The 71,888-nt window shown below is 44.7% G+C and overlaps 3 protein-coding genes across 4 annotated transcripts; 1 reads left to right on the top strand and 2 right to left on the bottom strand.

The window, feature by feature from the left end:
- Positions 1–32,814: 32,814 nt before the first annotated feature.
- On the top strand, positions 32,815–38,562 carry LOC123115818 (uncharacterized). The gene is made up of 10 exons (XM_044536904.1): positions 32,815–34,469; positions 34,582–34,689; positions 34,789–34,879; positions 35,454–35,572; positions 35,696–35,905; positions 36,485–36,754; positions 36,870–36,999; positions 37,098–37,231; positions 38,157–38,237; positions 38,344–38,562. The coding sequence occupies exons 1-10, from the start codon at positions 32,919–32,921 to the stop codon at positions 38,428–38,430; spliced, it is 2,781 nt and encodes a 926-aa protein (XP_044392839.1). The 5' UTR covers positions 32,815–32,918; the 3' UTR covers positions 38,431–38,562.
- Positions 38,563–41,158: 2,596 nt separating this feature from the next.
- Positions 41,159–46,028, bottom strand: LOC123110755 (solute carrier family 40 member 2, chloroplastic). 2 transcript variants are annotated; one of them, XM_044531357.1, is made up of 14 exons: positions 45,682–46,028; positions 44,949–45,159; positions 44,803–44,866; positions 44,354–44,478; positions 44,193–44,282; positions 43,889–44,068; positions 43,612–43,686; positions 43,357–43,419; positions 43,130–43,238; positions 42,730–42,876; positions 42,548–42,654; positions 42,332–42,445; positions 41,932–42,236; positions 41,159–41,612 (listed from the first exon to the last, which is right to left on the bottom strand). In XM_044531357.1, the coding sequence occupies exons 1-14, from the start codon at positions 45,804–45,806 to the stop codon at positions 41,609–41,611; spliced, it is 1,719 nt and encodes a 572-aa protein (XP_044387292.1). In that variant the 5' UTR covers positions 45,807–46,028; the 3' UTR covers positions 41,159–41,608. The 2 variants fall into 2 exon arrangements, with proteins under 2 accessions (XP_044387292.1, XP_044387291.1); XM_044531356.1 differs by having other exon boundaries at positions 43,318–43,419; positions 45,682–46,027.
- Positions 46,029–51,750: 5,722 nt separating this feature from the next.
- On the bottom strand, positions 51,751–57,155 carry LOC123115817 (disease resistance protein PIK6-NP-like). The gene is made up of 6 exons (XM_044536903.1): positions 57,048–57,155; positions 55,219–55,850; positions 54,705–54,765; positions 54,497–54,644; positions 52,408–53,789; positions 51,751–52,377 (listed from the first exon to the last, which is right to left on the bottom strand). The coding sequence occupies exons 2-6, from the start codon at positions 55,762–55,764 to the stop codon at positions 51,752–51,754; spliced, it is 2,763 nt and encodes a 920-aa protein (XP_044392838.1). The 5' UTR covers positions 55,765–55,850; positions 57,048–57,155; the 3' UTR covers position 51,751.
- Positions 57,156–71,888: the final 14,733 nt, after the last annotated feature.

Here is a 71,888-nt window from a genome sequence, read left to right as displayed (position 1 = left end):
CCCTCAGTTTTTGAGAACCAAGGTATCAATCTAGTAGGAGACCACGCACAAGTCCCTCGTACCTACACAAAACGATAGCAACTCGCAACCAACGCTTAGGGGTTGTCAATCCCTTCACGGTCACTTACGAGAGTGAGATCTGATAGAGATGATAAATAATATTTTTGGTATTTTTGATAGATAGATGCAAAATAAAAAGTAAAAGGCAAAGTAAAACAAAGCAAGTAAATAAAGTGATAGAGATTGATATGATGAGTATATACCCGGGGGCCATAGGTTTCACTAGTGGCTTCTCTCAAGAGCATAAGTATTCTACGGTGGGTGAACAAATTACTGTTGAGCAATTGACAGAATTGAGCATAGTTATGAGTATATCTAGGCAATGATCATGTATATAGGCATCACGTCCAAAACAAGTAGATCAAAACCATTCTGCATCTACTACTATTACTCCACTCATCGACCGCTATCCAGCATGCATCTAGAGTATTAAGTTAAAAACAGAGTAACGCCTTAAGCAAGATGACATGATGTAGAGGGATAAATTCATGCAATATGATAAAAACCCCATCTTGTTATCCTCGATGGCAACAATACAATACGTGCCTTGCAACTCTTTCTGTCACTGAGTAAGGACACCGCAAGATTGAACCCAAAGCTAAGCACTTCTCCCATTGCAAGAACTACCAATCTAGTTGGCCAAACCAAAAAGGATAATTCGAAGAGACTTGCAAAGATAACTCAATCATACATAAAAGAATTCAGAGAAGAATCAAATATTTTCCATAGATAATACTGGATCATATACCCACAATTCATCGGTCTCAACATACACACCACAAAAAGAAGATTACATCGAATAGATCTCCACGAGAGAGGGGGAGAACATTGTATTGAGATCCAAAAAGAGAGAAGAAGCCATCTAGCTACTAGCTATGGACCCGAAGGTCTGAATTAAACTACTCACACTTCATCGGAGGGGCTATGGTGATGATGTAGAAGCCCTCCGTGGTGGATGCCCCCTCCAGCGGAGCTCCGGAACAGGCCCTGATACGTCTCCAACGTATCTATAATTTTTGATTGCTCCATGCTACTTTATCTACTGTTTTAGGCAATATTGGGCTTTATTATCCACTTTTATATTATTTTTGGGACTAACCTATTAACCGGAGGCCCAGCCCAGATTTGTTGTTTTATGCCTATTTCAGTGTTTCGAGGAAAAGGAATATCAGACGGAGTCAAAACGGAACGAAATCAACTGGGGAAGTTAATTTTGGAAGGAAACCAACCAGATGGGCTTGGAGTGCACGTCAGGGGAGTCCCAGGCTGCCCACAAGGGTGGGGGTTGCCCCCCTGGGTGTGCCCCCTACCTCGTGAGCACCCCGGAGGTCCACCGACATACCCCCTGCACCCATATATACCTACGTACCCTAAAACTTCCAGAACAGAAGATAGATCGGGAGTTCCGCCGCCGCAAGCCTCTGTAGCCACCAAAAACCAATCGGGACCCTGTTCCGGCGCCCTGCCGGAGGGGGGTCCCATCACCGGTGTCCATCTTCATCATCCCGGAGCTATCCATGACGAGGAGGGAGTAGTTCACCCTTGGGGCTGAGGGTATTTACCAGTAGCTATGTGTTTGATCTCTCTCACTCGGGTTCTCTCTCTTGTTCCTCTATGGCACGATCTTGATGTATCCCGAGCTTTGCTATTGTAGTTGGATCTTATGATGTTTCTCCTCCTCTACTCTCTTGCGATGAATTGAGTTTCCCCTTTGAAGTTATCTTATCAAATTGAGTCTTTTATGAGAACACTTGATGTATGTCTTGCCGTGATTATCTGTGGTGACAATGGGATATCATGTGCCACTTGATGTATGTTTTGGTGATCAACTTGTGGGTTTCGTGACCTTGGGAACCTATGCATAGGGCTTGGCACACATTCTTGACTCTTCGGTAGAAACTTTGGGGCAATCTTTGAAGCACTTTTATGTTGGTTGGATGAATCTGAGATTGTGTGATGCATATCGTATAATCATGCCCACGGATACTTGAGGTGACAATGGAGTATCTAGGTGGCATTAGGATTTTGGTTGATTTGTGTCTTAAGGTGTTATTCTAGTACGAACTCTTTTATAGATTGATCCGAAAGAATAACTTTGAGGTGGTTTCATACCCTACCATAATCTCTATGTTTGTTCTCCGCTATTAGTGGATTTGGAGTGACTCTTTGTTGCATGTTGAGGGCTTGTTATATGATCTATCTATGTTATTATTGTTGAGAGAACTTGCACTAGTGAAAGTATGAACCCTAGGCCTTGTTTCCTATCATTGCAATACCGTTTACGCTCACTTTTATCATTAGTTACCTTGCTGTTTTTATTATTTCAGATTACAAAAACCTATATCTACTATCTATTTTGCACTTGTATTACCATATCTTCGCCGAACTAGTGCACCTATACAATTTACCATTGTATTGGGTGTGTTGGGGACACAAGAGACTCTTTGTTATTTGGTTGCAGGGTTGTTTGAGAGAGACCATCTTCATCCTACGCCTCCTACGGATTGATAAACCTTAGGTCATCCACTTGAGGGAAATTTGCTACTGTCCTACAAACCTGTGCACTTGCAGGCCCAACAATGTCTACAAGAAGAAGGTTGTGTAGTAGACATCAAGCTCTTTTCTGGCGCCGTTGCCGGGGAGGTGAGTGCTTGAAGGTATATCTTTAGATCTTGCAATCGAATCTTTTTGTTTCTTGTTTTAGCACTAGTTAGTCTATAAAAGAAAATTACAAAAAAATGGAATTGAGTTTGTCTCATACGCTTCACCTTTTTAATATCTTTCGTGAGTATGATGGGAAGGAAAATTGTGCTCAAGTGCTAGAAGAAGAATTACATAGAATGCTTGGCATAAAATATGTGAATGATGAGCATGATTGCAATGTTGTTAGTATGAATTCCTTGAATATCCATGATGCTACTGATATGCAAAGCCACAAGCATGGGGAAGCTATGTTTGATTAAGATGATATTTTTTGTCCCCCAAGCTTTGATGAGCAAATTTACTATGATGAAAGCATGCCTCCTACCTATGATGATTATTGTAATGACACGTATGCTTTAAAGAATAATGATAACCATGAAACTTGTCATCTTGATCCTAATTTTAAATCAAATGATAGTTATTTTGTTGAGTTTGCTCCCACTACTATTCATGAGAAGAATTTTGCTTATGTGGAGAGTAGTAAATTTTCTATGCTAGTAGATCATGAAAAGAATGCTTTAGGTGCTGGTTATATTGTTGAATTCATTCATGATGCTACTGAAAATTATTATGAGGGAGGAATATATGCTTGTAGGAATTGCAATAATATCAAGTTCCTCTCTATGTGCTTAAATTGTTGAAGTTATGCTTGTTTTGTCTTCCTATGCTTGTTGATTATTGTTCCCATAAGTTGTTTGCTCACAAAATCCCTATGCATAGGAAGTGGGTTAGACTTAAAGTTGCTAGTCATATGCTTCATGATGCTCCCGTTATGTTTCAATTCTTATCTTTTATGTGAGCATCATTGTCATCATCATGCCTAGCTAAAAGGCATTAAAGAAAAGCGCTTGTTGGGAGACAACCCAATATTTATCCTTACTGTTTTTGTGTGTCCACATGATTATGCTACTGTAGTAATCATGTTTTATAGCTTTTGTTTCAATAAAGTGTCAAGTAAGACCTTTAGGATGGCTTACGGTGATAGTTGTGTTGATCCTGCTGAAAATCAGAAACTTTTGCACCCAGTAAATTAGTTTTATTAATTCACATAAACGTGCTTCTGATCTGATTCTTTTTGCTCTGGATTAGTACACGAATTTCTTAGGACTTCCTAATTTGGTAGGATTTTTGGAGTTCCAGAAGTATAAGTTTGATACATATTACTACAGACTGTTCTGTTTTTGACAGATTCTGTTTTCTATGTGTTGTTTGCTTATTTTGATGAATCTATGAGTAGTATCGAAGGGTATGAACCATAGATAAGTTGGAGTACAGTAGATATTACACCAATATTAATTTAGAATGAGTTAATTACACTACCTAAGTGGTTGTTTTATTTTCTTATACTAACGGAGCTTACGAGTTTTCTGTTGAGTTTTATGTTGTGGAGTTTTCAAGTTTTGGGTAAGGATTCGATGGACTATGGAATAAGGAGTGGCAAGAGCCTAAGCTTGGGGATGACCAAGGCACCTCAAGGTAATATTCAAGGACAACCAAGAGCCTAAGCTTGGGGATGCCCCGGAAGGCATCCCCTCTTTCGTCTTCGTTCATCGGTAACTTTACTTGGAGCTATATTTTTATTCACCACATGATATGTGTTTTGCTTGGAGCGTCATTTCCTTTTGTTAGTTTTGCTTGCTGTTAGTTAGAGTAATGTTTTGCATCTTTAGTTTCAATAAAAAAGAAGTCAAGGATAGCCTTTGCCATGCTTATTTTGCTAGTATACATGTTGCTGTTTGAAAACAGAAAGTTTACCGTTGTTGCAAAAATTCCCTAGAAAAGTCAGAGAGTGGTATAATGTTGAATCTTTTTGCATATTGAGATCTGATAAATTTATTACAGTGGGAATTTCAGTTAATAATTTTTGGAGTTAGGGAAGTATTGATACTCCTGCATTCTTTACAGATTGTACTGTTTTGAGATTGCTGTTATGATTGCATTGTTTGCATATGTTTGCTTGTTTAATGATTCTATTTGGTGATAGGAGTATTAAATATGCAGAGGCATTTAGTATGCAATGTTGAATAATAATGTTAGTGATTTGTTACAATAGAAAATGATAAGGTTTTGCATTGGTTTATACTAACCTATCTCACGAGTTCTTGTTGAGTTTGTTGTGAATGAAGCTTTTGATAAAAAGAGAAACCATGATATGAGAGGAATTAAGGAGACACAAAAGTTCAAGCTTGTGGATGCCCAAGGCACCCCAAGATAATATTTCAAGAAGTCTCAAGCATCTAAGCTTGGGGATGCCCCGGTAGGCATCCCACCTTTCTTCTTCAACAACTATCGGTTAGTATCGGTTGAGCCTAAGTTTTTGCTTCTTCACATGAGTTGTGCTATCCTTGCAATATAGTTTTCTTTAGCTTTGCTTGCTGTTTGAATAAAGTATCAAGATCTGAAATTATTAAATGGGAGAATCTTCACATAGTTGCATAATTATTCGACTACTCATTGATCTTCACTTATATCTTTCGGAGTAGTTTGTTTTTGCTCTAGTACTTCACTTATATCTTTTAGAGCACAATGGTGGTTTTATTTTGAAGAAATAGATGAACTCGCATGCTTCACTTAGATTATTTTGAGAGTCGTTAATAGCATGGTAATTTGCTTAATGTTAATATACTAGGTATTCAAGATATGTGAAACTTTCTTTTGAGTGAATTGAATACTAAGATAAGTTTGATGCTTGATAATTGTTTTGAGATATGGAGGTGATAATATCAAAGTCGTGCTAGTTGAGTAATTGTGAATTTGAGAAATGCTTGTGTTGAAGTTTGCAAGTCCCGTAGCATGCACGTATGGTTAAAGTTGTGTAACAAATTTGAAACATGAAGTGTACCTGGCTTGTGCATCCTTATGAGTGGCGGTCGGGGATGAGCGATGGTCTTTTCCTACCAATCTATCCCCCTAGGAGCATGCGCGTAGTACTTGATTTTTGATGACTTCTAAATTTTTGCAATAAGTATATGAGTTCTTTTGACTAATGTTGAGTCCATGGATTATACGCACTCTCACCTTTCTGCCTTTGCTAGCCTCTTCGGTACCGTGCATTGCCCTTTCTCACCTTGAGAGTTGGTGCAAACTTCGCCGGTGCATCCAAACCCCGTGATACGATACGCTCTATCACACATAAACCTCCTTATATCTTCCTCAAAACAGCCACCATACCTACCTATTATGGCATTTCCATAGCCATTCCGAGATATATTGCCATGCAACTTCCATCATCATCATCATGACATACATTACTTTTGTCATATTGCCATTGCATGATCATGTAGTTGACATCGTATTTGTGGCAAAGCCACCATGCATTATTTTTCATACATGTCACTCTTGATTCATTGCACCATCCCGGTACACCGCCGGAGGCATTCATATAGAGTCATATCTTGTTCTAAGTTTCGAGTTGTAATCCTTATGTTGTAATCAATAGAAGTGTGATGATCATCATTATTAGAGCATTGCCCCAAAAAAAGAGGGAAAGGCCAAAAAATAAGAAGAAGAAAGGCCCAAAAAAATAAAAAATAAAATAAAAAGGGCAATGCTACTATCTCTTTTTCCACACTTGTGCTTCAAAGTAGCACCTTGTTCCTCATATAGTGAGTCTCATATATTGTGCTTCAAAGTAGCACCTTGTTCTTCATGTAGTGAGTCTCATAAAGTTATCCTTTTTATACTAGTGGGAATTTTTCATTATAGAACTTGGCTTGTATATTCCTACGATGGGCTTCCTCAAATGCCCTAGGTCTTCATGAGCAAGCGAGTTGGATGCACACCCACTAGTTTTCTTTTGTTGAGCATTCATAGCTCTAGTGCATCCGTTGCATGGCAATCCCTACTCCTCATGTTGACATCAATTAATGGGCATCTCCATAGCCCGTTGATTATCCTCGTCAATGTGAGACTTTCTCCTTTTTTTGTCTTCTCCACACAATCCCCATCATCATATTCTATTCCACCCATAGTGCTATATCCATGGCTCACGCTCATGTATTGCGTGAAGGTTGAAAAAGTATGAAACAATTGCTTGGCTTGTCATCGGGGGTATAGAAGTTGGGAACATCTTTGTGTGATGAAAATGAAGCATAGCCTAACTATATGATTTTGTAGGGATGAACTTTCTTTTGCCATGCTATTTTGAGAAGACATGATTGCTTTGATTAGTATGCTTGAAGTATTATTAGTTTTGTGTCAATATGAACTTTTGTCTTGAATCTTTCGGATCTGAATATTCATATCACAATTAAGGAGATTTACATTGAAATTATGCCAAAGTATCACTCCGCATCAAAAATTCTTTTTTATCATTTACCTACTCGAGGACGAGCAGGAATTAAGCTTGGGGATGCTTGATACGTCTCCAACGTATCTATAATTTTTGATTGCTCCATGCTACTTTATCTACTATTTTAGGCAATATTGGGCTTTATTATCCACTTTTATATTATTTTCGAGACTAACCTATTAACCGGAGGCCCAGCCTAGATTTATTGTTTTATGCCTATTTCAGTGTTTCGAGGAAAAGGAATATCGGACGGAGTCAAAACGGAATGAAATCAACTGGAGAAGTTAATTTTGGAAGGAAACCAACCAGATGGGCTTGGAGTGCACGCAAGGGCAGTCCCGGGCTGCCCACGAGGGTGGGGGGCGCCCCCCTGGGCGCGCCCCCCTACCTCGTGAGCACCCCGGAGGTCCACCGACGCACCCCCTGCACTCATATATACCTACATACCCTAAAACTTCCAGAATAGAAGATAGATCAGGAGTTCCGCCGCCGCAAGCCTCTGTAGCCACCAAAAACCAATCGGGGCCCTTTTCCGGCGCCCTGCCGGAGGGGGGTCCCATCACCGGTGGCCATCTTCATCATCCCGGTGCTATCCATGACGAGGAGGGAGTAGTTCACCCTCGGGGCTGAGGGTATGTACCAGTAGCTATGTGTTTGATCTCTCTCTCTCGTGTTCTCTCTCGTGTTCCTCTATGGCACGATCTTGATGTATCCCGAGCTTTTCTATTGTAGTTGGATCTTATGATGTTTCTCCCCCTCTACTCTCTTGTGATGAATTGAGTTTCCCCTTTGAAGTTATCTTATTGGATTGAGTCTTTTATGAGAACACTTGATGTATGTCTTGCCGTGATTATCTATGGTGATAATGGGATATCATGTGCCACTTGATGTATGTTTTGGTGATCAACTTGCGGGTTTTGTGACATTGGGAACCTATGCATAGGGGTTGGCACACGTTCTTGACTCTCCGGTAGAAACTTTGGGGCACTCTTTGAAGTACTTTTATGTTGGTTGGATGAATCTGAGATTGTGTGATGCATATCGTATAATCATGCCCACGGATACTTGAGGTGATAATGGAGTATCTAGGTGACATTAGGGTTTTGGTTGATTTGTGTCTTAAGGTGTTATTCTAGTACGAACTCTTTTATAGATTGATCCGAAAGAATAACTTTGAGGTGGTTTCGTACCCTACCATAATCTCTACGTTTGTTCCTCGCTATTAGTGGCTTTGGAGTGACTCTTTGTTGCATGTTGAGGGCTTGTTATATGATCTATCTATGTTATTATTGTTGAGAGAACTTGCACTAGTGAAAGTATGAACCCTAGGCCTTGTTTCCTATCATTGCAATACCGTTTACGCTCACTTTTATCATTAGTTACCTTGTTGTTTTTATTATTTCAGATTACAAAAACCTATATCTACTATCTATTTTGCACTTGTATTACCATCTCTTCGCTGAACTAGTGCACCTATACAATTTACCATTGTATTGGGTGTGTTGGGGACACAAGAGACTCTTTGTTATTTGGTTGCAGGGTTGTTTGAGAGAGACCATCTTCATCCTACGCCTCCTACGGATTGATAAACCTTAGGTCATCCACTTGAGGGAAATTTGCTACTGTCCTACAAACATGTGCACTTGCTGGCCCAACAACGTCTACAAGAAGAAGGTTGTGTAGTAGACATCAGGCCCCAAGATGGGATCTCGTGGATACAGAAGGTTGCGGCGGTGGAATTAGGTTTTGGTTCCTGTTCTGATCGTTCGGGGATACGTAGGTATATATAGGAGGAAGGAGTACGTCGGTGGAGCGTTAGGGGGCCCACGAGGTAGGGGGGCACGCCCAGGGGGGCGCGCCCTCCACCCTCGTGACCGCCTCTGGTACTGCTTGGAGTAGGGTCCAAGTCTCCTGGATCACGTTCGGTTGGAAAATCACGATCCCGAAGGTTTCATTCCGTTTGGACTCCGTTTGATATTCCGTTTCTTCGGAACACGGAAATAGGCAAAAAAACAACAATTCTGGGTTGGGCTCCGGTTAATAGGTTAGTCCCAAAAGTAATATAGAAGTGGAAAATAAAGCCCAATATAGTCCAAAACAATAGATAAAGTAGCATGAAGCAATCAAAAATTATAGATACGTTGGAGACGTATCAGGGAGAAACATCATAAGATCCAACTATAATAGTAAAGCTCGTGATACTTCAAGATTGTATCACCTCAAGAACATGAGAGAGAGAGAGATCAAACACATAGCTACTCGTACATACCCTCAGCCCCAAGGGTGAACTACTCCCTCCTCGTCATGGTGAGCGCTGGGATGATGAAGATGGCCACCGGTGAGGGATCCCCCTCCGGCAAGGTGCCGAAATAGGGCTCCGAGAGGTTTTTGGTGGCTACAGAGGCTTGCGGTGGCGGAACTCCTGATCTATTGTGCTCCCCGATGTTTTTAGGGTATATGGACATATATAGGCGGAAGGAGTCGGTCGGGGGAGCCACGAGGGGCCCACGAGGGTGGGGGCGCGCCCAGGGGGTAGGGCGTGCCTCCCTGCCTTGTGGCCACCTCGAAGCTTCCCTGACTTCCACTCCAAGTCTCCTGGATTGCTTCCATTCCAAAAATAACTCTCCCGAAGGTTTCATTCCGTTTGGACTCTGTTTGATATTCCTTTTCTTCGAAGCACTAAAATAGGCAAGAAAACAGCAATTTGGGCAGGGCCTCCGATTAGTAGGTTAGTCCCAAAAATGATATAAAAGTGTAGAGTAAAGCCCATAAACATCCAAACCCGGTAATATAATAGCATGGAACAATAAAAAATTATAGATACGTTGGAGACGTATCAAGCATCCCCAAGCTTAATTCCTGCTCGTCCTCGAGTAGGTAAATGATAAAAACAGAATTTTTGATGTGGAATGCTACCTAGCATATTTCTCAATGTAGTTTTCTTTATTGTGGCATGAATGTTCAGATCCAAATGATTCAAAATAAAAGTTCATATTGACATAAGAAATAGTAATACTTCAAGCATACTAACAAGGCAATCATGTCTTCTCAAAATAACATGGCTAAAGAAAGTTTATCCCTACAAAATCATATAGTTAGCCTATGTTTCATTTTCATCACACAAAATACTCCCATCATGCACAACCCCGGTTTCAGCCAAGCAATTGGTTCATACTTTTTAACGCGCTTCAGCTTTTTCAACTCTCACGCAATACATGAGCGTGAGCCATGGATATAGCACTATGGGTGGAATAGAATATGATGATGGAGGTTGTGTGGAGAAGACAAAAAAGGAGAAAGTATCACATCGACGAGGCTAATCAACGGGCTATGGAGATGCCCATCAATTGATGTCAACATGAGGAGTAGGGATTGCCATGCAACGGATGCGCTAGAGCTATAAATGTATGAAAGCTCAACAAAAGAAACTAAGTGGGTGTGCATCCAACTTGCTTGCTCACGAAGACCTAGGGCATTTTGAGGAAGCCCATCGTTGGAATATACAAGCCAAGTTCTATAATGAAAAATTCCCACTAATATATGAAAGTGACAACATAAGAGACTCTCTATATGAAGAACATGGTGCTACTTTGAAGCACAAGTGTGGAAAAGGATAGTAACATTGTCCCCTTTTTATTTTTCTCTTTTTTTCTGGGCCTTTATTTTTTTGCCTTTCTTTTTTTCCTTTTTTATTGGCCTTTTTTTATTTGGCCTTCATTTTTTTCTTTTTTTATAGGGGACAATGCTCTAATAATGATGATCATCACACTTCTATTTATTTACCACTCAAAATTAGAACAAGATATGACTCTATATGAATGCCTCCGGCGGTGTACCGGGATATGCAGTGAATCAAGAGCGACATGTATGAAAAATTATGAAGGTGGCTTTGCCACGAATACGATGTCAACTACATGATCATGCAAAAGCAATATGACAATGATGAAACGTGTCATGATAAACAGAATGGTGGAAAGTTGCATGGCATTATATCTCGGAATGGCTATGGAAATGCCATAATAGGTAGGTATGGTGGCTGTTTTGAGGAAGATATAAGGAGGTTTATGTGTGATAGAGCGTATCATATCACGGGGTTTGGATGCACCGGCGAAGTTTGCACCAACTCTCAAGGTGAGAAAGGGCAATGCACGGTACCGAAGAGGCTAGCAATGATGGAAGGGTAAGAGTGTGTATAATCCATGGACTCACATTAGTCATAAAGAACTCATATACTTATTGCAAAAGTTTTATTAGCCCTCGAAGCAAAGTACTACTACGCATGCTCCTAGGGGGAGGTTGGTGGGAGTTAACCATCGCGCTCCCCCGACCTCCACACATGAGGAAGGCAATCAAAAGAGCACCCCATGCAACAAATTTGTCACACAACATTTACCATACGTGCATGCTACGGGACTTGCCAACTTCAACACAAGTATTCCTCAATTTCATAATTACCCAACTAGCATGACTCTAATATTACCACCTTTATATCTCAAAACAATTATCAAGCATCAAATTGATCATAGCATCCAATTCACTTCTATGATAGTTTTTATTATACCCAACTTCGATGCCCATCATTCTAGGACCAATTTTATAACCATAGCAAATACCATGCTGTTCTAAAAGACTCTCAAAAAATATAAGTGAAGCATGAGAGATCAATAATTTCTACAAAATAAAACCACCGCCGTGCTCTAAAAGATATAAGTGAAGCACTAGAGCAAATGACAAACTACTCCGAAAGATATAAGTGAAGATCAATGAGTAGTCAAATAATTGTTCAACTATGTGAAGACTCTCTAACATTTAAGAATTTCAGATCTAATGTATTTTACTCAAACAGTAAGCAAAACAAAATAAAACAAAATGACGCTCCAAGCAAAACACATATCATGTGGTGAATAAAAATATAGCTCCAAGTAAAGTTACCGATGAACGAAGACGAAAGAGGGGATGCCATCCGGGGCATCCCCAAGCTTAAGCTCTTGGTTGTACTTGAATATTACCTTGTGGTGCCTTGGGCATCCCCAAGCTTAGGCTCTTGCCACTCCTTATTCCATAGTCCATCGAATCTTTACCCAAAACTTGAAAACTTCAAAACACAAAACTCAACAGAAAACTCGTAAGCTCCGTTAGTATAAGAAAATAAAACCACCACTTAGGTACTGCTATGTACTCATTCTAAATTCATATTGGTGTAATATCTACTGAATTCCAACTTCTCTATGGTTCATACCCTCCGGTACTACTCATAGATTCATCAAAATATGCAAAAAACACATAGAAAACAGAATCTGTCAAAAACAGAACAGTCCGTAGTAATCTGTATCATTCGAATACTTATGTAACTCCAAATATCCTAACAAATTAGGAAAACCTGGGCAATTTGTGTACAAATCCATAGCAGAAAGAATCAGATCAAAAGCACGTTTCTGTGAATTATCAAAACTAATTTACTGGGTACAAAAGATTCTGATTTCCAGCAGGATCAACACAACTATCACCGTAATCTATCCTAAAGGTCTTACTTGTCACTTTATTGAAACAAAAGCTATAAAACATGATTACTACAGTAGAATAATCATGTGAACATGCAAAAACAGTAGGGGTAAATATTGGGTTGTCTCCCAACAAGCGCTTTTTTCTTTAATGCCTTTTTAGCTAGGCATGATGATGACAATGATGCTCACATAAAACATAAGAATTGAAACATAACGAGAGCATCATGAAGAATATGACTAGCACATTTAAGTCTAACTCACTTACTATGCATAGGGATTTTGTGAGCAAACAACTTATGGGAACAATAATCAACTAGCATGGGAAGGCAGAACAAGCATAACTTCAAGATTTTAAGCACATAGAGAAGAAACTTGATATTATTGCAATTCCTACAAGCATATGTTCCTCCCTCATAATAATTTTCAGTAGCATCATGAATGAATTCAACCATATAACCATCACCTAAAGCATTCTTTTACTTGCGTAGAAATTTTACTACTCTCCACATAAGCAAATTTATTCTCATCAATAGTAGTGGGAGCAAACTCAACAAAATAAATATCATGTGAAGCATAATCCAATTGAAAATTAAAATCAAGATGATAAGTTTCATGGTTATCTTTATTCTTTATAGCATACGTGTCATCACAATAATCATCATAAATAGGAGGCATGCTTTCATCATAATAAATTTTCTCATCAAAACTTGGGGGACAAAAAATATCATCTTTATCAAACATAGCTTCCCCAAGCTTGTGGCTTTGCATATCATTAGAATCATGGATATTCAAGGAATTCATACTAACAACATTGCAATCATGCTCATCATACAAAGATTTAGTGCCAAACATTTTATAGACTTCTTCTTCTAGCACTTGAGCACAATTTTCCTTTCCATCATTCTCACGAAAGATATTAAAAAGATGAAGCGTATGAGGCAAACTCAATTCCATTTTTTTTTTGTTTTCTTTTATAAACTAAACTAGTGATAAAACAAGAAACTAAAAGATTCGATTGCAAGAACTAAAGATATACCTTCAAGCACTCACCTACCCGACAACAGCGCCAGAAAAGAGCTTGATGTCTACTATGCAACCTTCTCCTTGTAGACGTTGTTGGGCCTCCAAGTGCAGAGGTTTGTAGGACAGTAGCAAATTTCCCTCAAGTGGATGACCTAAGGTTTATCAATCCGTGGGCGGCGTAGGATGAAGATGGTCTCTCTCAAACAACCCTGCAACCAAATAACAAAGAGTCTCTTGTGTCCCCAACACACCCAATACAATGGTAAATTGTATAGGTGCACTAGTTTGGCGAAGAGATGGTGATACAAGTGCAATATGGATGGTAGATATGAGTATTTGTAATCTGAAAATATAAAAACAGCAAGGTAACAAGTGGCAAAAGTGAGCGTAAATGGTATTGCAATGCTAGGAAACAAGGCCTAGGGTTCATACTTTCACTAGTGCAAGTTCTCTCAACAATAATAACATAACTGGATCATATAACTATCCCTCAACATGCAACAAAGAGTCACTCAAAAGTCACTAATAGTGGAGAACAAATGAAGAGATTATTGTAGGGTACAAAACCACCTCAAAGTTATCATTTTTGATCAATCTATTGAAGAGTTCGTAGTAAAATAACACGAAGCTATTGTTTCCGTTCAATCTATCATAGAGTCCGTACTAGAATAACACCTTAAGACACAAATCAACCAAAACCCTAATGTCACCTAGATACTCCAATGTCACCTTAAGTATCTGTGGGCATGATTATACGATATGCATCACACAATCTCAGATTCATCTATTCAACCAACACAAAGTACTTCAAAGAGTGCCCCAAAGTTTCTACCAGAGAGTCAAGACGAAAACGTGTGCCAACCCCTATGCATAAGTTCATTGAACCCGCAAGTTGATCACCAAAACATACATCAAGTAGATCACGTTAATATCCCATTGTCACCACAGATAAGCATGGCAAGACATACATCAAGTGTTCTCAAATCCTTAAAGACTCAATCTAATAAGACAACTTCAAGGGGAAAACTCAATTCATCACAATAGAGTAGAGGGGGAGAAACATCATAAGATCCAACTATAATAGCAAAGCTCGCGATACATCAAGATTGTATCACCTCAAGAACACGAGAGAGAGAGAGAGAGAGAGAGATTAAACACATAGCTACTCGTACATACCCTCAGCCCCGAGGGTGAACTACTCCCTCCTCGTCATGGAGAGCGCCGGGATGATGAAGATGGCCATCGGTGAGGGATCCCCCCTCCGGCAAGGTGCCGGAACAGGGTCCCGAGAGGTTTTCGGTGGCTACAGAGGCTTGCGGCAGCGGAACTCCCGATCTATTGTGCTCCCCGATGTTTTTAGGGTATATGGACATATATAGGCGAAAGAAGTCAGTCAGGGGAGCCACGAGGGGCCCACGAGGGTGGGGCGTGCCCAAGGGGTAGGGCGCGCCTCCCTGCCTCCTGGCCACCTCGAAGCTTCCCTGACTTCCACTCCAAGTCTCCTGGATTGCTTCCGTTCCAAAAATAACTCTCCCGAAGGTTTCATTCCGTTTGGACTCCGTTTGATATTCCTTTTCTTCGAAACACTAAAATAGGCAAGAAAACAACAATTTGGGTTGGGCCTCCGGTTAGTAGGTTAGTCCCAAAAATGATATAAAGTGTAGAGTAAAGCCCATAAACATCCAAAACGGGTAATATAATAGCATGGAACAATCAAAAATTATAGATACATTGGAGATGTATCAGTGGGCCCCTTGAGGCGGACGCCAACCCCATCCAGATCATCGACAATGGCGAGCAGATGTTGTCGCCGCGCTTCGAGCACGGCAGGAGCTCGGGGGAACGTAGTTGTCGTCACTCGTCTCCGGAGTCTCGTCAAGCTCAGGAGAGCCGCTGGACTCCCAGGAGCTGCCGCTGCTGCTGGAGGAGTTTTCGGCAGGACCAAGGGCGGGCTCAGTGCCTGCCGCTGCATTGTCCTGACGGCCCCCTCCAGGGCAACACTCCAGGCGGCAGCCCTCTTGGTCGAAGACCCTGAAGAACAGCATGGAGGCGCCGTCGTACTCAAAATGGATGGCGGGGGCCCCCTCCGCACGGCAGGCGCGGGCGACCTCGCCCCATCCACGGGTCATGAAGATCTTGCCCGGGGAAACGACCTCGACCTCCGCTCCAGTTGCCGGGGTGCTGCACTCGACATGATGTAGCCACAGCTCGAGCGGCCCTCTTGGCGGCATTTCTCCGGCAAAGAACCACGCAAACTTGATCCATGTGTGCGGGTGGCATCGCCGCCCATACCACGAACTCCCGCGAGGAGCCCTCGGCGTGGGTTCAAGGGTCGGTGGCCCGTGCCACCATGCCCCGGCCGCCGCGGCCGTGGCGCGAGCGGCGTGAGGCACCGCGTGCTCCTCCGGAGCCTTGCGCTTGGGCGTACAAGGGCAGCGGATAACCGGGGGGCACTCGTACCAAGGCCTCGCCACCTCCAGCCTTATGCCAGCGCCACGGGAGTAGTTGAATCTCTTCTTCGGTGGGAGAGGCCCCTGCTCCTCACGGGGGGTTTTCCTTTCTCAGTGGCGGAGAATCTCCTGATCGGCGCCATGGGAGTCACGGCAAGATGGTGAAGCAGGGAGGAACGAGAAGAAGCACGATGCGAGAAGAAGGAGATGAGCAATGGGGGCTCCGCCCCTCTCCTCATTTATAGTCAGTGGGAGGCCAACCGCCAGCCTCCATGATCACACGAATGATGGTTTTTCTTCTGCATGCAGCAGGGTCTCGTCAAGTCGAGGGCAGTTGCCGAGGTAGCATGGGGAAGCAGAGGCGCCCACGATCCTATCAATCGCCATGCATCGACCAAGGCCGCGGGTGGTTGGGGCCCGCGGCGCTCCACACTTGCCCCTTGGCTTCGCCTCGAAGCCAAGTCTGAGCACACCTCGGGCCCGAGGGCTACTGTCGGCGTCCTGAGAATGGGGGTACCCATACTTGCCTACCTGCGGCCCACGGCGTGGCTCCACCAACAGCCTGGTACGGCCTAGCTTCAACAAAAACCGCTCAAGACCCTTGCGAGGGGCCAAGCCTCGTGAGGCGGACGACACCAAGACCTCCCTGGGGGCGGCCTCGCTAGGATGGCTCCTGAGGAGCGGAGATATCTATGTAGGGGGCACCTCATGAGGTTCACATGACGTGAGCCGTGACGACCAAGGCCAGGCGGGCGCTAGCGGGCGCAGTATACTAGTTTCCTCTTTGGTGCTAAAGGGCCAAGCGCAGGCAAGGAGTCCCGAGGCATCAGGCAAAGGTTTTGATATCGGTGCAACAAGACCAAGACCGGCAGGACGGCAGGACAGGGGTCATCGCGGAGCCCACGACAGCGTCACCACCAGAGCCTTTGGCAGGCAAAGACTACTTTTGAAAGGATAACTTGTACTAGTTGTCTCCCTTCAAAATTGGTCGTTGTGGGATCCCTTCCCGCCTACATTTGGGAAGAGGACCAGGGCCTCTATAAATAGGACTAGCCACCACCATAGGAGGCAACGAACCTTGGACCGGATCCATTCCACCAAGACCATCCTCACCAGCTCATAGAGCTCAAGAACACCTCACCTCAGGAGGTTGTTATCCCATTGTACTAGTTCATCCTCAGCCCACGAGGCAATCCATCCACCACCACACTGGAGTAGGGTATTACACCTCGCGGTGGTCCGAACCAGTATAAATCTCTGTGTCTTGTGTTCTATGGGTTCATCGAGCTAGGCCGTGGGATCGTTCGGTAGAAGAGCTGGGGAGAGAGAGTCTTTCGTATGCACCCTAGAGTTCGAACCTCTCAAGGGTCTGCGGAGCCCTGAATCCGACAAATTCTTGTCCATAGTTTTGGCCATTTGGTTCGGATCAAGGATCTCTCTCTCTCTCTCTCTCTCTCTCACTCTCTCATGAATTCTTGTCCTTAATTTTGGCCATATTGGTTTGGATCAAGGATTCCTCTCTCCCTCACCTCATGAAATCATGCCCTTAGGTTCGGCCTTTTGGTTCGGATCAAGGAATATGTAACCCATGAAATCATGCCCTTAGGTTCAGCCTTTTCAATTCGGATCAAGGAATATATAACTCATGAAATCATTCCCTTAGGCTCGGCCTTTTTGGTTCGGATCAAGGAATACTCATGCATGAAATCATGCCTTAGGTTTGGCTTTTCTAGTTCGGATCAATGAATATGCACTCATGAAATCATACCCTTAGGTTCGGCCTTTTTGGTTCGGATCGAGGAATTTACATACTACATGAAATCAAGGATTTGCATATTTTTCATATATACATGTCCTTAGTTTTGGCCATTTGGTTTGGATCAAGGATGCACATTTTTCTTCACACGGACATGTCGCTTCTAGGGGACATATAAAATGCTCTAAGCATGGGTTCTCTCATGTGAATTCCATGACATAGAGCCACAAAATTATAAAATGTTCATAAAGCACATTTCGTGCATGGGTTCTTTCTCATGAATTCCATGGCACGATGCATAAAATGACTAAAAATACATGATATGGGTTCTCACACATGAATTCCATGGAGTGATCTATAGAATGAGTGAAATGCAGATTATGCTATGGCATGGTTCTTCTCAAATGAATTTCATGGTATAAGTCATAAAACAACGAAAAATGCAAGTTATGCTATGTCATGGGTTCTTTCATACTAATTTCATGGCATAGGCCATAAAATAACAAAACGCAAACTGTGTTATGGGTCTTTCTCAAATGAATTCCATGGCATAAAATAACAATACACAAACTACACCATGACATGGGTTCTTTCATGAATCCCATGGCATAGTGAAAATTATAGTATGACATGGGTTCTATATGAATTCCATGGCATACAACATCCAAATAACAAAACAGAAATTATGCTCTAAGCATGGGTTCTCCGATATGAATTCCATGACATGAGTTATACATACTCAAAATACATGCATGCATCCTATGCATCCAAACATGGGGCCAAATCAAGCCTATCCAAAATCAGCCTTCATTTACACTATAACATAATGAAGTTGAGCATGATCAAATGTGTTGCATGGTAGAGAAACATGTTTGACAAAATATCAACATAATGTCGTCGAAAAAACCCTACATGGATAAACTTCAAGTTCCCCTATGCCAGAGTTCAGCGTCGACCATGAGGAGGATTTTTATTGTAGTATATTATAATAGGCATGTGATGTAATCCTATGTAATGGAAATGTTGGAATTCTTAATGAAGGGTTTTCTCTTCGGAGTTGTAATTAACACATTTTTATGTAGATGTGAGAGTTCTGGAAATAAAGTACCTGCAATGTTTGATCCTATTTTCATTTTGTCCATTTATGCACTTAAATTTATTCACTCTGTATCAATGACGTGGACGTGTGTCTCACACCCGCCATTTTCCCATCATCAGTGGGCTTGGCACAGTAAATGTGATATAATGAAAGACCTCATCACAATCTCCCTGTCGGTATATCAAATGATGTACTACGCCAGTGACCACTGGTGGCGAAAAGTCGGGATTGTGTCGTGGGGGTAAAGTGTACAACCTCTGCAGAGTATAAAACTATTCAAATAGCCGTATCCACGGTCATGGATGACACATGAATCTTTCTTGACGTACAAGACTTATCTTGCTTATTCCCTCTTTGCCCCTATTCTTGAAAGCTATGAAGGACGTGAGTTGATCGAGGATCCTCAATTTGATGAAAGTTATTCTAGAGATAAAACATGTTTTCATCTAAAATTGCTTTTATCCAACTACTTTATTGTCAAACAAAATTAGCTTTTATGCAAATGAGCCATGCAACCTTCCTTTGAAGCCACATGTAGCTATTAGGTCCTTCCCCGAGGGAGGCATGTTGAGTACGTAATGTACTCATGGCAATACTTTTGTTGAACAATAGAGATCTATGAAGACGAGGGCGTCGACTACGACTATTATGATGATCTTGAGGTGTGAGGTCACGTTGACTACATCGACTGGCTGTGGCTGAGATGGAGTTGCTACGTGTTTTATATTCTGCTATGTTTCTGATCGTAATAAATGGCATGGGACATTCCACTATGTATGCCTTGTGGCAAGAGTTAATAAACTTATACTTGTTTTAAATGTTCTGCAATGATATCATTTCGTTGTGTTGTCAAGTTGATCCTGGATTGACAAATATACACAGGAGGGTCTGGAAATAATTTTTAGGTTCTCACAAGTATCCAATGCTCTCATCAACTTTCACACTATATCTCACTTTGTACCATGTGTCACGTGTTTCAACTTCAACATGCTTTACTTCAAGGATATTCTCCTATTTTGGGAAGAACAATATATTTAATTGATTTCACCAATGCTTTTTTGAAGAGAGATTAAATTCTCCGTGTGTGTATATTATAGAAGCATGCTTTTACACCAAATTGCCAAACTGTAGTTTTACACTTCTCTGCACATAAAATATATCTTTTCAGTAAATGAACAAATAATAAACATTTCATATGTGAAAATTTGAACGCACATAAACTAACCTGTTTTGATTTTCGCCCAACAAGATCATTACAACTCTCTCTATCATCAATTTTAACTTTGTGAACTGAGAAACAAACCCGTTAATAGAAGACTTGCAAATAGGGTATATCTTTACCATGTGGTTTGCACATTCACTCCTTTGAGTGCTACACATCCTTGCACAGAAAATGCCTACAAAGTATAGTTTTCTCCACACACACCGGATCTCATATGCTCCTGTCATGAAAGGGTCCTCTTGCAATCCATATTTTTCAGTAATTGTATTCCATGCATTCTCAAACTCTTCAATAGTGAGCATATGGTTAACCAATTTGTGGAAATCATGAGCAAAAGTCTTGTGTTTTTTGTATGTTGGTCGAAGAAGCTCATGTGCCCTCTTTAACACATGCCATTTACACCATCAATGATTTGTATTTGGCAGTTCTTCTTTTATTGCATTTGATATGGCAAAAAGCTTGGTCTGCATAACAAAAGAAAATTGTGTACACAATTATAATAATTGAATTCTAACAGCACCAGATATATAGTAATTAAATAAATTTCAATTATTACCAGTAAGAATAGTTACTGGTGCTTTTCCTTGAAGGAAATATGCCCTAGAGGCAATAATAAAGTTGTTATTTATATTTCCTTATATCATGATAAATGTTTATTATTCATGCTAGAATTGTATTAACCGGAAACTTGATACATGTGTGAATACATAGACAAAGCAAAGTGTCCCTAGTATGCCTCTACTTGACTAGCTCGTTAATCAAAGATGGTTAAGTTTCCTAACCATAGACATGTGTTGTCATTTGATTAACGGGGTCACATCATTAGGAGAATGATGTGATGGACAAGACCCATCCGTTAGCTTAGCATTACGACCGTTTAGTTTTATTGCTATTACTTTCTTCATGACTTATACATGTTCCTCTGACTATGAGATTATGAAACTCCCGAATGCCGGAGGAACACCTTGTGTGCTATCAAACGTCACAACGTAACTAGGTGACTATAAAGATGCTCTACACGTGTCTCCAAAGGTGTTTGTTGGGTTGGCATAGATCAAGATTAGGATTTGTCACTCCGTGTATCGAAGATGTATCTCTAGGCCCTATCGGTAATGCACATCACTATAAGCCTTGCAAGCAATGTGACTAATGAGTTATTTGCGGGATGATGCATTATGAAACAACTAAAGAGACTTGCCGGTAATGAGATTGAACTAGGTATGATGATACCGACGATCAAATCTTGGGCAAGTAACATACCGATGACAAAGGGGGTGACGTATGTTGCTATGCGGTTTGACCGTTAAAGATCTTCGTAGAATATGTAGGAGCCAATATGAGAATCCAGGTTCCACTATTGGTTATTGATCGGAGATATGTCTCGGCCATGACTACATAGTTCTCGAACCTGTAGGGTCCGCGTGCTTAACATTCGATGATGATTTGTATTATGAGTTATGTGTTTTGGTGACCGAAGTTTGTTCGGAGTCCCGGATAAGATCACGGACATGACGAGGAGTATCGAAATGGTCGAGAGGTAAATATTGATATATTGGAAGGTTATATACGGACACCGGAATGGTTCCGATAAGGTTCGGGGATTTTTCGGAGTACCTGGAGGCAATCAGAACCCCCCGAGAAAGTTAATGGGCCTATTGGGCCATAGTGGAGGAGAGGAGGCATGCCACTAGAGGAGGTGGCGCCCCCCCCCCTTGCCCAATCCGAATTGGACAAGGGGAGGGGGTGCGGCCCCCCTCTTTCCCTCTCCTTCTCCCTCCTTTCCCCTTTCCCCCTCTCCATTGGAAGGAAAGGGGGGCCGAATCCTACTAGGAACGGAGTCCTAGTAGGACTCCCCCTCTTGGCGCGCCCTCCTTGGGCCGGCTTCCTTCTCCCCCTCCTTTATATACGTGGGCAGGGGGCACCCCAAAGGCACAACAGTTGTTTCTTAGCCGTGTGTGGTGCCCCCTCCATAGTTTACTCCTCCGGTCATAGGTCGTAGTGCTTAGGCGAAGCCCTGCGCGGATCAAATCACCATCACTGTCACCATGTCGTCGTGCTGACGAAACTCTCCCTCGACCCTCTAATAGATCAAGAGCTCGAGGGACGTCATCAAGGTGAACGTGTGCTGAACATGGAGGTGTCATACGTTTGGTACTTGGATCAGTTGGATCGTGAAGACGTTCGACTATATCAACCGCATTAACTAAACGCTTCCTCTTTCGGTCTACAAGGGTACCTAAACACACTCTCCTCTCTCGTTGCTATGCATCTCCTAGATAGATCTTGCTTGATCGTAGGAATTTTTTTGAAATTGCATGCTACGTTCCCCAACAGTGGCATCCGAGCCAGGTCTATGCGTAGATGATATGCACAAGTAGAACACAAAGAGTTGTGGGCGATAATAGTCATACTACTTACCACCAACATCTTACTTTGATTCGGAGGTATTGTTGGATGAAGCGGCCCGGACCAACATTACATGACCATGTTCATGAGACCGGTTCTACTGACATGCTTCGCACACGGGTGGCTGGCGGGTGGTTGTTTCTCCAACTTTAGTTGAATCGAGTTTGGCTATGGTCAATCCTTGTTGAAGGTTAAAATAGCACACTTGATGAAAAATCGTTGTGGTTTTGATGTGTAGGTAAGAATGGTTCTTGCTAGAAGCCCGTAGCAGCCATGTAAAACTTGCAACAACAAAGTAGAGGACGTCTAACTTGTTTTTGCAGGGCATGTTGTGATGTGATATGGTCAAGACGTTATGAGATATAAATTGTTGTATGAGATGATCATGTTTTGTAGAAGTTGTCGGCAACTGGCAGGAGCCTTATGGTTGTCGCTTTATTGTATGAAATGCAATTGCCATGTAATTTCTTTACTTTATCACTATGCGGTAGCGATAGTTTTAGAAGCAATAGTTGGCGAGACGACAACAACGCTACGATGGAGATCAAGGTGTAAAGCTGGTGACGATGGAGATCATGACGGTGCTTTGGAGATGGAGATCAAAGGCACAAGATGATGATGGCCATATCATGTCACATATTTTGATTGCATGTGATGTTTATCTTTTATGCATCTTATTTTGCTTAGTACGGCGGTAGCATTATAAGATGATCCCTCACTAAATTTCAAGGTATAAGTGTTCTCCCTGAGTATGCACCATTGCTACAGTTCGTCGTGTCGAGACACCACGTGATGATCGGGTGTGATAAGCTCTACATTCACATACAATGGGTACAAGCCAGTTTTGCACATGAAGAATACTTGGGTTAAACTTGACGAGCCTAGCATATGCAGATATGGCCTCAGAACATTGAGACCGAAAGGTCGAACGTGAATCATATAGTCGATATGATCAACATAGAGATGTTCACCATTGAAAACTACTCCATCTCACATGATGATCGGACATGGTTTAGTTGATATGGATCACATGATCATTTAGATGACTCAAGGGATGTCTATCTAAGTGGGATTTCTTAAGTAGTATGATTAACTGAACTTAAATTTATCATGAACTTAGTCCTGATAGTATTTGCATATCTATGTTGTAGATCAATAGCTCACCTATAGCTTCTCTGTTTTATTTATGATATGTTCCTAGAGAAAAATAAGTTGAAAGATGATAGTAGCAATGATGCAGACTTGGTCCGTGATCTGAGGATTATCCTCATTGCTCCACAGAAGAATTATGTCCTTGATGCACCGCTAGGTGACAGACCTATTGCAGGAGCAGATGTAGGCATTATGAACGTTTGAAAAAGCTCGGTATGATGACTACTTGATAGTTTAGTGCACCATGCTTTATGGCTTAGAACCGGGACTTCAAAAATGTTTTGAACGCCATGGAGCATATGAGATGTTCCAAGAGATGAAATTGGTATTTCAGTCTCATGCCCATGTCGAGAGGTATGAGACCTTTGACAAGTACTTTAACTACAAGATGGAGGAGAATAGCTCAACCAGTAAGCATGTTCTCAGAATGTTTGAGTACTACTATCACTTGAATCAAGTGGGAGTTAATCTTCCATATAAGATAGTGATTGACAGAGTTCTCTAGTCACTATCACCAAGTTACTAGAACTTCGTGATGAACTATAATATGCAAGGGATAGCAGAAACAATTCCCAAGCTCTTCGCGATGCTGAAATCGGCGAAGGTAGAAATCAAAAAAAGCATCAAGTGTTGATGGTTGACAAGACCACTAGTTTCAAGTAAAAGGGCAAGGGAAATATAGGGAACCTCAAGAAGAATGGCAAGCAAGTTGCCACTCCGTGAAGAAGCCCAAAGCTAGACCTAAGCCTGAAACTGAGTGCTTCTACTGCAAAGGGAATGGTCACTGGAAGTGGAACTACCCCAAATACTTGGTGGATAAGAAGGATGGAAAGTGAACAAAAGTATATTTGATATACATGTTATTGATGTGTACTTGACTAGTGTTCATAGTAACCCCATGGTATTTGATACCGGTTCAGTTGCTATGATTAGTAACTCGAAACAGGAGTTGCAAAATGAACAGAGACTAGTTAAGGGAAAGGTGACGATGTGTGTTGGAAATGATTCCAAGGTTGATAAGATCACCATCGCACACTCCTTTTACCTTCGGGGTTAGTGTTGAACCTAAAATAAATATTATTTGGTGTTTGCATTGAGCATGAATATGATTGGATCATGTTTATTGCAATACGGTTATTCATTTAACTCAAAGAATAGTTGTTGTTTTGTTTACATGAATAAAGCCTTCTATGGTCATACACTTAATATAAATGGTTTATTGAATCTCGATCGTAGTGATACACATATTCATAATATTGATGCCAAAAGATGCAAAGTTGATAATGATAGTGCAACATACTTGTGGCACTGCCATTTAGGTCATATTGGTGTAAAGCGCATGAAGAAATTCCATGCTGATGGGCTTTTGGAATCACTTGATTATGAATCACTTGATGCTTGTGAACCATGCCTCATGGGCAAGATGACTAAAACTCCATTCTTCGGAACAATGGAGCAAGCAACTAACTTATTGAAAATAATACATACTGATGTATGCAGTCCGATGAGTGTTAAGGCTTGCGGCGGGTATCATTATTTTCTGACCTTCACAGATGATCTGAGCAGATATGGGTATATCTACTTAATGAAACATAAGTCTGAAACATTTGAAAAATTCATAGAATTCCAGAGTGAAGTGGAGAATCATTGTAACAAGAAAATAAAGCTTCTACGATCTGATCGCGGAGGCGAATATTTGAGTTACGAGTTTGGCCTTTATTTAAAACAATGTGGAATAGTTTCAAGAACTCACGCCACCTGGAACACCACAGCGTAATGGTGTGTCAGTACGTCGTAACCGTACTTTATTAGATATGGTGCGATCTATGATGTCTCTTACCGATTTACCACTAACGTTTTGGGGTTATGCATTAGAGACAGATGCATTCACGTTAAATAGGGCACTGTCTAAATCCGTTGAGACGATACCGTATGAATTGTGGTTTAGCAAGAAACCTAAGCTGTCATTTCTTAAAGTTTGGCGTTGCGATGCTTATGTGAAAAAGCTTCAGCCTGATAAGCTTGAACCCAAATCGGAGAAGTGTGTCTTCATAGGATACCAAAAAGAAATTGTTGGGTACACCTTCTATCACAGATCCAAAGGCAAGATCTTTGTTGCTAAGAATGGATCCTTTCTAGAGAAGGAGTTTCTCTTGAAAGAAGTGAGTGCTAAGAATTGGAAAGTAGCTCATCACAGAAAACCATTCCCGTGATGCCTGCACCAACTAGTGAGGAAGCTAATCATAATGATCATGAAACTTCGGATCAAGTTACTATCAAACCTCGTAGGTCAACAAGAGCATGTTCCGCACCAGAGTAGTACGGCAATCCTGTTCTGGAAGTCATGTTACTAGACCATGACGAACCTACGAACTATGAGGAAGCGATGATGAGCCCATATTCCGATAAATGGCTTGAGGCCATGAAATCTGAGATAGGATCCATGTATGAGAGCAAAGTATGGACTTTGATTGACTTGCCTGATGATCGGTGAACCATTGAGAATAAATTGATCTTCAAGAGGAAGACGGACGCTGATAGTAGTGTTACTATCTACAAAGCTCGAATTGTCGCAAAAGGTTTTCGACAAGTTCAAGATATTGACTACGATGAGATTTTCTCACTCGTATCAATGCTTGAAGTCTGTCCGAATCATGTTAGCAATTGCCGCATTTTATGAAATCTGGCAAATGGATGTCAAAAGTGCATTCCTTAATGGATTTGTTAAAAAAGAGTTGTATATGATGCAACCAGAAGGTTTTCTCAATACTAAAGGTGCTAACAAAGTGTGCAAGCTCCAGCGATCCATCCATGGACTGGTGCAAGCATCTCGGAGTTGGAATATACACTTTGATGAGTTGATCAAAGCATATAGTTTTATACAGACTTGCGATAAAGCATGTATTTACAAGAAAGTGAGTGGGAGCACTATAGCCTTTCTGATAAGAATATGTGAATGACATATTGTTGATCGAAAATGATGTAGAATTTTCTGGAAAGCATAAAGGAGTGTTTGAAAGGAGTTTTTCAAAGAAAGACCTCGGTGAAGCTACTTACATATTGGGTATCAAGATCTATAGAGATAGGTCAAGACACTTGATAAGACTTTCAATAAGTACATACCTTGATAAGATTTTGAAGGAATTCAAAAATGGATCAGTCAAAGAAGGAGTTCTTGCCTGAGTTGTAAGGTATGAAGTTGAGTAAGACTCAAAACCCGACACGGCAGAAGATAGATAGAGAATGAAAGTCATTCCCTATGCCTCAGCCATAGGTTCTATAAAGTATGCCATGCTGTGTAACAAACCTGTTGTGTACCTTGCCATGAATTTGGCAAGGGGGTACAATAGTGATCCAAGAGTAGACCACTAGACAGCGGTCAAAATTATCCTTAGAGGAGTAAGGAAATATTTCTCGGTTATGGAAGTGATAAAGAGTTCGTCATAAAGAGTTACGTTGATGCAAGCTTTGACACTGATCCAGATGACTCTAAGTCTCAATCTAGATACGTATTGAACGTGGGAGAAATTATCTAGAGTAGCTCCATGCAGAGCATTGTAGACATAGAAATTTGTAAAATACATATGGATCTGAATGTGGCATACCCATTGACTAAACTTATCTCACAAGCAAAACATGATCACACCTTAGTAGTCTTTGGGTGTTAATCACATAGCTATATGAACTAGATTATTGACTCTAGTAAACCCTTTGGGTGTTGATCACATGGAGATGTGAATTATTGGTGTTAAATCACATGGTGATATGAACTAGATTATTGACTCTAGTGCAAGTGGGAGACTGAAGGAAATATGCCCTAGAGACAATAATAAAGTTGTTATTTATATTTCCTTATATCATGATAAATGTTTATTATTCATGCTAGAATTGTATTAACCGGAAACTTGATACATCTGTGAATACATAGACAAAACAAAGTGTCCCTAGTATGCCTCTACTTGACTAGCTTGTTAATCAAAGATGGTTAAGTTTCCTAACCATAGACATGTGTTGTCATCTGATGAACGGGGTCACATCATTAGGAGAATGATGTGATGGACAAGACCCATCCATTAGCTTAGCATTATGATTGTTTAGTTTTATTGCTATTGCTTTCTTAATGTCAAATACATGTTCCTTCGACTATGAGATTATGCAACTCCCGAATACTGGAGGAATACCTTGTGTGCTATCAAACATCACAACGTAACTGGGTGATTATAAAGATGCTCTACAGGTGTCTCCGAAGGTGTTTGTTGGGTTGGCATAGATCAAGATTAGGATTTGTCACTCTGTGTATCGGAGAGGTATCTCTGGGTCCTCTCGGTAATGCACATCACTATAAGCCTTGCAAGCAATGTGACTAATGAGTTAGTTGCGAGATGATGCATTACGGAACAAGTAAAGAACCTTGCCAGTAACGAGATTGAACTAGGTACGATCAAATCTCGGGCAAGTAACATACCGATGACAAAGGGAATGATGTATGTTGTTATGCGGTTTGACCGATAAAGATCTTCATAGAATATGTAGGAGCCAATATGAGCATCCAGGTTCCGCTATTGGTTATTGACCAGAGATGTGTCTCAGTCATATCTACATAGTTCTGGAACCCGTAGGGTCCGCACGCTTAACGTTCGATGACGATTTGTATTGTGAGTTATGTGTTTTGGTGACCGAAGTTTGTTCGGAGTCCCGAAAAAGGTCACGAACATGACGAGGAGTCTCGAAATGGTTGAGAGGTAAATGATATATTGGAAGGTTATATACGGACACCGGAATGGTTCTGATAAGGTTGGGGGATTTTTCGGAGTATCGGGAGGCTATCGGAACCCCCCGGGAAAGTTAATGGGCCTATTGGACCATAGTGGAGGAGAGGAGGCAGGCCACGGGAGGTGACGCCCCCCCCCCCACCCAATCTGAATTGGACAAGGGGAGGGGGCGCGGCCCCCTTCTTTCCTTCTCCTTCTCCCTCCTTTCCCCTTTCCCCCTCTCCGTTGGAAGGAAAGGGGGGTCGAATCCTACATGGAACGGAGTCGCGTGCCCCCCTTGGGCCGGCCTCCTCCTCCCCCCTCCTTTATATATGTGGGCAGGGGGCACCCCAAAGGCACAACAGCTGTTTCTTAGCCATGTGTGGTGCCCCCCTCCACAGTTTACTCCTCCGGTCATAGCGTCGTAGTGCTTAGGCTAAGCCCTATGAGGATCACATCACCATCACTGTCACCATGCCATCGTGCTGACGAAACTCTCCCTCGACCCTCTACTGGATGAAGAGCTCGAGGGACATCATCGAGTTGAACGTGTGCTGAACACGGAGGTTTCGTACGTTCAGTACTTGGATCGGTTGGATCATGAAGATGTTCGACTACATCAACCGCGTTAGCTAAACGCTTCCGCTTTCGGTCTACGAGGGTACGTGAACACACTTTCCCCTCTAATTGCTATGCATCTCCTAGATAGATCTTGTGTGACCATAAGAATTTTTTTGAAATTGCATGCTACGTTCCCCAACATTCCTCCCGTCATTTCTACATTTTCGTTGAAAGCCCATCTGAAGTTCTTGGTTTTCTCATTTGTAAGCAGCACACTGGCAAAAATAACACTTTCAAAATGATTGGTTACTCCAACAAACATACCAAAGGGCATGTTGTATATGTTAGTTCCATAGGTGGTGTCGAAAGTGATTGCATCACCAAAATACTGATAGAGTGATCTGCTCCTACCACTAGTCCACATAATAGCTTTTAGCCGATTATCGTCGTCCACTTGTGTGGTGAAAGCAAACCTATCATCCCGTATCATTTCTCTAAATATCTCCAATGTTATAGCAATATCATTTTGTAGATTTTCACTAGCAATCTGAGAACAAACTGTTCTAAGCTTTGGTTTGCTAAATGGAACATTTTTGGTAGATCCATAAACATCAGTTATTACTGAATTAACCTAGTTAGAGAAATATTGTTTTCTCTAAGATGTTTAATAAGATCTCTAGTTGTTGTATCAATGTGTTGATGTGAATACAAATGTTTCTTTTCTCCACGGCTTTCAACAAGTTCATGGTTGTGCACTTCTTTGAAAGACCTTACATACCAGTCTGATAAATCATCCATATGTATCCTTAATTCAGCTTTGCAACCACATCTAGTAGTTGAAAACATGGATTTTTTAAAAGCCTGTGAACAGACAAGAAAGATCAATTTAAATGTGTTATTTTAAATGATGCATAATAGGAAAGTAAATTCATGATGTACATGTACTTACACTACGTTGACACTTGAATTGTTGCATTTTTGTATTCCTTTGCCATTGACCCAATTATTTCCGTTTCTTATACTAAATCCAATAACCCAAGAGTAAGTGTTGTAGAAGTCATACGCCTCTCTATCTGATGAAAACTTCATCCTGATAGCAGGTTTGGACATATCAATTGATTTTTCTGCACAATATGCCCTCATTCCATGCTATATAGCCGGATTAACATTTGAACTGCATAGCGAGAAGCAATAAAGTAAACAGTTTAATTTGAATTTGATTTTTTTATGTTTACCTTTTATCAGACTCATTTTCAACAGGTTCATCTACTATGCGGTTGTACGTAGAGAACAAATACTCTTCATCCAAACGTGGAGTTTCTGCCTCGGCATTCTTTTTGGGAGATTTATTTCCAGATGATATACCAAACTTGGATTGCACCTCATCCATGTCATCATTGTATTGTTCCATATCAACTCTGAATTGCAAAAACCTTAGGTTAGCTTAGAAAGCACATCTCTTCCATCATCATAGATATACCAAACATAAAATTACATATAATAATATTAGTCATATATGATTTAAATTTTATTTTCTTTAAATTTTATAGCATACCTTAGATTAGCATCAGAAAACATCTCTTCCATCATCATTTGTAACACTATTCACCATGCTATCTTCGGGAGTTGAGGAATCTAGCATGCTGATTTACATAACAAATTCAATAATTTTAGTTCATAATGTATGTTATAACTTTGTAAAAATGATTCATAAATATATTAACTTGAATTAACAAACTGATTTGGATGCTGGACCACTGTTAGTAGATCCATAAAGCTACCCATTATAATTTTGTTTCTACAATCCATGGTATAAATTTTGTTGCAGAGTGACATCCTCATTGTAATGTTATTACTAATCATTTAATATAACAAAAAGAACAATTCATAAATGCTAAGCTATCTACGAGATGTGTCTATGTATATATAATATTTCACATCAGTATAATGAATATGTAATTGACTATTTCACATTGATAACAAGAACAAATATCTTCAAATAAGGAATTCTATAGAAAAAATGAACCTAAATGAACTAAACTTGCATGCATGTGGTTTGTGTTTATTTTAAATAGATGAAAGATATCAATCAAAACAATCCCAAAAATAAATAGAATCGGAAACAGAGATCTAATAGTTCAATATTTCTAACTTAAGAGAACCCAGACTAATCTCTATCCAATGGACATTAGAATGAGAATATATTTTCCTAGATCGAGAATGTGAGGCAAAATAAATCCCATTTACCTTGTAATTTCGCCAGAAGAAAGATGATAAAGAAGATTTATAGCAGATCTACCAAGAGCTTAGATTCACTTCAACTCAGTACAGGACATGATCCACACAATCTTCATCGTTGACGGCTGGTTTTCCATTAAAAAAAAGTCGCAAGTCCACCAGCCGTCTTCCTCCCCACGCTGAATATAAATACCTCCTCCTCCTCCTCCGGTCCACGTTGGCTAGATCATTGATCTTTCCTTGCGGGGAGTGATACTTGAAGGTTTGGTGAAGAAATAAAATGATGCCTATCTTCAAATGTTGATCAAGGGGTCTACTGTTCCAGCATCTGCAGCTACCTGAGAGGATTATCAGATGCTCAACTCTCGCTACTCGGAAGCACCAGCCTAGGACCAGCTGGTTCTCAATGAGATGGCAATGTTAGTATTGACGATAATGTGACTACGTTAAATAACCCGGAAGGTGTAAACAAAAAGAGAAGGCACCAACTGGGAAGGCGGGAAAATCAAATAGAGGCGTGGACTTCAAATGGATTTGCAGTGTGTTAGGCCATGGGCTAGAAGGTGTGTTATGTTGCTATGAGTTGAGGCGGAGATCGTTATAGGCCAGACGCCGCCCTCTACCTTGCCCTATTTTGAATTTTTCATCAGAAATTTGTTCAAAATCCATCAACGTCGACTCGTCGGCAACAAGGACGTGACAACACCGCACATCTCGATTAACGAAATTGTTGTACACATGACAAATGTTGGCCGAACTTTGGACGACTGGAGGATCGAACGGTTATGTTCACCTTTCCTCTATGCATCGATGGCTCGATGCATTGCATCATCTAAAAATCATCTAAAACGCGTCGGCTGTGTAGCAGTGTTGGTTGATTAATACTCCCTCCGTAAATTAATATAAGAGCGTTTAGAACACTAAAATAGTGATCTAAATGCTTTTATATTAGTTTACAGAGGGAGTAACTACTATCTCGCTTTGGAATGAAAGCAAAAAAACGCGAATTCCATTGAGCATGAACTTTGAACTCGTCTCAAAACATGCTTGTTTTCAAATCACTGTCACGGGGAGAAATGGGCAGGATGAGATCCGGGGAGTACCGCATTGACCATACTAAACGGCTTCGTTCCTCCACGAGTAGCGCACTCTTCCTGGTCTGGTCTTCCAAGTCAAGTCCCACCACCCTTGCAACCACCGTCTTCCTCCCCACGCTGAATATAAATACCTCCTCCTCCTCCTCCGGTCCTCCCCACCCCGCCTCACCAACCCAAAACCACCCCCTCGTCGCTCCCGCATTCCACCTCCCCTCCCGTTTCCGCCCGCAACTCGCCCCCTCCACCTCCACCGAAACCCTAGGCCTCAAGCCCACGGCCGCGCAACCCGCTCCCTAAGCCAGAATCAACAACCGGCGACCATGCGGCCAGCAGCGCCGCCGTGCCCGGCCGCTGCAAACTACATGTTGTTCTACTGCCCCGTATGCGACCGCCTGTGGCGTTTCCGCATTGACGAGGGCGTAGGCTCCTTCTCGTCCGACCAACTCCCCCCCCCCCCCCCCCCCCCCCTCCTCCATTGCCGCCCTTCCTCTACTCCTCCTCCCCCGTTTCCTTCCGGTCTCTTCGCGAGGCAATTCCGCGAACACCTCGCGCGCATCTTCCCGGGTTTCCACGCCAGCCGGGCAACTTCTCCGAGCGCCCCGGCGATGGCGAACCACGAGGCTGCGGAGGCCGCATCCATCCGCAACGAGGCCCGGGAGGTTCTAAACCTCCACTACGACGGCCAGCACGAGGCTGCGGTGGCCCGCGCCGTAGTGCTCGCCGCCGTGCACCCGGGCTCCGCGGTCGCCCTCAACCTCGCTGGCTTGATCCACCGCCACGCCTTCCTCGTCGCGCGGAACGACAGGGGCGCCCACAGCGACGACGAAGACGACGACGAGAACGCGTCCGCGCTGGAGAAGTACCACCGCCACGCCACCCTCGACGCCTTCTCCGCCGCTGCGCGGCTCGCCCCCGGCTGCGTCGTTACCAACACCGACCACGCCGACGCGCTCGCCGACTGCCGTCACTTCGAGGACGCGCAGAAGGAGTTTCTCCGCATGCTCGACACGGTCGCGAACAACGACCAAGCCGACCCGGCGCTGTACAACGTGGTGTACGACATGAGCGGGGACTCGAGCAGCAAGGAGAGAAGGCGCGATGCCGTGAAGAGCGCCAGCATCTCGATGGAGCGCTTCGCGGAAAGAATCAACCACAGGATTCTGCCATTGGAGGCCGCCAAGTTGCTGGACGCCAGCAATCTCGGCGGGCCTGCCGCCGATGAAGCGCGGGACCGTGCAAAGCTTCTCGCCGAGACCTACCCCTACTCGCCGCGCGCCCAGCTACTCCGCGCGTACATCGACTTGGCACCAGTCCGTGCCCTCGATCCGGCAATGGACAAGAAGCAGCTTCTGCGCCGCGCGCTCACCACCGTGTCTCAAGCGGCAGAAAACTTCGACCACTCGCTCATGGTTGCCTTGTTCCACGCCAAGCTCTTGTTCGTCCTGGATAACTTTGATGCTGCGGAGAGAGAGTGCCGCCGGGCAGTTCGCATCGAGACGCCGAATGACCCCAAGTGGGATGACATACCTCCCATGGCTGCTCTTGGGGCAGATTCTGATGCCAGAGTATCTTATGTCAAGAAGCAGCTCCGTGTCTTGCTCAAGCAGATCATAGTTGTGGCTGCATTATACTGGTCCTTTATGAAGAACGCACTGCACGGCCAACGCGTCGTATCAGTGACGGTTGACACGCTGCAGGCGCACTATGATGGAATCGACAAGTCGGCAGCAAAGACCATATCTGATGCAACGCGCTTTCTCAAGAATCAGGAGTCATGGAGTTTCTGGATTTGCCTCAATTCCCGTTGTGATGGCAAGAAGTTCTCGGACACTAGTTCGCTCTGGCAACACACGTGCAGCAAGCACCGAGATGAGCTCTGGGGGAAGCTGCAGTCACTTATAGATCCAGAATATTATGAGAATTCATCACAGGATGATCACTCGTTGGTTGGGATAACTCTCAGCCGCCAGTCTGACACCTTCCTTTTACCAAGGGTGCAGGATATGTTTGAATCCTTGCTGCTTTCACCATCTGTTGGAATACAGGCAGAGCCCTTCGCTGAAATGCGACAAAGGAAATGCAGAGAAGGATCTGAGATCCTTGGGAGCATCAGGGAGAAGCTGAGGATGTTGCCTAAAGATACACTTAGCACTGAGGTCTAGCACTTCTACATATGGCATGGTTTCAATTTAGCATTCCTCCTTAGTTCACTGTTCTGCTGATAGTGATGTTTATCACACTAATGATTGGCTTGCTTGTTGATTGCAGTTTCAGGAGTGCTGTTCTGGAATAGACAAATTGTGGCTAAAGTTTCTTCAAGTTACTGTTGTGGATTATCGTGAAATCATTCTTCCCCTTGCGAGATCATACCAATGGGTCTGTTAACATCTGCAGCGATTAGTTTTTATAGTTATATATGCCCATTTGTTGGCTCAACTGCCCATATTGTGTGCTAACTGATAACCATCTTTGCAGATAGAATTGAAGAAACGGATTCCTTTTTATCTAAATCATCCTGGTACTAGGCGTATTGGAATTGCTGATGCCAATATTGATATTATATGCGGTAAAATTCCTGCTGCCCAATGAATTTGTGTTAACTCATGTCACATTGACTGTTCTAGGAGCTTTTTGTTCTTCTGCTGTCATAGCAAATAATTAAGTTATACGTCAATGATCTAAACCTGGCATTGCCTAGTCTGCTTGTTTTATGCCTCCTTGATTCAGAGGAATTTCTATGTAATTTATTAGGATTTCCATCCTTAGGGATTTTGAGTACTACTATATTAGAGGTTTTTTACAGCGTAATATTCTATTAGAAGTTATCTGGTATGTAGGATTTGAATCCTTAGGATGTCCTCTTTTCCTATAGGCCACTTTGCACTCAGTTCCAAAGGAAAACTTCCATTCAGTCTAACCTCTTGGAAAACACTTTTTTGAATTAACAAATACTCCCTCCGTCCCAAAATAAGTGACTCAAAAGTGAGTCAACTTTGTACTAAAGTTAGTACAAAGTTGAGTCATTTTTAAGTCACTTATTTTGGGACGGAGGGAGTATGTTGTTGCATGCTCTCAGCTTTACAATATAAAATATGCTCTGTTATGTCACTAATACTACTTCTTACAATTTCATAATACAGGAACTTCTGGCCAATCTGTCAAGGAAATGGCAAGCACCTCCAGTTCTCAACAAAGCCTTACTGTTTCCAACAAGAACAATGCTGATAAAGAATTGTCTATCTTGAGTGTAATCATACAGGTAAGAGACACTCGCATCTGGTCATGTGATCTTTTAACAACCAGCCTATAATTTCCTATGTATGTCTTCCTGTCATTGGGCAATCTGAAAAACCAGCCTATAATTTCCTTTGTATGTGTGCAGTCATTGTGCAATCTGAGGCATTTCAGAGATAAACTTCTGATGGGGCCACTTGTATGGATCCCGTCAGCTGATAATCCCTGCATTGCACAGCAACTTTATGAAATCTTCTCTTCTTGGGAGAAAAACGACCACCACTTAACCGATGTTGTACTGACTTGCATGAAGACTCTTCTCTGCAGAGTTGTAGATTGCAGCACTTTTTATGAAAAGGTTAGACCTTAATCACCATTGCATATATTTGCAAGACCGTTTAAACAAAAATTAATTGAAGTTAGATTACAACGTGAAAGCAGAGCATGTAATCCAGTTCGGTGCTGATGCTACCTTCAATTTATTTTATTTACATGTGTTCATTTCTTACTTTGTGGTCATTTTGGAGGTATGCAACTGTTTTGAACAAAACATAGATGTGCTATCTTACACTCCACAGAGGGAAACAGTCCTAGTTCATACCAGAATTAAATGTTTTTTATTATTATTTACTGTATATTTATGCATGCTGAATATTTATACCAAGTATATGCACTAGAATGGGCGAATTTAGGTACTCCCTCCGTAAAGAAATATAAGAGCATTTATAGATCACTAAAGTAGTGATCTAAACGCTCTTATATTTCTTTAGGAAGGGAGTATGTTGTTATTGTAAGCTCTGTTGTGCTTTCCATCGCTGTTGTGTTTCTTTTACATTGTGTGTAAAGTATTGACCTTAAAAAACTGTATTCTGAGTCTGTCCTATATGATCATGCATGCAATTAGTAATCCTGAATTCCTGGTGAATCAATTCCGCAGGTTGGGAAAACTTTTGCTTCTGAGATTGTGGCCACAATTCTCATTGAATTGCATATGTCAGAAACTTGTTCGCGTTTTAGAGAAAACAAGGAGACCGAGAGACATGTAGTGAACCGAATCACATGCGGAGATTGCATATGCCCAACACATTATCTTTTTGGGATCAAATTTGATGCCCAAATCAGCTGTAGCTGTGCGAAGTCTTCCGGTGAATACCTGTATACCACACTTTTCCATAAACTTGATGCCGGTTCACCTCAAACAGCAAAGGTATGCTGTATGCAATAGTTATCTGCCTAGCCAACATTGTATAGGTGGATATTGACGCAAGAGTATTCTAGAAAGTAGGAAATATTGACTAGAGGTTTTAATTGTCCCTGTACAGATCAAGTCCTTTGCAGAGCTTCCAGTCCTATTGGATGAACAGTTTCGCGAGGACAACAAATGCGACCATTGTGGAAGTCTGCAGAATATTGATCTCTTTCTTTCAAACACACCACACTTCTTTACAATAGGTAACGCTACTTGTCTCAAATTATAAGTTGGCTTTTATTTTATTCATACATCATAGCTTGCAGTAGTTTACACCAACAAATATTCATCATGTCGGCAGTTTTGAACTGGCTGGGTGGCAGTGAAAGCCAGGACGCACTATCTGAAGTTCTGGCTGGCATCACGTCTCCCCTTGACACTGAGTTCTTTTGCAGAAGTGCTCATCCTGCAGCTATGTATGCTGTCACCTCCATGGTACGTGCACAGCAAACTATTCTATTTTCCTAAATTGAATTGTCAATGGAGCTGAACAAATACTTTTATCATTTAATTCTCATGTTAAGGTAATCCTGAAATGATAAAAAGCAATGAGCTATTTGTATTGGTTGACGTTCATGACCTTTTATAAGTTGTGTTGCTAATTATTTACTGTTCCTTGACTGCTACCGGAGGCCAAGTTGGTATTGTTCTAAGACTGAAGCAAGGTTCTTATTTTGTGGAACTAAACGAATCATGGTTAAATGGCGTTGTCACCTGGTTCAAATTGCCTAGGTTACATTGACAAGGCATTTTGCTGCTATTTATAAAGAAGTGGATAGAAGGTTTAAACTATGATACATCATATCTGAGTTGGTTCGTACTTGGAGTTGGAGAGATATTTGCAAGTTTTTGAATGGTCCTATCTGTGGCATATTTTTTTCCTGCCTACTTCACTTATATCAAGATATTTAGAAGACTCGACAGAAGAATTTCAGCAGGAATCAATAGCTTTTGGATCCTTATGTCGCTGAGTTCTTTTTATAAACGTTCCATTAATTGAACGGTTGAAGAAGTATCATATGTAGGTAAACTGATTAGACCTTTTAAAGTCTGCTGCTCTCACAAGTATATTTTGCATTATTTTCCTTCCCTTTATAGCGAATAGGAAATGTCCTCATCAAATCACATGGAGTGGTTGCAGAACATCTGCTGGAGTAACCTTTTATATGCACACTTCCTATCTCTCTGTCTCTGTTTACTCTTCTGTTGCTTTGAGTATTTGTACAGGCCTATTGCAAGGTTGGTTTAATGCTCTGGTTACTTAATTTGCCTGCTTACATATGGAAGCATAGTCACTCCTTGCAAATGCAGTGCAATTTAGCATCCATCTTATGCTAGCTTGCAATCCAAACTCTTGCAGATCTGCTATGCTGATGACCGCTACGTCTGCTTTGCTCGCGACGAGGACAAGTGGGTCATATATGGCTTCGAGACTGTCGAGGTAAGTTACTCGTGACTCCTGGGTGTTGATCAAGGCCCTGTATTCTTTCTTGTAGCCATTTTATTCTTAACTTGCTGATTTGTTGGTGTGAACTTCCTCCATGCAGAGAGAAGATAGTTGGGAGCATTTGCTAGAACGTTTCAAGGACTGCAAGCTCCAGCCTGAAGTTCTATTTTTCGAGGTCATCAAGTAGACTGTTGTTTAGCTCCTTTGCAGAATGCAAACCTCTGTCTGACGATTAGAACCCAACTCTGGACCCAGTTTATTTTTGGTTTCATTGCCACCATTTTGATGCTGTTTGGCTTGGTCACTCTGGCATCGAATACAGATAAATTCTTCAGGGATGGTATAAATTGTTCTGTGTGTTTTTAACTCGAAAGAAGGGTTTTATGATATCTGTCTTTGGAAGTTGGAACTTATGAATGATGCATGCCTTGACTTCTAATGTCGCATTTAACAGCACAACGCCTTTTTCTCTTAAGTCATAATGTTGACAATAGCTAGCTGAGAGAAGTAATTTGATGCATCACCATCAGGGATCCGCTGTTGGCTGTTTTTATTTCCTTTCTCTGAGTTTTCTTTGTTGAAGGTAGCCTCTAAGGCTTTCGTCCTCTGTTTATTATGGCCCTTTGGCCTTTGTTTGTATCTGGCGTCATCTTGACCTTTTCTCTCTAATACAAGATGACGCTCATTTGGATGTGTGTTTGAGAAGAAGAAAATTTGTTTTGGTTTTGTTTTTGAAAATGTTGACCCTTTTTCACACATATGAACATTGGGATTACGCACTGCAATTGATGCTATTATAATCTTGTTAGCGTTAGAAGTTGAACGTCGGAGATAGTTTCGGGAGAGGGGGTGGGATACCATTGTCCTCTTTTTTTTCCTTTTTCTTTTTTTGCATCGATATCACCGGTCCTCTTAACCATCCCAGCTTTTTTTTTGCGGGGGAATTAGATAGCTTTATTGAATAAAGGCGTTCGCTGGGCAGTCAGCCAAGAGGCTGCTGATCAGGAAGCTTGGAGTGGTATCTAGCCAGCTCTCGGTCACGTTAAGCGTACATGCACGCTTAGCACACAAGTGTGCAGGACCGTTAGCAGCTCTACTTACATGAGAAATATCAAAAGACAAAAAACTAGCAGAGAGCTCTCTAATTTCGAACAGAATCGGTGCTACCACCGAAAGATCAGTGTAGCTAGAGTTCCAGAGGTTTACTGCCTCTAGACAGTCGGTCTCAAGTTGCACATGCGTGAATCCTCGAAGCTTCGCAAAGATGGTGCCCTCCCGAAGAGAGAGCACTTCGGCAATGAAAGGATCCGTGACCCCCATGTGGGGTTTGCACCATGCACCCAGGAAAGCCGATGAAGAGCGGGCGACACCCCCCGCACCTGCATTGCCAGCATCGCGCTGGATCGCAGCGTCTGTGTTCACCTTGATGTAGCCATCCCAGCTTAATGTCATACCCTGTAATACACTTCTATTTTATACGTATATACTTGAGTACAGCACGTAAGTACTAATACGAGTGATGCCTCCCCTCCCCTCCCCTCCCGCGACGCTCCCGCGGGCGTCCGGGGGGCAACCCTAGCGCCGCCGCCGCCACCCTCCCCTTCTCTCTCTCCTCCCTCGCCGCCGCCAAGGGGCACGAGCGGGCGAAGCCCGGTCGTCGCCGGCGGCGGGGGTGCGGCGCGGGCCGGATCTCGCAGGTGGGGATGCTGCGCTCGTGCCAGGCATAGCGGTGCGGCGGCGCTCTGGAGTAGGCCAGCGACGGCGGCGTGGCGTCGGGCGACATGCGGCATGGTGGTGGTGCAGGCCGGCGGGTGGTGGCGGCGGCGGCTGCTTCGCAGCAGCGCCTCGGCGCCTCGTCTGGCGCTGCGGGTCACGGGCGACCGGGTCGCGGGCGGCCCTTCTCGCCGTGGATCTCAGGTGGCGGGGCGGCGCGGCAGCGGTGGAGGTGGGCGGCCCTTGTCCAGCCGGGCCCCTGCGGCTGGACGGCGGCGCTCGGCGCGGGAAGGCCTCCCCGGTGGCCTCTCATGGATGCAGCTCGGCGGTTCCGTGCGCCCTCCTCCTCGGCAGCGGGCGGTGGCCGGCGCTCTCTTGCGGATCTGGGCATTCGGCCTCGGGGGCTCCTCCTCCTCCCCCTTCCCCCGGCCATCTGGGCTCGGTTCCCCTTGAGGCTGTGGTCGCCGGCGGTTCTGAGGTGGTTGGGCTCATGGATCTTGTCCAAGACGTGACCTTTGGGGCTTCTCGAGGTGGTCCGGTGGCGGGGCGGCGGCCCTGGCGGTGGGAGTCGCGTCGGTCGTAGGCGGACTGCGCGACTCGGATGCGGGCGTGCAACCACGGCCGCTTGGGTGGCATGGTTGCAGGTGGTTAGCCGACCGGGGATGCAGCGGAAGGGTGGAGCACCGGGGTTCATCACTTACCTGTCCGTACACGGGTCGACGGTGGCGGCGTCCGCGGATGTCGTGTTCCTCCCTGTAGGCTCCGTCGTGGTGCTCTCACTCCTCCCGTCGTGTTCCGGGTGAAAACCTGATCTTTGGATCGGACGATGGCGACGGTCCGTGGTCGTGCCCTTCTTGGAGGCATCGTCTTGGAACCCTCGGTCCGGCGTGGTCCGTTGCACTTCTTCCCGGACGATCTCTCTTCTTGTGGTAGTCGTTGAAGTTGTGTGTCGGTGCCCGGCATTTTTGTTTCTTGCCTTGGGTTGTGTGGCGTGCGTTTGTATCGGTTACTTGGATGTAAGTGTTGGTGCTTTATTTATAAAGCGGGGGAAACCCTTTTTCGGTAAGTACTAATACACAAAGGATCATCAGACAGTACAGTAATTCTAGTTAATCACACCACAGCCGCACCTAAATCCGGGAAGGATCCATCACCTTCTGTCCTGCACCACCACTCAGAATCGGACCGAAGCAGAAAAATTCTCGGAGGGAGCAGCTGTAGTGCAGGTATCAGATCCAAGAACGAAACCTTACTGATTTTGTTACAACTAGCAACAGTCACGTTCGTTCTACCTCAGCAAGAACAGGCAACGATGTAACTGATAGTAGGTCTATACAGCAGATAGAGAAAGAAAAGAAAATGAGATGTACAAGTTGAGTTCTGCTGGGTGGCTCAGACTAGAACGAACAAATGGGTGTCTCTGTCTAATTCCTAAGTGTGTGTTGTATTCAGTCAAAGATGTAACAGCAACTCTGTACAACGTCTTCAGATCATTGCAGCGCAAGCCCCATTTCGACTCCGGGTCCAAGCATGCGTCTGGTTGGTGCATCTTCTATCTGCAAGACAAGAGATGGGGATATGCTGTATGACTCCGAGCACAAGCGGCAGCAAGCCAACTGGGCGCTCGATCGCCCACTGCTCTGCTCCCACTTCTATCTGCAAGATAAGATGGCGATGCTCTGCGTAAGTGTCATTTGTAAGCAGTATCAGGTCTGTTGGGATGTTGAACTGCCACCTTGACAGTTGAATCATAAACATTTATTTGCATGTCGATTTGATGTTCATGTCTTATCATCTTGATGATCCTGCTTAGAGTTCCAGTTTTACATGTCCTACTGTTAAAACAGTTGTATAAACTACGAAGCTTTCAAGACACAACACTTGGCAGTGAAACTCTAATACAGAAGTCCGACTATTTTGAACACTGGTATGTTCTTCATGAAATAATGGGCTAATGGAACGAATTAGAACTTACGTTGCTTGAAGTTGGAAGTGAGGATCGAAAATGAAGAGTTCCCTCTGTTCATCTGTTGGATTTCTCAACCACCGACAGAACATCCATGCTGCCCCAGCGACGGATGAGACAGACAGGATCGCCAGGAAGCCGAAATGAGAGACGTCATTTGCAATTATAGCCATCGCAAGCATGACTAACTCTGCAAGGCTTGCAATTGAAACCTCCATTCCTCCAATAAGGTTTGCTTTTGAAGCAGGAACTCCTGTTTGGATGATCTGTGTCCCCACAACATCATAAGACATGTGCCCCAACCGAGATAATGCCTGAAAATTAACAGGAAACCGCCAAAATGTTTAGTCTATTGTATTCGTCAAATTCTTAATCTAAGGGTAATTTGTAGCTAAGGTCTTGTTCTCACAATGGAAGCAAGGAAGATGAGCAGAGGTGTTCTCTGTGAGATGGGTCCAGCCCAATACACTGTGAGAGCAACTGACAAGAGTGAGGCTTGAAATATCAATCCAGCTGCTCCCGCCTGGTATTTATAACATAACAGTTTGCACCAAAGAAAATTGAGGTAAGTTCGCGTCAATTGTGACAAATAGTGTAGACATGGGGGAAAAAGTATAGATCCAACCTTTAGAATTCCAACTCTTTTCACCAGGCTTGAGGAGATGAATGTTGCAACAAGACCCATAACAGAACACAATCCACTGAAAGCACCGACGATAGATGGACTAATACCTGTTAAACAGCCATTACTAATTTGTAGACATTTCTCTGAAATTGATAAATTTGAGCTGGGAAAGTGAAATATACCCCGATGCATCAACAATGCAGTCATTATTGCGCCAGGAGCAAGGGCTACGTTGAAATTTAGAAACACGGTAGCTACACTTGCAGGTAGAACTGTCTGCTGCTTATACTCATTCCAGCCATGCTTGATAGAACTTAAGCCATTTTGAACTGAATGGTAGAGAAAATATCAGGCCATCCACATAATAACTGAACTTAAATAACTAATTTGATATAAGTTCCTCATTGGGACAATCCACTGTGAGATTAAGCATTATGATGTGTTGCTACGTTTGGTGTTGGGTTTTCCTTTAAATGGATGAAAAAAACACTTTGTGCCTGGACTCTAGGATATTACTTGATTTTCTGCTTAATGGTAACATGCGCAAAGCTTTTGCACATTCTCTAAGAAAAACTTCCTCACCTATCTTGCGGACATCCAATAGATCAGCACAAATAGATTCGTCACTGGGGGTTCTCGAGGAATCAAGCGCATGACAAGAGACGCTGTTAATTAATTGACCCAACATAACCTAAAAAGACCATACAGCATCTTGTGAGTATGCTAAATCTGGTGATTCAAGATTCAGCTTAAAGATATATGCGGTATACCAGAATGGGAAAACTGCATATCATTAGAGCAGAGGAAACCTTCAAACAGGTTACTATGTCGTATTTGGTGAGCAGAAGGCCAAAAACTGAAGCACCAACGGTCTGCGACATCCAAAATGGTTATGCATGTTATGCAACTATAATTTCCACTCAAAATAGATTGCATGCTGTGATTGAAGTACAGAAGAATAAGATAACAAGATCCACCAAACAGACAATCTTGTCATCTCCCGAAGTCTTCATAAATTTAAAAAGATGCAAGCTCTATATCGTTAGGACTTAGGAGTATCTCACCTCACAAAGAAGATCAAGTCGATTAAGCATGGCATTAGCTTGAGCTAATGCAACAGGCCTGTTCGTTCCTGCTAACTTCATAGAGAAAGAAGAACAGTGAGGCAGACAGTTGGTCAAAACCAACAAGAAAACAAGCTATTTGTAATTCATAAGTGTTTCTTACAATGACAAGTTTTCCGTTGCTAAATCGCTAACAAGTGCTATTTTAGGAGTGGAATGCATTTTATTGAAAAAAAAGGAAGAATCTGCAAAACAAAATGTGGATTAGCAACCATACCAGCACAACCCAGTCCCTCTCCATGGAAACTCCTAGTGCCAATCCTGCAAGCCTTTCAATAGCTCCGGCTATCACTAGCACAATGAACCAAGGCCTGAGAAGCAAAGCTGATGTAGAAGTACGGCCCGCGTTCTTGAGAGCATATATGACCATTGCAGCTGATATTAACTGAGTGGCCACCTGCATAGTCGGGTTGAGAAGAAAACTGGCATAAACTATTTTGCATTGTGCATAAAATTATAATCTAGAGCAATCTATTTTCTTTGCCCATAATATAAGAAAGCAGAGAAAATAAAGCAAGTACCTGGACAGCATTCAATCCTGTGTACATGGGTATTCGCGGGAAATGATCCATAAGTTTGCCAACTATTGGAGCCCCGAGAAATACTGAGAGCTGGAAATCATAAAACAATTTAGATTGTTGATTCTACTAACATCTCTTGAATTTAGCACAGCGATGGGTACCTTTCCGAAGAAACCAACAATAGCCACAGGCAATAGGCTTGGATGAAGAATTGCCAGGGCAGCAGGCCACGCAAAATTCCAGAGTTGTTCCACGAGGTTACCAAACAAGTAGCTAACATAGAGAGCTGCATAGATGATGTTAAAGGGGTATTAAGTTCCATGGTAGATGGATTGCCGGGAGGTTTGCCCATCAATTATTTTAATTTCTTTTGTAAAAAGATTAAAAATCACTAGGGGTAGGTATGCCCTGCTTGTCACATGGGAGTTGAAAACTGAAAACATTAATCAGCTGCAAATTATGAAATATTACAATAGCAGATACTTTGGTTAATGAGCACATATTCCTCAAAAGGAACAACATTATTAACTATTAACTGCATAGCTTAGTGTGTAAAGTGTAAACAGTGTATAAAGATAATCCAACTATGTTGTCATGAAAATGGTTTTACCATATAGTCCAGCAGGGTGAGCTGGAGTGGCGGCCAATGTTTGTTGCTCTCCTTCAGATAAGACCTGAATTATGAACAGACTGTCAGAAGACGACAAAACAAAACTATTTGACGAAGACCATGGTGGAGGAAAGAAAAATCCGTACCGGCAGCTCCTCAAAATCGGCATGGTGCTGAGTACTATCATGTGGAGGAAAAGGACTAGAATCTAGAACATCTCCTAGGATATTGACAACTGGAATAGAGCAGCCTGGTGGTAATGATGGATGATCATCGAAAGCCTCCTCTTCCTTATTTACATTGCTAACCTCAACCTCAACATTTGCTATGTAACACCTTTGAACAAAATTGTTTGACCTGGGAAAATACTAACATGACTTGAAAGTTGAAACATTGTAACTCAAGAACAAAAGCAACATCAACTCACTACTTGGCATACATCGACCTACTAACGTTTTGCTAATTCAATTGTGGATGATCTAAAATACTACAACGTAGGAATCAGCACGCGTGCTCAAGCGAAAACATACTGACAAGAAAATATTCATCACATTAACTAATGTACACTCTTCCTTACAAACTCAGTCGTCACTTAATAAACAATAGACCCACAAGTGAAGTGCCAACGCCACCTGCATTTGATAGGTCCTATACCAAGCTAAGCTACCGGAGAAGCCTAAATCAGCCCTGATTTGAACTTATCTCTAGACCATCCATGAGGCCGTAACAAACCAATAATCCAAAGCAAGAAACGCCTGCGTCCCTTCGATCCTTCCCCGGCTAAAACTTTTCATGCTAAACATCCAATATCTCGCGTGCAATTAGCGCCAAGCATCCAGAGCATCTCAAACAGACGCAAAGCAGACAGCACGCAGTCACCTGAGAGCGCTGACGCAGGGGGAGGCAGGCCTCAGGCGCAGCCTCGGCAGGCCGGGGAGACACCCGCGGAGGAGCGGCGTCTGCGGCGATGAGGCGAGAAGGGCGGCAGCGGTAACCATCCCCATGGCTCCTCTGCGGCGGCGGCGGCGGCAGCGCGACTACTCATGCATGCAGCCTCTCAAGGACCGGGCGCCGGCGGCGGGATTGGGCCCGGCGGGAGCTTCTGGAAGCGTGCCTTACCACTGGCTACCTTATCCTGATGAGGTTGAGGTGGAAGAAGGGGCGGAGGAGGAGGGAGAAGAAGAAGAGAGAGAAGGGAGCGCCAAGTTGCCAACTGAGGCAGCGAGGGAGAGAGCGGAAAGAGGATATGGGAGGGGATAAATGGAGGCCTAACAGCCGTCCGATTTTTAATCGAACGAGTGAGGATTTTTCGGTTGCCTCTGATTTTTGTTTTAAAAAATGAGGTTGTTTGTGACCGGGAAGGCAGCCGCATGTCACGATTTTGAGACGCCAAATTTCTTGTCCTCGTTCCATTTATGCGGTGCTTGAAATGTGACTTTCGAGGGAGCATCGATTTGAGGACTTTTTTCTATTCCCTTGTTTTTTTTCGAGAGTAAAAGAGTTTATTCCACAATGATTAGAGTTATAAAATAAATTGTGGGAAACTTTTCTTTTACAAGAAACTTTCAGTCTATTCTCTTCAATCATAGCAGTACAAAGAACAGATGTAATACAAATTACAACCATGTCCATGGATCACCTAGCGACGACTATAAGCATTGAAGCGAGCCGAAGGCGCGCCGCCGTCATCGCCCCTTCGCCACTGGAGCCAAAAAAACCTTGTTGTAGTGGGAAGTCGTCGTGCGGGCCAACGCACCAGAGCAGCAAACCTCGCTGAAGAATAAAGTCGTAAAATAGAAGGATCAAATCTGTAAACACTCAAACGAAGACGGGCGAAGACCGGATCCAAACAGATCCATCAAAGACCAGCACCGTCCAAATCTGTGAGACCCGAAGGAGATAAACCTCCACACGTCCTCCGACGATGCTAGACTCACCATCAGGCGGGGATAGAATGTGGGAGATATTATTCCTACTAAGTGACATCGCCACCGCTACACAGCCCCAACCAAAGACGCTAAATCTAACGAGAACGAGAACGGGGTCCCTCCAACGGGGGGAGGGTGAAATCCTCCGTACCTCCATGGCTCAGAGGCCATCGCAGATGGGGCGGACCGTTTGTAGAAAACCTAAGAGCTTTATATTCAACTAATGCATTCATGTTGCTGTCAGTCAATAGGTTGCTGATCAGGAAGCTTGAGTGAGCTCGAAGATTAGCCGATTTACAAATGTGTTGAATTACGAAAAAAACTGGAAAAATCGTTGTTTTGTTTCATCTAGAAGAAGCGATGACAACCGGAATCGAACGAGCGGAGTTGTGGCATGCTTGTCGAGCCATGGTTGTTGCATCATTGCAGAATAAAAGGAACGAAGAGAAGGTTCCTCCTGCCTCAAGAAAAGTCAGGGTTCCTCTATCTTCCGCCAGCATCGTCGCCGGTCCGTCTCGTCTCTGGTGGCCTTAGGGCCATTGGGCGCATGGTGGATCCTGGTCTTTGCCGAAGGGAGGGCTCCGTTTTTTATGTTTCTTTGAGTTTTGTTAGGTTTTGTGTCCTGTTCAGGAATGCGAGATGCGCGGCGGCTCCTTGAAGATGGAATAAATTCTCCCCGCCTAGCCCCTTCCCCGGTAGTGCGTTTAGCATCGTCGGTGGACGTGTGGATGTATGTGTCCGATGGTTCTGCTCAGATTTGGTCATTGTTCGTTTTATGTTCGTGTGTCTTTCGATGGTATCCTTCCAATTTAATCTACTCTTCATGGGTGGCGGTTAATGTTTTAGTGTGTTGGTCCTATGGGGCTAGCACAACAACTTCCCGACTGTCTATTACAATAAGGTTTGCCCGGCTCCGGCAAGGGAGGGGCAATTATGGTGGCGTGCCTTCGGCTGTGCTGGTAGTTGTGGCTAAGTGGTCCACAAATCTGGATGTAATTTTTATTATTTTTACTAGCAAAAAGGCCTGTGCGTTGCAACGGGAGAAAAAAAATATCACATGTTCTTAATTTATAAAAAGTGGTCTATAATCTCAGAATTTGTAGCTACGATCCAAACAAAGATGGTCTTAGCCTACAAAAGCACAATTCAAGATTCCACAAGTATTATATTTCAACATGACTTGCATATAGATTTAATCCGTACAAAGAAGCGGCCAAGTGATTATGCATTTATTCTTGTCATGTGTGAAATGGGGTATTGTTACGGGCTGGTAAAGGAACACGACAAAAACAGACAGATAATGCATTATTGATTAAGATTGCATCCTAGATAGTATTTTTTTTAATTGTTAATAGGTAAAATAACATCATATTCAAATTCTACAGATTTTTCTAATCAAAATTCATATATAACATGTTAAATTTGGAGTCACAGTTTAGAAGACATGAGTATTTTAAAAAACATTTGATATCTACTACAGGTTTAATGTCAAGAAAATCAGGGAGTTTTCTATAAGATAGCATGACGGACTAAGAATACCTATTTCTTTTTTTAGGGAAATTAGGGAAACCTATTTCTTTTATTAGTAGGTATAGATATAGACTAGCAAAAGGGCCCGTGCGTTGCAACAGGAGATTTTTTTTCATAATTGTCAATGGCCATGACCACATTTTGTTGCATCATCGAGATACACTATCGCTCTCAATTTTGTGAAATCACGAACATTTTTTAAAACTCGTGCACATATTTGAAATTATGAACATTTTTAAATTTTATGAAAACTTTTACAAATTTTTGAACATTTTCTAAAATCAAGAACATTTTTTGAATTCATGAACATTTTATAGTATTTGCAAACATTTTTTAAAATTGTGAATATTTTTTATTTTCTTTTTAATCTTATGTGCAAATGGACGAACAAAACGACGGATGAAATCTGGTAATAAGTGACATACAAAAAATGGGAGTAAGAAACGTCCATGCCTTTAATAGAAAAAAAAGTACTAATGAAGGATGCAACATAAATATAGTTTTAAAATTAATTAACATGCAAGATAACATTATATTTAGAATCTGCAATTTTTTGGGGCGATTTCCATATATAACATACTAAATTTGGAGTTCGGGTCTGAAAGATATGAATATTTTAAAAAATACTTGAATTTGCAAAAAAAATATTAAAAAGAGAATGTTTTCGCCGTAATTATACTGTGTAGACCATCCGTTAAGCGGCACTTAGCGAGGTAGCTCTATATTACGCCAACTGAAATTCGCGAAAAAAAAGGCTGCAAAAATTGGGAGGAGCCAGGTTTGAACCCAGGTCTCCTGAATGGTAGAGAAAGGCCTTAGCCAGTAGGCCGGTTTGTCTACCTTGGTTGTGCAAGGGCATTACACTACATGAACAGAGGTTATCGGCGGCAACTTAATAAAAAAAAGAATCGTTTTCCCACTTACAGGTGGCATTGGTGGGTAAAGATATAGATTTTTTGTTGTACTGCCATGATCGAACATAAACAGTACTCCCTCCGTTCCTAAATATTTGTCTTTTTAGAGATTTCAAATGGACTATCACGTACGGATGTATATAGACATATTTTAGAGCGTAGATTCACTCATTTTGCTCCGTATGTAGTTACTTGTTGAAATCTATAGAAAGACAAATATTTAGAAACGGAGGGAGTAGATCAGTAGTTTTATCGGAAAAAAAAGGAACAAAGAGAAACAGAAAACAGCGGGTTTTCTGCGCTGCGCAAATCATCGTGTTGTTGAGTTCGTCAGGCCGAGAGAAAGAGCGCGCGCAAGCTGGGCTGGCCGCCGGCTAACACTACACTCACACCACTGACACTTACAAGCGTACCCCACCGCTCCCTCAAAAAAAAAAACAAGTGTACCCCCGCTAACAGAGTTATTTGGATTTTTGCCACTTTGTTCGTGGCGCTTCGCTGATTTGCCACTCTGGAGAATTGATTCGCACAATTGCCACTTAGGTCGTTGAAACCTTGATTAGTATGCCATGAGCTCCTCTTTAATTCGTTTTAATTGTTTTTTCACATTAACTGGCTATGAAAAGACTAACTTACCCCTGTGCCTGTTACACGTATGTATCTGCCGTATATGGCATGGAATCATCACTTGAACCGCAGTGCCCGCGCTGACTGCCGATAATATCGCGTGTGCCATACCACCGGTTACCTGGACGTCGCGCTCCGGCGATTCTTCTCGGCGTCATGCGCCGCCGATCGTCTGGACGCCGCGTGCCGCTGGCTGGACGTCTTGTGCTGCCGATTGCACCGCGTGCACGCAGTGCGCCACCGATCGTTTGCTACCGCAGCGGCGGCTTGGAACCTGGTCTTTCCCAAGGGTAAGATGATTTTCCTTTCCCTTGCTACATGTTCCCAGCAGAGTGGCCAGGCGACCGGGACGGGCGGCGCGAGCGGATCGTGCGGGCAAACCGGGCGAGCGGCGACGACGGTCGAGCAGAGCAAGCAGCAAGCACCCAAGTGGCGCGGGCCACGACAGCGACCGTGATGCAGGCCGACGAACTGACGACCAGAAATTTGCGCCTTGTTCTTCTCAGTCGAACGAGAATACAGATATTCAGTAGGTGTACATAGCCTCAGGGGCAGTTTGGTCTTGTCTAATGTCTATAAATGAGAAAAGAAAAAAGAAAATCAATAAAAAGAGGAAATGGCATGGTAATCAAGGGGTCAATGAGCTGAGTGGCAATTTTGCGAAGCCAACCTCGAAAGTGGCAATTTTGAGAAGCCACTTATTGAAAGTGGCAAATATCCAAATTTCTCGCTAACACAAGACCACTTTGGAATATCTCTTGGACGGGGATGGGGGTCGAGCTGACTTGCGGGTCCCGCCTGCCAGCTCACCAGTCGTTGCTTCACTCTGAACGGTGCCCTGCACTTGCACTGGTTCAGCTTCGTCAGTCTGCTTCAGCTTACGCTTCTCTTCTTCAGCGTGTTGCGTTTGGGGCGTGACGCTCGGCAAGGATCTCTCATCGCTGAGGCAACCTCGGTTCATACCTGGATGCTCAAGCATTGCCGGAGAGAGAAGCGCTCTGCTGCAGCGCCGCTGCGAGACAACGGAATAGAAGATCTGCAGCACGACCTGAGCAATCAGATCATTTGGGAATTGCTGATTGCCTGGAGGAAGGGCCTGACATCGAGGGTGCAGCTTTGGCCGGAGGTCCATGATTCATCACCTGGAAATTCAATTTGTTCCTTTGCTTCCTTCTGTTAGACCGACTGTAAAGTTACCTGCTAGGACAGCAATTGTTGAATCTTCCGGAAAGGAAACAAGGCGTGCCAAATCAATTAAATATGAGGACAAGGGCATTTGGTCCATATGAAAATACGGGCACGAATATGACAGTGGTATTGACAAGTGTTTATGCTCAGGTGGTCATAGTGGCATTCTTTGAAGCATGCAGAAGTTGGAGTGGCATTTATCAAATTAAACCATTAAATGTCTGTACTACTAGTATTAGTAATACAGGCAACTGAAACTATTGAAATGCTCATTCAATTTCTAGTGTTTAAACTAAGAGCCTTCTTTTATTCACTCTAGGAGCATCATGGTTTTGGTTTACTTTCTATGCATCATAGGAAACAGGAAAATGGAAGCGTAGGATTGGGTGGACTAGGCCGGGAAAATTCCTTCCCATGCTCGTCAGAACAGTGGTTGGATGGAACACCTCCAGTCTATAATGGGTGATCTTCCTACCAGATTTGTCCTTTTTAGATATAACTACACACATGCCAGTATGCACGGTGGCATCGGTGAACATGGGACAAAATGTTGGTACCGATCTAGACTCCTAGACTGACCCACTAAGTTCAGTGACCTAAATATGCAAGTTTGGAGTTCAGATACATACTTGAACCAGCAGTACGTGTTCAGTGATCCATATGTAATTTGCAACGTGTTCAGTGATCCATGTGTAATTTGCTCCACGGAAATTTACAAAAATTATGCAGCCTAAGGGAGGGAAAAGAAAACCTGAAAATTTGTCAGATGAGTTGTGTGCTTGTCTGGATCTCCTCTTCAGCCTTCCCTTGGTCCTCCTCCACCATATTTTCATCACCCCATATTCGGATTTCCAGTGTGGGGTGGTTCGGAAGGAGAGTAACTGCGCTCCTGATGGCGTCCTCCGATGCTTCCACCTCCCGAACCGTGGCACCACCGCAAATGATCTTCACGGTAACATGCATAAGGGAAGAGAGGTGCTGGATGCCAAAATCAAGATCCTTGCCTGCGTCTAATGGAACCTCCAGCTTCTCAAGACTCGGCATGGCCCCAGCTTCAAATATCAGTCCTTTGCCATTGCTCCAGCAGGTGAAGCGGAAATCCTTCAGGCATATGAACATGTTGCTGCTTATAACGAGTCTTTGTTTTTGAGCAGATGATTCTGATGACAAACACAGAAGCAGCAAAGCAGGTAACCCTCCAAGGATCTCTAATGCCTCCTCTTCTACAGGGTTAATATTGATATCTAGGTACGAGAGGTTGTCAAGTGACGCGATCCAAACTGGAACTCTGGGAAAGAAATAGTACGCGTCCATCTGAAATTTCTGGAGGAGATGAGGGGATGGGAACCAAGAATCCAGCAAGAATTCTATGGAATAACCATACATTTCTTTTAGAGGAATGGAATAACCATAGTCACTCTTAATGCATAGAGACCGAAGGTTGAGTCTACCCAGTTTACAGAGCGATGAGACCACGTTCTCCACAAAAATTTCTTTGTTACCGTGTGTATCGATGATGCACCAGCGCAGCCCAAGAATCCTCAATTTAGTCAGGCTGCCCAATTCCAGCAAAGAAGATGCCAAACTGTCCCACTTGACTTTGATCTCTCTTAGCTCCTGAAGAGCATGCAGATTCCCAATTCCTTCAGGTAATTCAAGATTATTGACATGCAAACATGTCATATTTTGCAGTTGAACAATGCTTTTGGGCAATTTTCGTATCTTTGTCCATCTTATATCCAGAGTCTGCAAATGCTGTAGTTCTCCTAATTGCTCTGGGAATGCAGAAATGCTTCTGACATCGAGCCGCAAATACTTCAACTGACAAAGAGTCCTTACATGTTCAATAAAACTGCTTTCCATGTCCTCACCATTTTCTATATCAAGTACTCGCAGAACTCTAAACTTCGAAAGAGGAGGCATCTGTTCAGCATACCCAAATACACTGAGAGACCGGCAATGAGAAATGATCGCTGTTGATGGAACTGCGATGTGCTCTTGGGAATAACAGTTCAGAGATAGTCTACGAATCTTATGTTGTAGCACTAATTCCTGATTTTGGCCACCAAAGAAGGTAACAAAATTTTCTTCAATTGACTTGGATATAAGAAGATCAAGAATCATATCATGGACTCGGCATGAATAAACTCGACCATCATATTGAATTCTCACTGGCTGAACCATACTTCTATTGATAAGGTCACTGAAATACCCATCTCCTATCTCCTCCAAATCTTGTCCACCCTCCGTATTAATAAATCCTTCAGCAATCCACCTCCTTATCAATTGATCCCTCTTAATCTCACAGTCTTCTGGAAATATACTCAGGTATAGTAAACATGTCTTTAAATGATGGGGAAGATCATCATAGCTGAGGGATAATATTTTTCTCATCTCTTCTACACCGGGATCTTTTTCCAGTGTCGAACCGATTGAGTTATATACCCTCTCCCATTCTTCATTTGTACTAGCTTTATTAGCCAGCAAGCTAGCCACTGTAATAATCGCCAAGGGTGAACCACCACATTTCTTCAATATCTCTGAGGAGACTTCTTCCAACTTAGGAGGGCACATATCTCCCGAGCCAAATATACGTTTCAAAAATAAACTCTTAGAGTTGGCTTCAGTAAGAGGCATTATTTCATAGACATGATCATGCTGAGGAGAGCAACATGACTTGGCTATAGTAATACTGCGAGTTGTTGTCATTATTTTGCTCCCAACATCATTTGGAAACAAAGCACACTTGATAATCTTCCATGCTTGATTACTCCAAATATCATCAATGATGACAAAATACCTACAATAGGAAAATTTAAATGCCTACTCCATAAAAGCTATTATAAATGAAGAAGTGTTAACAACATAAAAATGGCACACCTCCTGAATGCCAAATGATAAAGCTTGTAGGATAATTTCCAGAGCAATTAAATAGGAGTATATAAACTATAAAGTGAGACCATTGCAGTAGCTGCACCCTTTATTTCCTCAATGAACATATATATTGAAATGGAGTTTCCCAAGGCTGGGCATGGATATAGTGAAACAGAGGAGGATGCAGTAACTAAGTAAGGAAAAATGCTTCTGTGCTACACAAAGAACGTGAGCTTCAGGAATCTTTTTTTTTTGCGAGTCGAACCAGGATTGTACAATTATCAGTTAATTGGGTACTGGATCACTTCTATTTTATATGTCACTAATGATAATTATCCCCTAAAGTTCTACCGTAGAAACAAGTGAAAATGCGAAGTTCCTAAATCCCCCTGAAACCAAAACCAGAGTAATCATAAACAGAATGAAATATGGTCGCCTGCTCAGTATATCTGCCTTTCTCTACAAGCAGAAAAACATTTTTCTGTTCTATATTTAATTTAAATTGAAAAACAGTAGAAACTAATAGAATGTGTTATATATGTACACCCAGCAAATCAAACAAGTGTTTAAGCAACTGAATAGATGTGGACATTGATCCAAGTATGATGGGATCCATCCAAAATTTATGAGTACCTTTTGTTCTTTAGAAATTCTCGGATTGCATTGATGAGCTTTTCCTCATCCCAGACATCTATGTTAGCGTACTCCTGCTGGCTGACTTGAGAGAGTATACTTCTTAGGATCTTCTTCACATCAGGCTGCTGCGACAAAGAAACAAAAGCTCGACACTGGAACTGGCCTTCCAGTTTACGGTACACCTCATTCGCAAGTGTAGTTTTACCGAGGCCCCCAGAACCCACAATTGATATCACCTTTTGCTGCTGCACCAATGCACCCACCCCCTCCATTACCGAAAAAGGGTTTCCCCCCGCTTTATAAATAAAGCACCAACACTTACATCCAAGAACCGATACAAACGCACGCCACACAACCCAAGGCAAGAAACAAGAATGCCGGGCACCGACACACAACTTCAACGACTACCACAAGATGAGAGATTGTCCGGGAAGAAGTGCAACGGACCACGCCGGACCGAGGGTTCCAAGACGATGCCTCCAAGAAGGGCACGACCACGGACCGTCGCCATCGTCCGATCCAAAGATCAGGTTTTCACCCGGAACACGACGGGAGGAGTGAGAGCACCACGACGGAGCCTACAGGGAGGAACACGACATCCACGGACGCCGCCACCGTCGACCCGTGTACGGACAGGTAAGTGATGAACCCCGGTGCTCCACCCTACCGCTGCATCCCCGGTCGGCCAACCACCTGCAACCATGCCACCCAAGCTGCACCCCCTCCATTAGGCACTTGATGAGCTCGTCTCTTGGCTTGTCAATACCGACGAGCCCGTCTGGCTCAGCATAGAGCGAAGGAAGACGAGGGTCAATGGCCCTTGAGATGCGATGCTCAAAGGTGCGCTCATCGAGCTTATACCTCATACGTCGCTTGCTTGCATCTTCAACACGTGCCTTGAGCCCCTGGATTTGGCTGGATATTTGATGGCGCCCCCTCAGTGCCTTGAGCTGCTGGATCACATTTTGGACAAGCCCTGCTCTCTTAGCAATGTCAGTTTGGCCAAGGCTTTTCATAAAGTCGTCTATGCAATCCTCAATATCATAAGACATCTCCCGGACTTGGTCCCTCCATTCCTTTGTCTGCACATCAAGATCACGGTCCACCTCTGCCAGCCTCTGAAGGAGCGCGTTCATGCTGCTCAGCTCATCTTTCATGAACTCCACCTCCCTGTGCACACCTTTCAGCTTTGCGTACTCCTCCCCAAGCAGGGTGGTGAGCTTGCCGATGACAGAGGTCATCACCCCTGCCAAGGCGCTCACCATCTGTTGGACGCTTATGAGTGTAGCTACCAAGATGCCCAGTTTTGCAGAAAATGGCCACAAGCTTCAGCACGATTAGCAAACACCTGCTGATATATGTATGTATCATCAGAGAGGTAGGTCTGTAGGTATCATACTGAATGACAACCATAACTACAATCGTAACTTCATAAGCGCCAATTGCCAACCTAAATACACAAGAATGCTAGAAAAGTACATAAACCTAATTTCACAATTTAGTAAAAAGGAAAAACCACTCAATGTCACAGTCAATTCAGGATGCACATGCAAACTTGCAATTTCTATCAGAATTCAGTCACTCTGCAAATGACATAATAACTGTACTAAAGAAGTAGACATGAACTCTTGGTACATAGACACATGAATAAATGATAATCATGCTATTTATCCAATTGTACCAGATTCAGTCGAACCATTGCTAGAATATAAGATCTAGAATTATGGGTTAAAATACCTTTGAGTTGCTACGCTAACTGATTAAGTCTACTAGAACTAGATTTAGGAATCGAGTCGCATGATTCATGGAAGTTACTTTATGCCTTTTGAAAGCATCAATTCATGCACAATACAACAAATTGTAGAGCCCCCAATTTTGGGACACACTAAACCGCCAACCCCATACAACTAAACTTGCCATCTAAAATGTTCACAAATGCCAACCGCTCCCAGCGAACGTTCGGCAGATATTGCGGTTCAGCCAGTATTTAGTTGTAGCCCGCTAGCAAATAAGGATCAGTTCGTGTCTGCATATACATAAGTTGTGCTTTTTTTTTGACTGTACATAGTAGGGCAAAAATTGTGCTTTCTTGATCATCAAGAGTAAACTAATTGGTCTGCGTAGATAGTAGCGACTAGCGATATAGTCATCAGAGGGTTAAAGAACAGTGAAATGCAGAACTTGTCAAATTTTTCAAAGCAAACATACCCGTACCAAGTAGTATGCATCATGAACATGTCAACTATGATAACTGGTTAATAAAGATTGCTTTTATTATACAAAATCTCCCTGTGAAGAAGCAGGCTAGCAGGTAAACAGTTGCTTTTATTATTGTTGTCACCTTAATTTCAGTAAGATCTATGGTGTCAACTATGACAGTACGATGGTAGCAGATTAGCGGGTACACAATTGGTTTTATCCAGCAAGATCCATGTGAAGAAACACACCACTTACTACACCGCGGTGCCACCACACTAATGCTTCTAAAACACCAACAAATTTCACTGCAGAAGCTGACAAGTAGAGCAGGGTAGCTCACAGTCCATACCTATTCGATGGAAGTCAGGCGAGCACCGCCGCCGGCGAGATCAACAAATCCGCAGCGGCGACCGCGAGAGACCCCACTGGAGCCGAGAGCGGGAGCCGCCCGTTTCTGCGATGGGCGCAGAGGTCGTGGTGGTGCCGGCGGCTGTTAGAATTAATGGGCTAGGCCCATAACAATTCTGAAATCTCAAAGCCCATGTGTAAAATGGCAAGTGGTGGTGCTAAGTTTAGTCCCACCTTGGAAGTTGAAGAAGAGTTGGACCTCTTTATATAGTGGGTTCTCTCTACCACTCTAAGTGGTGTGTGAGAAGAGAAAGGGAAAACCACGCGCGCGTGCACGCTCGCTCGCCTGGCTGGGCATGCGACATGCGCGTGAATGGTTTGCCGAAATCCGGTCCGTCTCCTTGCAGGAGCGCAGCTTCCTTTTGCCGTTTTATTTTTTATGTCTTGGCAGACAAGTTTTTGATTTCTTGTCCGGTAAGTATACGAATTAGAAACCGAGTCGGTTTGGGATTGTGGTCGCGACACAATACCGCCTCTGGTCCTAATATATATACAGCTACCGGCTGCGGCCAGAGACACACCGAAAAACACCTAGGGTTTTGCCTCATCTCACAACTTGCGCCGCCATCGTAGTCTACTCCATCCCAAACGCCGGCGTGCATCGGCGCGTGGGAGAGCAGGTCTCCGGAACCGTTCGTCTTTGCGATCCTGCACCGGGAGAGGACGAATTAGGTTTTTGGGAAGCACTGTGCGCGACTGCTCAAATTCGTCATCACGGGTCATCTTCCGTCCAAGTCGGGCGGTGCTACTCATCGTCGTATTCATCGTCGTCAGCAGCAGATCGTCGCCAACATCGTCATCAACACTGTCGCACCCATAATAGCTAATGATCAGTACGTCCAACATCCTTTGTTCATGTCTGCTTCTACAACTATTGTTACGTGCTTGCTGCTGTTATGCATGTCTTGTTGTTCTTCTAGTTTGCTAGATTATTGCATGCTAGTATTTCTTCTAGTCATGAATTATTTACTGGAATTAATCATGAACTTGCCTAATATTCCAACAATCCAAAAACCTAATTATAGGCAATTTCCTGAGTTAACTATGGCTGGATTCGCTGATGCACTGAGGCCGGATAAGTTTACCGGTGTGCACTTTAAGAGGTGGCAGGTGAAGACCACGCTCTGGCTTACTGCTCTGAAAATTTTCCACGCTAGTGTTGGTGCTCCAGAGGGAATGACCGACGAAGATCAGAGAAAATTCCAGGAAGCCAATACTATGTTTGTGGGATGCATTCTGAGTGTTCTTGCTGTCCGTCTGTGTGATGTGTACATGCACATAAACGACGGAAAAATTCTGTGGGATGCACTGAATGCAAAATTCGGTGCAATAGATGCAGGCAGTGAACTATACATCATGGAGAGTTTTCATGACTACAAGATGGTGAATAACCGTTCTGTGGTTGAACAAGCTCATGAGATACAATGCATTGTGAAGGAACTTGAACTCCTTAAATGTGTTCTACCCGACAAATTCGTGGCTGGGTGCATGATTGCAAAGTTGCCTCCTTCATGGAGGAATTTCGCCACAACTCTGAAGCATAAGAGACAGGAGATATCAATTGAAAATCTGATTGCATCTCTTGATGTTGAAGAAAAAGCTCGGGCTAAAGATACCACTGAAAAAGGAGGTGAGGTTCAGCCTACTGCTAACATGGTGCAGATGTACCCACAGAACAAGAACAAAGGGAAGAACAAACCTGTTTCCAACAAGCCTACCAAGACTACTACCTTCAAGAAGAAGAAGTTCAACAAGGCTGAGCTAGAGTGCTACGCCTGTGGGAAGCCTGGACACTTTTCCAAGGAATGCCCTGAACGTGCAGACCGCAGAGGGAAAACAAGCTCCAAGACTGTCAACATGGTGACCGCTAGCAATACTGATGGGTATGGTAATTTACCTATTGTGCTTTCAGTATTTCAATCATCTTCATGGTGGATTGATTCGGGTGCTAATGTTCATGTGTGTGCTGACATTTCCCTGTTTACTTCTTATCAGGTCGCAAGGGATTCTTCCGTCCTAATGGGGAATGGGTCACATGCTTCTGTTCGTGGCATTGGCACGGTGGATCTGAAGTTTACTTCGGGAAAGATCGTGCAACTAAGGAACGTGCAGCATGTCCCTACTATGAACAAGAATCTAGTTAGCGGCTCCCTTCTATGTTGAGATGGTTTTAAGGTAGTTTTAGAGTCCAATAAAGTAATCATGTCAAGATTTGGACAATTTATAGGAAAAGGCTATGAGTGCGGAGACTTGTTCCGCTTTTCTCTTTCAGATTTTTGCAATAAGTCAATAAACCAAATTTGTGCTAGTGTTAATGATGATGCAAGTATTTGGCACTCTCGTTTATGTCATATTAATTTTGGTTTAATGTCTCGGCTATCCAGCATGAGTTTAATTCCGAACTTCACAGTTGCCAAAGGTTCTAAGTGCCATAGTTGTGTGCAATCTAAGCAACCTCGAAAGCCTCATAAGGCTGCCGAGGAGAGAAACTTGGCACCTCTAGAACTCATACATTCTGATCTTTGTGAGATGAATGGTGTGTTGACAAAAGGTGGAAAGAGATATTTCATGACTTTGATTGATGATGCGACTAGATTTTGCTATGTTTATTTGTTGCAAACTAAAGATGAAGCATTAGACTACTTTAAAATCTATAAAGCTGAAGTTGAAAATCAACTAGAGAGAAATATCAAGCGTCTTAGGTCCGATCGTGGTGGAGAGTATTTTCCAAAAGTTTTTGATGAATTTTGTGAGGAACATGGTATTATTCATGAGAGGACGCCTCCCTATTCACCTCAATCAAATGGAGTGGCCGAGAGGAAAAACCGCACATTGACTGACTTGGTGAATGCCATGTTAGACACTGCGGGTTTATCTAAGGCATGGTGGGGGGAGGCTCTATTGACTTCATGTCATGTCCTGAATAGAGTTCCCAACAATAATAAAGAGAAAACCCCTTATGAGGAGTGGGTTGGGAGAAAACCATCACTTTCTTATTTGCGCACTTGGGGATGTTTGGCAAAGGTCAATATTCCTATTCCTAAGAAACACAAACTTGGACCAAAGACAGTGGATTGTGTCTTTCTAGGATATGCTCAACGGAGCATTGCTTATAGGTTTTTAGTGGTAAAATCTGAAGTACCTGATATGCATGTTGATACTATAATGGAATCTCATGACGCAACATTTTTTGAGAACATATTTCCTATGAAAGATATGCATAGCATTGCTAGATTTTCTTCTGAGATAATTCCTGAATCTAGTACAACTGATGAATATTTCGAACAATCACATGAGGAAGTCCTTGAGAAGGATAACAATGAAGTTCCTAGAAGGAACAAGAGATAAAGGATTGCAAAGTCCTTTGGTGATGATTTCATTGTATACCTTGTGGACGACACACCCAAGACGATTGCAGAAGCATATGCATCTCCGGATGTAGATGATTGGAAAGAAGCTGTTCATAATGAGATGGACTCAATTCTTTATAATGGAACTTGGGAACTAACTGATAGACCATATGGTTGTAAACCTGTGGGCTGTAAGTGGGTGTTCAAAAAGAAGCTAAAGCCTGATGGTACTATTGATAAGTACAAGGCGCGGCTAGTGGCCAAGGGCTACACTCAGAAAGAAGGTGAAGATTACTTTGACACCTATTCACCCGTTGCTAGAATGACCACCATTCGAGTGTTACTTTCCTTGGCTGCCTCTTATGGTCTTATCATTCATCAAATGGATGTAAAGACAACTTTTCTCAATGGAGAGTTGGAAGAGGAGATCTATATGGATCAGCCTGACGAGTTTGTGGTAAAGGGTGAAGAGAGAAAGGTGTGCAAGTTGTTAAAATCTTTGTATGGTCTGAAACAGGCACCTAAGCAATGGCATGAGAAGTTTGAAAGAACTTTGACTTCTGCAGGATTTGTCATTAACGAGGTTGATAGGTGTGTTTACTATCGCCATGGTGGGGGCAATAGTGTCATATTATGTTTGTATGTGGACGACATACTAATCTTTGGTACAAACATTAATGCAATTAATGAGGTCAAGTCTTTTCTATCAAAAAGTTTTGACATGAAAGATCTGGGAGAAGCTGATGTAATTCTAAACATCAAACTTATTAAGGATGAGAGTGGGATTACATTAACGCAATCTCACTATGTTGAGAAGGTCTTGAACCGATTCGGTTTTATGGATAGCAAGCCTTCTCCAACACCTTATGATCCCAGCGTGACACTCAGAAAGAACAAGAAAGAAACGAGAGATCAATTAAGATACTCTCAAATTGTCGGTTCACTCATGTACTTAGCTAGCACTACAAGACCAGATATCTCTTTTGCTGTGAGCAAACTGAGTAGGTTCATGTCCAACCCGAGTGATGATCATTGGCATGCACTAGAAAGGGTCTTGCGCTATCTGAGAGGTACTATGAGTTACGGAATTACTTATTCAGGGCACCCTGCTGTGCTAGAAGGATATAGTGATTCAAATTGGATCTCCAATGTTGATGTACTTTACGCAACAAGTGGGTATGCATTTACTCATGGTGGTGGCGCAGTGTCATGGAGGTCTTGTAAGCAAACCATATTGACGAGGTCAACTATGGAAGCAGAATTAACTGCTTTGGACACAACTACTATTGAGGCAGAATGGCTGCGTGAGCTCTTGATGGACTTGCCGGTTGTTGAAAAACCTGTACCGGCTATTCTTATGAATTGTGATAACCAAACGGTTATCGCTAAAGTGAACAATTCTAAAGATAATGCAAAGTCATCAAGACACGTGAAAAGACGTTTGAAGTCTGTCAGGAAGTTGAGAAACTCCGGAGTAATAACTGTTACGTATATACAAATAGACAAAAACCTGGCAGATCCCTTTACAAAGGGACTATCACGAAATGTGATAGATATTGCATCGAGGGAGATGGGTATGAGACCCATAGATGTTACACCATAGTAGTAACCCAACCTTTGTGATCGGAGATCCCGTGAATTAGGATCTGGGAAGAACAAGCTATTGGTTAACTGAGGAGAGTAATAACTTATGATCGTCTCCAAGTGAAGATGCAAAACTCTCAGAGCTGTAAGGCTCAGATCTGTAAGGCAGGTCAGCAACATGCCTTAATGTAGTTCTATTGGCTATAATTAGCAAAGATACTGTCCTACAGAGCAGTCTTGAAAGAACACACCTATATGAGTTCTGACTGTAAACGTCGCAGTCTATGAGATTTGGGTGATCTCTAGTAAACTCACGAAGAGACCAGGGAGTATGACGTATAAGCTCCAAACCGCGGGGTAGTCTACTGGCGGTCAGGTACTGGTTAAGACTTTGAGTGAAACCTGTTCACACAAAACTAGCAATTCAAGGCATAGTCCATTGTCAAGTTGTGAATGGATGTAGCTTAAAGTTCTAGGCAGAAGTTCAACTTAACAGTCTCTGCTGAAACACTGGTATATTAAACAAGTGGTGAGAGAAGGCAAATCTCTAAATGGGTATTTGAGATCTGGTGGGGGATTGTTAGAATTAATGGGCTAGGCCCATAGCAATTCTGAAATCTCAAAGCCCATGTGTAAAATGGCAAGTGGTGGTGCTAAGTTTAGTCCCACCTTGGAAGTTGAAGAAGAGTTGGACCTCTTTATATAGTGGGTTCTCTCTACCACTCTAAGTGGTGTGTGAGAAGAGAAAGGGAAAACCACACACGCGCGCTCGCTCGCCTTGCCTGGCCTGGCCTGGCCTGGCCTGGCCGGGCCGGGCCGGGCCGGGCCGGGGCGGGGCGGGGCGAGGCGGCGCGTACATGCGACATGCGCGTGAATGGTCTGCCGAAATCCGGTCCGTCTCCTTGCAGGAGCGCAGCTTCCTTTTGCCGTTTTATTTTTTATGTCTTGGCAGACAAGTTTTTGATTTCTTGTCCGATAAGTATACGAATTAGAAACCGAGTCGGTTTGGGATTGTGGTCGCGACACAATACCGCCTCTGGTCCTAATATATATACAGCTACCGGCTGCGGCCAGAGACACACCGAAAAACACCTAGGGTTTTGCCTCATCTCACAACTTGCGCCGCCATCGTAGTCTACTCCATCCCAAACGCCGGCGTGCATCGGCGTGTGGGAGAGCAGGTCTTCGGAACCGTTCGTCTTTGCGATCCTGCACCGGGAGAGGACGAATTAGGTTTTTGGGAAGCGCTGTGCGCGACTGCTCAAATTCGTCATCACGGGTCGTCTTCCGTCCAAGTCGGGCGATGCTACTCATCGTCGTATTCATCGCCGTCAGCAGCAGATCGTCGCCAACATCGTCATCAACACTGTCGCACCCATAATAGCTAACGATCAGTACGTCCAACATCCTTTGTTCATGTCTGCTTCTACAGCTATTGTTACGTGCTTGCTGCTGTTATGCATGTCTTGCTGTTCTTCTAGTTTGCTAGATTATTGCATGCTAGTATTTCTTCTAGTCATGAATTATTTACTGGAATTAATCATGAACTTGCCTAATATTCCAACAGCGGCGGCGGCGGGGAGCGGCGACTGTGTGGAAGCGTGTGGCTTTATTTTGAGGGAGCGAGTACCTGCGGCACAGTGAGAAACTGAGAAGAGCAGTGGCCGAGATTGCTGACTGATCCACAGCTGAACTAGCTGTCTAGCTTTGACTTTGATTTTTCTTATGGAAAATTTAGGCCAGCAGCATCTCAATGATTTTTCTCCAATCACGCAGGTCATATTTTGATCATGATTTTAACTAATAAAATACTCCCTCTGAAAATGCCAAGTAACCCCATCCTCCGCTACATCATCCTTAACGCCTTTTCCGATGATCGTTTGCTTGAAATTTTTGGGTGATTGTGGTCTTGTTTCCATGGGTGGGAGTTCTTCTAGCGAGCCTATCTCCCTCATTCGTGCTAAGGAAATGGTGCAGGCGGCCTTAACAGAGGCCGGCGGCCAAAGTGGCAGCGATGGTTGTGGAATTTGGGGGTTTTGTGCCACCCATAGTTGCGCCGGTGGAGGCCAGGCTAGCAGTTATGGCTGCTACCTCTCCCTCTCCCCGCGCGGTTGAAAGTGAGGCATGTGGCAAAAGCTATGAGCTCCCGGGGAGTTTGCATTCGCAATCGAATTCTTTAGATGTGATGCCTGTTTTGGAATATAAGGGGGTTCGGGCACGTAGGTTGCAAGACGCTATTAAAAGATCATATGCATTGTGAAGTGATAGATGACGTTGCATTACATGAAACGATCAAATCTTCATTCTGTCATCTTGATCTTGTTTCGATTGATCCTCTTGAACGCTATTTTTGGCGCAATGTTCCGGCCATTGGCCACTGATGCGGAGCATCCTTCCATCATCCTCATGGACTCTACACCAACACATCAAGCACCATGTGGGCCCATGACAAGAGCTCAAGCACGTGCAATGGAAATCAAGGTGAACTCCTTCCTACTTGACATGCATGTGGATACAAGTGAAACTTGGTTGCTACCTCACCAAAATGCTCTATCTATCATTAGGTACGAAGAAGGACACTCACAAGCAGCTAAGGAGCACCACCAAGGAGGAGGGGAAGCACCCCAAGTCGCCAAGGAGGAAGAAGGAGGCCAAAGGCAGCAAGACTGGAAGTCCCAGGAGAACCCGTGCGCACGGGCCCCCGAGACCCCGTGCCCACGCGCTACACAGGGAGCTACGGTTGTAGCACCCCGTGCAGACGGGACCTGTCGGAGTAATGGGCCACGGGTAGCCTCACCCGAGTCCCTGAGCCTTTCAAGATTTTGGGCCGGCTCCGCCCCACAAGACTTCAGAATAAAGCGCCGTCTTCCGGTGGCCGGCTGGCTCAACGGCCGGCTGTCCGAAGACGGCTGTGCGCCAGCAGACGACACCAAGACAGGCCGACTCCTAGCAGACGGCCTCCGAAGAGGCCGGCTTCTAGCAGGCGGCCACCCAGCGCCCTCAGAGTCTGCGCCCCTCATCAAGAGGACAAGAGTGGGTGAGGCTACAGTGTAGCCCCTCACCCTCGAATCCTGGGCTTGGCATGGCTACAGTGCCCCGTATAGGCGGAGATCTTCGCACGATGCGGTACTATTGCCACTTCCCCGTTGACGTCATTCCTGACAGGCGGAGCCCTGTTCCCACGACGGCTTGTCGGTACAGCCCGCGGGCGGCGGGCCCTACTAGGTAGTGAGAGCCCGGAAGACGACGGAGGTCGGACCAGCCAGACCTGAGGGAGGCCGGCTTCCAGCAGGCGACCAGTTCCTCCCTCGGGGCCCGTGAACCATTAACCAGATAAGACGTGGTGTGGCAACAGTGATCTCCCACCAGGCGGCGGGACTGTAGCCACACTCCACTGACCAAGCCTACGTCATTAGCAGCACGACTATAGTGATCAGCCACCAACCAGACCCGCCAGCGACGGGGACGACCTATCAGCTCCGTACCAGACCAGTCGACGGGGCCCACCAGGCGGCGGGCCCCAGCTGCCGTCGGAGAAGACGGTGACCAGAGACACTGACAGCCGGGTCCAGCACCCGGCTAGATTACCATTGTACCCCTGGGGGGTAGGCCTATATAAACCCCCCAGGGCACCCATGCAAAGGGTTCCCAACCTATTAGAACTAGCTCCCACCCTAGAGGAAGAAGAGAGCTAGCCCTGCCTCCTTCTGCCTCTAGCATACAGCTCAAGGAGCACCATTGTATTCACTAGTGCCTTAGTGATCATGCGGAGACCCCGCAGAGCAGGACTAGGGGTGTTATCTCCTAGGAGAGCACCAAACCTGGGTAAAGTGCGCCGGCGTTCGTGTCTATGCCTCATCCCGCTTCCAGGCACCGACGACGTTCTACCCGCTCCCACCATGATAAGCCATCCTTTGGCATATGTCGCACCCAACCCCCGACATTTGGCGCCCACCATGGGGCGAGGCGCACCGTCGTCCGGAGACCTGTTCTGGACGGGAACCTTGTTCCTTCCTGGCGAGCGCAGCCAGCCCGACACGCCCGACGGTGTCAGCCTCGACGCGCTGCATGGTGCAGAGATCGCCTGCGCGATGAGCTGCCTCGCCGACCTTGTTGGCGAGATCCGCCGCTCTGACGAGCCTGCCTCCGACGCAGGCACCGACTGCCCCGAGAGCCGCCTCGTCAGCCTCCTCGACCAGCTTCACGTCACCAGCGAGCCTGCCGTGGACTTGGAGTCTGTTGGCTCGACCGACCCGATGATCATCGATTTCGACACGGCGTCGCTTGACGCGTTCCCCACCAACGTGGTGGTCTACGACGAGCCGCCTCCTCGCGAGCACAGCGGCGAAAGCACCGTCACGGAGGTGCTTGTCATCAACAGTGGTGAGCACTCAGACGGAGGCGTCCGAGACCCACTCGATGCGGCGCTGCGAGACTTGTCAGCGCCCATCCCGGAAGACGTAGACGCTGAGACGCTGGAAGCACGCCACGTCCAGCTCGTCGAAAGCGCCAACCGACTAGCCAGCATGCGACGCCTCTCGGAAGCCTACCGGCGCGAGATGGACCGAGCTGTCGGCGGCACGCCGGCTCCTGAGGGGCCTAGCCGCATCGGCTCGATCTGGCAGTGTGGCGCGACCATCGCCAACATGTTCGGGACGGATCGTCCCATCTACACCACGCCTGCGGAGAACATCCGGGCTGCCCAGGCGGTGACGGATGAGCTGGACAAGTACGAGGGCGACGAGTGTCGCCACATGACGAAGCGAGTCCAGCAGCTCCTTGACACGGCAGCCGAGCAGCACGAAGTTGGCTGCCGCGCCGAAGTGCCCGTCCGGCGGAACGACGAACCGCCCCTTCGCCAGGATCACGGCGCGACATCCTGGACGCCGACTGGTGGCGCCTGTGGAAGAAGAGGCAATGAGCTGGCTGCCAGCTACAGTCGGACTCACCTCTCCATTGAGCGTGACGCAGATGGCCGCCCTCGAGCAGTGGAGCAGCGAGGTGACCCACCTCCCCCTCCGCCTCGCGGAGAAAGGCACCCCACTCCGCCGCCTGTCACGCACCCGACACTCGGCGACCGCCTTGGCCGCCGAGAAGGAGTCGGAGAGAATGATGCCCGCCATCGGATCGACCGCCTCAACCAATCCCTAGCGCTAGAAGAAGAAGACGCATTGGGCCTGTCCTGTTTCGGCCCACGAATCTGAGATGAGCCCTTCCCTAAAGGGTTCACGCTCCCAAGAGATACGCCCAAGTACACCGGCTCCGTGAAGCCGGAGGACTGGCTGGTCGACTACTCCACGACCGTCAGCATAGCAAATGGCAACAAGCCCGTTGCTGTGAAGTACGTCCCAGTCATGCTCCAGGGCACAGCCCGGACGTGGCTTAACAGCCTGAAGCCCCGCAGCATCAACAACTGGGTCGATTTCACTGAAGCCTTCATCCGCAACTTCACCAGCACGTACAAGCAGCCTCCCAAGCCCCATAAGCTCTCCTTGTGCGTCCAAGGGCCCAGTGAATCGACTCGCGACTATCTCACGCGCTGGGCCGATCTGTGCAATTCCTGCGAAGGCGTGCACGAGGTGTAAGCCATCGAGTACTTCACCGCCGGGTGCCGAGAGGGCACCCTCCTCAAGCACCGACTTCTCTGCGACGAGCCTGCGACTCTCGACGAACTGTTGATCATCGCTTACAAGCACGCCACGGCCGATTCCTCCATGAAGGCGGAGATCCTAGTTGATGCATCCGACAAGGTAGCTCCTCAGGCTCCTCGGACTCCGGCTGGTGACACCAGTCGGCGACAGCAACCAAGCGACAACAAGTGCAAGGCCATGCAGCCGACTTCCACCAGCCGGCAGGTGGCGACAGTCGAAAACCAGCAGCCGGAAGGGCAGCCTCCTCCCAAGCGTAAGAAGGGCGTCAAGCCCAATTGGTTGCCCGCCTTCTCATACGAGCAGACTCTTGATGCACCCTGCGAGTTCCATAGTGGTGCGAAGCCGTCCAACCACACCACTCGGAAGTGCCAGTGGCTCACCAGAATCGCCAAGGGAGATGGACTCCTACCTCCTACGCCTGCCGGCCCGCCGCCTCCTCGGCCCCAGCAGCCGGCGGCCCGGCCAGTCGGCTCCATACAAGATGAGTATCCAGAGGAGCATAGAGCCTACGTTGTGTTCACCAGTGTGGCCGATGACAGATGCAGCAGACGTCAGCAACAACAAGAAGTACAAGCAGTGGCATCAAATACTCCAGAGTTCATGCATTGGTCCGAGAAGCCCATTAGTTGGAGCAGGGCTGACCACCCAAAGGTGATGCCCTCCCTTGGCTCTTATGCCCTGGTCTTAGATGCCACCTTCACAACAGAGAGGCGGGCAGCTCGTTTCTCCAGAGTCCTGATAGATGGCGGCAGCAGCATCTGTACCGTGACACAATGGAGAAATTGGGAATCAAGCAGAAGCAGCTTCACCCCAGTCGGACTGTATTCCATGGCATAGTCCCTGGCCTTTCCTGCTCACCAATCGGCAAGACCCAGATTGATGTTCTCTTTGGAGACAAGAATCACTTCCGCCGAGAGCCAGTTTGGTTTGAAGTGGTGGACATTGAGAGCCCCTACCATGCGCTACTTGGCCGGCCTGCTCTGGCCAAGTTCATGGCAGTCCCCCACTATGCTTACCTCAAGATGAAGATGCTGACTACCAAGGGAATCCTGGCCATAGTCGGAGACTACAAGAAGTCGTCCACCTGTGCGGCAGACAGCAGCCGGCTGGCTGAGTCCCTTGTGATTGCAGCTGAGAAGCGGCTCCTTGACCGGGTTGTGGCGATGGCAGGCAAGAAGCCGAAATGTCACCCATCCCCAAGGAGTCGGAAGTTGAGGGCTCGTTCAAGCCGGCGAAGGAAACAAAGAAGATACTCTTGGATCCGGAGCACCCGGAGAGGCACGCTGTCATAGGTGCAAACCTTCACATCAAATAGGAAAGCGAGCTTGTCGATTTCCTCTGTGAGAATCGTGACATCTTTGCATGGTCTCCCAAAGACATGTCGGGTGTTCCGACGGATTTTGCCAAGCACAAGTTACATGTCCAACCTGACGCCAAGCCGGTCAGGCAGCCCTTGCACCGCCTGTCAGAAGAAAAGAGAAGAATTGTCGTAGAAGAGATAGCCCGGTTTCTAGCAGCCGGCTTTATCATGGAAGTATTTTTCCCAGAATGGTTGGCCAATCTAGTTCTTGTGCTAAAGAAGAACAAGCAGTGGCGCATGTGTATTGATTATACCAGCCTCAACAAGCTTGCCCCAAAGATCCCTTTGCCTTGCCAAGAATTGACCAAGTGATAGACTCCACAGCCGGATGCAAGCTGTTGAGTTTCCTGGATGCGTACTCAGGGTACCACCAGATCAAGCTGAACCCGACCGACAGGCTGAAGACCGCCTTCATCATGCCATCCAGAGCCTTCTGCTACCTGACCATGACGTTCGGCTTGCGAAATGCCGGTGCCACGTTTCAGCGTTGCATGCAGAAGTGTCTCCTCAAGAAATTCGGCAGAAACGCCCACGTTTATGTGGACGATGTGGTGGTGAAGACGGAGAAGCGTGGCACGCTGCTGGAAGACCTAAAGGAGACACTTGAGAACCTACGCCGATTTCAGATCAAGCTCAACCTGGAGAAATGCGTCTTCGGAGTACCAGCCGGCTAGCTTCTCGGCTTCCTGGTCTCAAAGCGGGGCATAGAGTGTAACCCTGTGAAGATCAAGGCCATTGAGAAGATGGAGGTGCCCACCCGACTGCTAGACGTGCAGAAGTTCACCGGTTGCCTGGCATCAATCAGCCGTTTCATCAGTCGGCTGGGCGAGAAGGCTCTTCCCCTGTACCAGCTCATGAAGAAGACCACTTTTTTTGAGTGGAACGACAAGGCGGACGAAGATTTTCTCCAGCTCAAGAAGATGTTGACCACCCCGCCTATCCTGGTGGCTCCGACTGATAAAGAGCCCATGCTCCTCTACATCACCGCCACCAGTCGGGTGGTCAGCACAGTCATAGTGGCGGAACGCAAGGAGGAGGGCAGAGCATTGCCGGTCCAGAGGCCGGTGTATTACTTGAGTGAAGTATTGTCCGCCTCCAAGCAAAACTACCCCCACTATCAGAAGATGTGTTATGACATGCACTTTGCCGCCAAGAAGCTGAAGCCTTACTTTCAAGAGCACCCAATTGCTGTTGTCTGCACTGCTCTGCTTGCTGAGATCATTGGAAGCCGAGATGCCTCAGGTCGAGTGGCCAAATGGGCCATTGATCTGCCCCCCTACACCATTTACTACCAGCCTCGCACCGCCATCAAGTCACAAGCACTGTCCGACTTCCTCGTTGACTGGACCGAGACCCAGTACCTGCCACCAGCGCCAGACTCTACCCATTGGCGGATGCACTTTGATGGTTCAAAGATGCGCATCGGTCTGGGAGTCGGCATCATCCTTACCTCTCCCAAGGGTGACAAGCTCAGATATGTGCTGCAAATCCACTTTGCCGCCTCCAACAACATAGCTGAATATGAGGCACTCATACACGGGCTCCGGCTTGCCAAGGAACTCGGCATTCACTGGATCCTGTGTTATGGTGACTCCGACTTGGTGGTCCAGCAGTCGTTAGGCGACTGGGATGCCAAAGATGCAAATATGGCAAGCTACCGCTTCCTCGTGCAGCAACTCAACGGATACTTTGAGGGGTGCGAGTTCCTCCATGTACCAAGAAACGACAACGAGCAAGCAGATGCCCTGGCACGGATCGTCTCCACCCGGCAAGCAATACCAGCTGGCGTCGCCCTACAGCGCCTCCTTAAGCCGTCTGTCAAGCTGTCACCAGAGTCCGACTCCATCTTCATACCGGCCCCTCCTGACGCAGTCGGATCCGACTTGAGGGCCCAGAAGCCGGCGCGGGGACTTCGGCAGGCGGCCCGGGGAATGCAGCCGTCGCACCCGGTCCAGGGACTTCAGAGCCCGGCCCGGGGATTGCAGCAGTCGGCCCGGGGACTTCTTCAACTCAACAGGCGGCAGCCAACTCCAACCCACCGCCTCCCGGCCCAACCGCCCTTGTACAAGTTGCAGTTGTGGCAGTTGAAGAAATAGCAGCACCTTCATGGGCTCAACCCATCCTCAACTTTCTGGTGAACAAAGAGTTGGCGACTGATGAGATCCTAGCCCGACAAGTGCAACAGCGGGCAGCAGCATACACCATCATCAACAAAGAACTGGTGCGGCGCGGTGTCACTAGTGTGTACCAGCGCTACGTGGAGCCGGACCAAGGCCAAGCAATCCTCAAGGATATCCACCAAGGCGAATGTGGTCACCAGCGGCTTCAAGATCACTTGTTGCCAAAGCTTTCCGCCATGGTTTCTTCTGGCCGACTGCTCTAGAAGACGCCAAAGAGTTGGTCCAGAAGTGTAAAGGGTGCCAGAAGTTCTGCTCGAAGCCACACTTGCCAGCTTCCGTGCTCAAGACAATTCCCATTTCCTGGCCCTTTGCCGTTTGGGGGCTGGACATGGTAGGGCCATTCAAGACGGCTCACGGAGGCATGACTCATTTGCTTGTCACCATGGACAAGTTCACCAAGTGGATAGAAGCAAAGCCAATCAAGAAGCTAAATGGGCCGACTGCCGTGACTTTCATCGCCGACATCACCACTCGGTACGGCATACCACACAACATCATCACCGACAACGGCACAAACTTTGCCAAAGGAGCCTTGGCTCGTTTCTGCGTGATGCAGGGCATCCGACTGGACTTAGCGTCTGTTGCCCATCCGCAGTCAAACGGCCAAGTGGAGCGAGCAAACAGCCTCATTTTGTCCGGCATCAAGCCTTGACTGGT

This window comes from Triticum aestivum, chromosome 5B (assembly GCF_018294505.1).
Source record: "Triticum aestivum cultivar Chinese Spring chromosome 5B, IWGSC CS RefSeq v2.1, whole genome shotgun sequence".
NCBI classification, from domain to species: Eukaryota; Viridiplantae; Streptophyta; class Magnoliopsida; order Poales; family Poaceae; genus Triticum; species Triticum aestivum.
The sequence above is the reverse complement of the archived record's forward strand: the minus strand, read 5'-3'. Positions and strand labels throughout refer to the sequence as shown.

Excerpts from the sequence above, each read along its gene's own strand:
- LOC123115818 (XM_044536904.1), top strand. The coding sequence starts at position 32,919 with ATGGCGAACCACGAGGCTGCGGAGGCCGCATCCATCCGCAACGAGGCC. Across the intron at positions 36,755-36,869 it reads GTTCACCTCAAACAGCAAAG|ATCAAGTCCTTTGCAGAGCT; the intron begins GTATGCTGTATG and ends GTCCCTGTACAG. Across the intron at positions 37,000-37,097 it reads ACCACACTTCTTTACAATAG|TTTTGAACTGGCTGGGTGGC; the intron begins GTAACGCTACTT and ends TCATGTCGGCAG.
- LOC123110755 (XM_044531356.1), bottom strand. The coding sequence starts at position 45,806 with ATGGGGATGGTTACCGCTGCCGCCCTTCTCGCCTCATCGCCGCAGACG. Across the intron at positions 44,069-44,192 it reads CAGGATTGAATGCTGTCCAG|GTGGCCACTCAGTTAATATC; the intron begins GTACTTGCTTTA and ends CCGACTATGCAG. Across the intron at positions 42,655-42,729 it reads TGCATTGTTGATGCATCGGG|GTATTAGTCCATCTATCGTC; the intron begins GTATATTTCACT and ends GCTGTTTAACAG.
- LOC123115817 (XM_044536903.1), bottom strand. The coding sequence starts at position 55,764 with ATGGTGAGCGCCTTGGCAGGGGTGATGACCTCTGTCATCGGCAAGCTC. Across the intron at positions 54,766-55,218 it reads TCAAGTGCCTAATGGAGGGG|GGGGTGGGTGCATTGGTGCA; the intron begins GTGCAGCTTGGG and ends TCGGTAATGGAG. Across the intron at positions 52,378-52,407 it reads TCGGTCTCTATGCATTAAGA|AAATGTATGGTTATTCCATA; the intron begins GTGACTATGGTT and ends TTCCTCTAAAAG.